We start from the raw sequence: 72,089 nt of genomic DNA, 5'->3' as shown, positions 1-72,089 counted from the left end.
AACATAATGACCTATGAAGTTCATCCTGAATATCCGTTGATTATATTTCTGCATATCCCATGGTTGCCTTGTCTAGAAGTAGGAGGAAGAATCTGATTATTTAACCTTTGGGAGTTTCAGTTTCCTTAGCTGGAAAATCAAGGAGTTGGATGATCTTGGCTCTGAGATTCCTTCCACCATTAGATACTGTTAACTCCCATTCTGACTCATAATTCGCCTCACCAATAATTCTGCCTCACCGATTTGTCTCGGTGAACAAAGAATATTCAGAGTTTGAAGTGACCTCAGCAATCATCCAGTCAGCATTCTTGTCTTACGTAAGATAAAAATGAAGCCAAGAGAAGGAAAGACCTTGGTCAATGTCAAGATTTGAACCCAAGGCTCCTGACTCCAGTCCAGAGACATTTTGTGCCACATTATGCCATTCTCAGAAATCTAGCATTACTCAATCCATGGAGAGTTCTGAACAATCTGGATTTTCATATTCCTTCTACTTGACACCAACAGCATAGGTGAAATTTCATTCAGGGAAGCACCTCCTTAAATTCTTCTACTTGCAAATTCCCTCGCCATGCCCACAAGTTTGGGCTTGTCCAGTAGCCTCAAACAGATCATCAATCTGAATGTTTGTAGTAGCCCCAGGCCACAGTAGTTTAAAGTTCCACTATCAAATGACTTCTCAATCATTTCTAGACCAAACAGTCCTGACTTTGTCAGCTTCTTCACATATTCCCTAACTATCATTAACTATTGTCATCCTGGAAAAAAAAATCCATTTGGAGCTGAATGACCTGGGTTCAAATGCTGGCTTTGGTGGAAAATGGAATAAGCACTTATTGAGTACTTGCAAAATGCCTGTTACTGTGTTAAGCACTTTATAAATATTATCTTATTTTATCCTTTGCCACTTACTACCCATGTGACTGAGTTATTTAACTTTCCTGAGCTTGAATTTTCCCTCAAATTAGATGATTTAGAAGGTCCCTTCAAGATCTAAAACTATGACTCTAAGGGTTTTATCCCAATTAGTTTGGAAATTTAGCTCATTTTGGCAATTTGAAGACAAGACCCGAGGCTTTACTTCCCATGGGATACCCTTTTCCCATAGCACACACACACACACACACACACACACACACACACACACACACACACCCCTACCAGTCTGTCAAAAGACAAACTAATAAAACCATCTTCTATGGTTCAAGTACATCCCTGTCTCTAGGGCAAGCATTCTATCATTGAATCATGGGATTATAGATTTATAGCTGAGAGAGAACAGAGATTATTTTGTCCAACCCCTTAATTTTACAGATGAGGAAGCCACAGCCCCAGGTAATGTTGGAAGTAAATCACAGAATCTGGGAGTTGGAAGGTAACAGCTATTCCAAACCATTCACAGAAGGAATTCCCATTGGAAACATGGCCATCCAATCTTTTCTTGAAGACCCCTAAGGAAGGAGAACCCATTCTTACTCTTGGACAGTTCTAATTGTTAGAAGCATTTTCTGCCATCAACCATGGACACTTTTGAACCTTGGTTCTCTTAATACAAACCCTAGCACTCTTTCTCCATTTTGAGGAACCAGAACAATTTTTTTTTTCTTCTAGAATCTGGATAAAGAAATTGGGTCAGGATTCATCTGACTATAGGTGGCATTTGCTCAGTGAAAAATTATGAGACACTAAAACCTTTTCTTCCTCTTCTATTGGGTATGTGCATATTGTTTCTTCTCTACTGTGTAAGATCAGATGCTAAAGTGTACTACTCAGTTTAGTACAAAGTGAGAGAGGATGAATTGAGAAAAAAAAAAACAGAAAAAAGAAATGTCGAAGATGGCAGAAGAAAGGCAGTGAGCTCTCTAACTCATGACATGATTGCTCCAAAAAACATCCAAATAATGCCATAGGACAGTGCCTGGAGCAGTAAACCACAGAAGAATGTGCTGAAATCATCTTCTAACCAAGAACAGCTTGGAAGGTCAGAAGGAGGGAGCTGCTGTGCTGATATAGGAGTGGAGCCCAACCCCATGGTCACCCTGACACAGATCCAGTCCCAGGAAGGCCTCACCAGAGAAGGAGACCCCCAGAGCCTCTGAATCAACTGAAGCACCAGTGTCTTCTGGAACTAAGCTCACAGTCTGGTGAGAGGGCTGAGCCCTGGGCAGGGGGGGAGACTACAGGGGTCTATGCTGGAACTGAGGCAGAACTTGGGTTTTTCACCCCTGCTGGGAACCAGGAGGTGGGCTTGAGTAGCAGTGGCCCAGGTGGGGGAGGGGCACAGGCTCATCAGAGCTGACAACCACAACACACAAAACTCGTTGATTAGCAAGTTCGTCTGGGGTCATCTACAGACCAGGAAACAGGCCGGGTGAGTGAAGAACCTGATTCTCCTTAAATCATACCACCTGTGACTTCTGAAGCTTGGGATAGTACAGCCTGGAAACAGTGCCCCACTTTAAGGAGCTAAAAGTCAATAAAAGAAAGGCAAGATGAGCAGTCAAAGAAAGGTGAGGACCATAGAAAGTTTCTTTAGTGAAAAGGAAGACCAAGGTACACCCTCAGAGGAAGACGTCAATGTCAGGGCCCCTATATCTAAAGCTTCCAAGAAAAATATGAATTGGTCTCAGGCCATAGAGGTGCTCAAAAAGGACTTTGAAGATAAAGTTAGAGAGGTAGAGGAAAAAATGGAAAGAGAAATGAGGGTGATGCAGGAAAGACGTGAGAAAAAAGTCAACAGCTTGAAAAGCCAAATGGAAAAGCCCTCTGATGAAAATAATCGCCTAAAAATTAGGATTGAACAAATGGAAGCCAGTGACTTTATGAGAAACCAAGACACAATAAAGCAAATCTAAATGACTAAAAAAATAGAGGGCAACGTGAAATATCTTCTTGGAAAAACTGCTGACCTGGAAAATAGGTTCAGGAGAGATAATTTGAAAATCATTGGTCTACCTGAAAACCATGATCAAGGAAAGAGCTTAGACACCATCTTCCACGAAATTGTCTGGGAAAATTGCCCTGAAATTCTAGAAGCAGAAGGTAAAATAGAAATTGAAAGAATTGACTGATCACCTCCTGAACAAGATCCCCAAAGGAAAACTCCTTAGATTATTATAGCCAAATTCCAGAGCTCTGAGGGCAAGGAGAAAATAATGCAAACTGCCAAAAAGAAAGAATTCAAGTACTGTGGAGCCCCAGTCAGGATAGCACAAAATCTAGAAGCTTCTACATTAAAGGACCAGAGGGCATAGAATATGATATTCCAGAGAGCAAAGGAATTGGGATTATAACCAAGAATCACCTACCTAGCAAAAGTCATCATAATCTTGCAGAGGAAAAAATGGGACTTTAATGAAAAAGAGGACTTTCAGGTATTCACTATGGAACGACCTGAACTGAATGGCAAATCTGACTTTTGAATACAAGACCCTAGAGAACCATAAGGAATTGGAGTTGGGGGACATAGCCCCTGGGGTCGTGCAGTGGGTGACTGTCTTGTGTCTGAGGCCAGGTTTTGGCTGAGATCCCCCTGGGTATAGGGTGGATGCTTTGTCCACTGTGTCACCTAGCTGCCCCATGATGACATCTTTAGGGTTAAATTGAGGGGTGAGGGGAATGCACTGGGGGAGGGGGAGGGCAGAGGTGAAATGCTACATGAAAGAAACAGGAAAAAGTTTATGGAATATGGGAAGAGATGATGGTGCAGCTGGCAGTAAATGAATTTTACAGTCATCAGAAAAGGCTCAAACACCTTAAACTCATCAGAGTTGCCTCAAGGAGGGATTAACACACACACCCAACTGGGTGGAGGAATCTACTTAATCTGGGCAGTAAATGAGCCTAACACTCATCAGAATTGGCTCAAAGACCTCAATCTCATCAGAATTGGATCAAGGAGGGAATAACATGCACACTCAATTGGGTGGAGTAATCTCTCTAACCCTTCAGGAAAATAGGAGAGGAAGGGGATAAAGAGAGAGGGGCAAAAGAAAGAAGGGCAGATTGGGGGAGGGGACAGACAGAAGCAAATCCCTTTTGAAGAGGGATAGGATGAAAGAAGATGGATAATAGAATAAATATCATGGGGAACTGAATAGGGTGAAAGGGAAACAGTTAACAATAGTAATTATGAAAAAGAGAAAAGGGGGAAAATTTGTCCAAAAAATATTTATAGCAATTCTTTGTGGTGGCTAAGAATTGAGAATCAAAGGAATGTCCATCAACTGAGGAATGACAGAAGAAGCTGTGGTATATGATTGTGGTGTAATGGTCTTGTGCTATAGGAAATGACAAACAGGATGATCCCAGAACAACCTGGAAAGACTCATGAACTGATATATAGTGAAGTGAGCAGAGCTGGGAGGACATTGTGCATAGTGACAGCAGTATTGCTCAATGAGTAATTGTGAATTACTTAACTACTCTCAGCAATGCAATGATTCAAGACAAACCCAATGGTCTAATGACGAAGCTTACTATCCACCCCCATAGAAAGAACTGATAAAAAGAGCACTTGTGGATTGTACATATATAACCTGGTTGTGGTCTTGTGGAGGGGGGAGGAAAGGGAGGGAGGGAGGAAGAAAAATTTGGAACTCTAAATCTAATGAAAATGAATGTTGAAAACTACCCTTACATATAACTGGAAAAATTAAATAAATTTTTGTTGCTAAAAAAAAAAAAAGAAAGAAAGAAAGAAATGTCAGCCTCCAATCTGTAAGACACATTTTATGCAGGACATGGATAAATTTGAGTTTACCCAGAGTGCGACAAACAGAATGGTAACGAGTTGGAAAAAAAGAGTTGGGTACCATTTTATATGGGGATACTGTAACGATTGGAATAACGCCACCTGCTGCATACTTACTGTAGAAGAGTTCTGCCCATGAAGGGAAGGTCTTTGAGGGCAAGACCAGGAGTCAGGAAGTGACGCGGGCTAGTGGGAGGAGGAAGGAAGAGACTGGCGCTCAGTCTCGGGCTCTTTCCTGAGGACGCTGGCGGAGAAGGGAGCTAGAAATGTGCTCTCCCTTTAATAGATAGGAATCTGGGCCTTTCTCTCTCTCTTTACCAAATTCTTATTCTCCTTAATAAATGCTTAAAAGTCTAACTCTTGCTAAAGCTTATAATTTATTGGCGACCACTCATTAGATATTTTAGACAGTTTAGCTAGAATTTTAGCCCTTAACAGATGGTTTCCTTGACGGAACAATACATTGAAGAAATTGGAGAATAGAATATTTGAAGTATGTGGGGTGGGAGTAGGGCATGAAAAGTGACTTCGAGTACTTGAAGGGTTGTATTGTGGAGAAGGCACTAGACTTATTTTATATAGTTTCAGAGGTTATAATTGAGACTACTGGGGGAAGGAGAGGTAGGTAATGGAAGAATACTGGATTGAGAATCAGAAGATCAAGATTTGAATTTTAGTTCTAATATCATCATTTAATATTTCCAGACTTGAGTTTCTTCATCTGTAAAATGGGGAGAACATGACCCCCAAGGTCCCTTCCAATTCTAAATATGTGATTCTAAATATATCATTGAGGGGTATGGGGTATTCAAGGAGGACTGGGGTGGCCAAGCTCTTTTGGGGGCTGGTCATCCACCTTTGGCATCCACCTGTCATCCGACTCTCACCTGTAGCTCTAAGAAGCTATAGCATCTGGGGCAGCTAGGTGGCGCAGTGGATAGAGCACTGGCCCTGGAGTCAGGAGTACCTGAGTTCAAATCCGACCTCAGACACTTAACACTTACTAGCTGTGTGACCCTGGGCAAGTCACTTAGCCCCAATTGCCTCACTAAAAAAAAAAAAAAAAAAAAAAAAAAAGAAGAAGCTATAGCATCTGCAGTAGCCAAATCCTGAAAATGTCTCAGCAGATGGCATAAATCAGGTTTAGGATAACTAATGGGCTTCCAATCTGTTGGTGAACTGGGGGGGTGTCTACCCTAAGCATGTGAAAACTTCCCCCATGGAATAGGTGGATATGAACATTTTGTTTCATGGGCCATGAAGGCAGCTGAAGCTGATGTGGAGCACTTAGAGTTTGGCCATATACCCAAGACATCAATATCATCTACTGCATCTCAGGCCATTACCACTCATCTTGACTCTTGTCTTGCCACCAGACTTCAGTGACTCTGGAAGTGAGAATGAAGCTGATGACTTTGCCCAACTCTGGCTCACTTAAATCCTATTCAGACATAAGTCAAGATATCACTCTTCAATGTCATTGGTCCTCTTTGAAATGAAGGACAAACGATAATCTAATTATATCATGCACAGACAGATTTTGGTCTAAAACTTAAATAAATTTCTAATAATGAGAGATGTGCAACATCAAGTGGCCACTTTATGAGGAAGGAAGGCATTTAAGCAAGTTAGATGATTGCAAAGGTAAATTGATTCCTGCACTGGAAAAGTTATATGGACCCAAATTCTTTCCACTCTAAAAATTCCTATTCAATGACAGTTATAACTTCCAAATTGCCTGAAAATAGGCAACCATCTGTGCACAAGTCTTCAAATTATTGTTAAATTTCATGGAAAGCTCATTCACATTTTATTACAGTAACTTAGGTTTGGTTTTTTGTTTTGTTTGGTTTGGTTTGGTTTTATTTGTTTTTTTCTTATATAACCTGTTTGTTGTTTTTTTGTTTGTTTGTTTTTTTGTGGGGCAATGAGGGTTAAGTGACTTGCCCAGGGTCACACAGCTAGTAAATGTCCAGCGTCTGAGACAGGATTTGAACTCAGGTCTTCCTGAATCCAGGGCCAGTGCTTTATTCACTATGCCCCCTAGCTGCCCCCTTTTCTTGTACAACCTGAATGCAGATCTTGGGAAAATTCTAACAATAAGTAAACCTTTGATTTATGTTCAGATGGATTTTGATTGACATGATCAATAAATCAACAAGCACTGATTAAGCACCTAATATGTGCTAGGTGCTGGAGATACAGACACAAGAACAAAAATCCCTGGGCCCAGATATGCTCTTCTCTAGCATACACTAAAGAAGTTAGTTATTTAAACTTTAATTTTAAATCTTTCTTTTTTTTGTCAAATGAAGAATCAAGAACCCTTGACTATGGCTTCTAGTTATGCCATCTTGAGCAAATGACTTACCTTTCATGAAACATAATCTCTTTGCCTCCAAAATGAGGGAACTGATCTAGATAATTTCTAAGGTTCCTTCCAGCTCGAATATAGGTTCATGATGCTAGGAGGCAATTTTTTTTAATACTTAATAGCAGAAAGCAACCCAGTCCTGCTGGTTGCAGTGGGATATGATCGACAGACATAGCATGAATATTTAGCTACAACATTGACTTGAAATTAGTGTTATAGGTCATGGGGATAGAAGAAGAAAATACGAAGAGGCATAATAACTTTTCCATCTGTACAGTACATGTTTCTCACAGTTTGTGGGGCATATGTTAAAGATATATCTGAAGCAATATGTCTTTAACATCATTCCCCCCCCCCAAATGGCAGGATATCCCGATATTTAAAAGAAATAATACATCTATATGTGTGTATACACATCTATATGTATATATAATATGTATTTTATATATACATATATGTTTATATATATATATATGTATGTATACATACTCTCATTTTATATATGTAATGTGCATATTGGCATCCGTATACAGATTTGGCTAGCTATTGAACTATTTCTAAAGTATGTTTCGACTGTTTTATGTCATGAGGTTCAACATATATGGATCTCCTGACAGCTTCTTGGTGCTATAATCTATTCCATATTCTCAAATCCATTTGAAATAACTAGGTAATATATTTTAGGAAGCACATTAAAGCATACCCAGATATAGAAAGTTCCTGGCTACAGGGCTCCAATATTCAATAACCCATAATGACTTGCAAGCATCTTGTGGTTGACTGCTTCATGACTTTCTAAGCTAGTACCCTCAATACCAAGCTTGACCACAGGAGTCTGGGTTGTGTCTCTCCTACACAGAAGTAAGGTTGGTCCAAAGACTCCCTGTAGTCAAGGGATAGAACCTTCAGAAGAAAGACAAGGATGCTGCTGTTTCCTGTTATTATAGTTGACGAAACTGCCAGGCTCACCAATGACATTCTACAAGCCTTTATTGGCACTGTGCTGGAGAAGAAGCAGACATGGTTCCTGCCTCAAGGAGCCTTTCTTTATTTCACTGAATCCAAATGGCTAATTTTATTGTCATTTCTGCTGCTATCACATAGAGCCTTAAAGACACTTTTCCTATGGCTTTTGTCCTAGGAAAATTCCCCTTCTCTCCTAGTATTTTCTACCCAGACTTCTCCATGGCTTTAAGGCAATTCACTATCAGTTGTCTTGAATGGATAAAAACTAATTTGCCACAAGCATGAGTTGAACAAACTTCATGTTCTGCAGGCTACAGGAAGGCTATCAGTGGCACAGGATATTGTTGGGAAGCAATGTGGAGTAACTGACAGATTGGATAATGGATCTGAAAATAAAGAACCATTTTCAAATCCCAGCTATGATGCTAGTCATCTGACTAAAAGCAATCACTTAACTTCTGTGAGTCTCAGTTTTCCCATCTCTAAAATGGGAATGATAATAATAATAATACAGTATCTACATTACAGAATTGCTGTTCATTTTTTTTAATCACCTATGAAACCTTGCATAGTGCTACATAAGATGTTTTACTGTTCATATGAACTCTAGCCTCATGCATCTCAGGAGACAAGTCAGGAGACAAGTGTGAAACAGACAGAGACAAAGACAGAGAGAGAGGAGAGAGACAGTGACAGAGAGACACAGAGAGAGGGACAGAGCTAGAGAGCGAGAGCGAGAGCGAGAGCGAGAGAGAGAGAGAGAGAGAGAGAGAGGGAGAGAGAGCGAGTGAGAGAGGGAGAGAGAGCGAGTGAGAGAGAGAGAGAGAGAGAGAGAGCGAGTGAGAGAGGGGGAGAGAGAGCGAGTGAGAGAGAGAGAGAGAGAGAGCGAGAGAGAGAGCGAGTGAGAGAGGGAGAGAGAGAGAGAGAGCGAGAGAGAGAGCGAGTGAGAGAGAGAGAGCGAGTGAGAGAGAGAGAGCGAGTGAGAGAGCGAGTGAGAGAGAGAGAGAGAAAGACATCTGGATTTAGAAACAGAGAAGACCTGGGGAAGAATACTGCTTTGCCACTTACTAACTATATAATATAAGGCAAACATTTTGTTTCTCTGAGTTTCAATTTCCACATCTCTAAAATGGTAGGGGAAGGGGGCAGCTAGGTGGCGCAGTGGATAAAGCACCGGCCCTGGATTCAGGAGTACCTGAGTTCAAATCCGGCCTCAGACACTTAACACTTGCTAGCTGTGTGACCCTGGGCAAGTCACTTAACCCCAATTGCCTCACCAAAAAAAAAAAAAAAAAAAAAAAAAAAAAAGATAAAATGGTACGGGAAGGGGCACCAGACTGGTTCTCAAATTCAAAGGGTTCTCCAGAACCCTATACATTTTTTTTTTTTTGTGGAGCAATGAGGGTTAAGTGACTTGCCCAGGGTCACACAGCTAGCAAGTGTCAAGTGTCTGAGGCCAGATTCGAACTCAGGTCCTCCTGAATCCAAGGCTGGTGCTTGATCTACTGCAGTACATAGCTGCCCCAACCCTTTACATTCCTAAAAAAATATTAAAGACCCCCCCCAAAAAAGCCGTTTTGTTTATGTGGGTTGTATCCATCATTATTCCCCATATTAAAAATTTTAATATCACTATTATTATGAAAATAGTTTTGATCTCATGGATCTACTGGAAGGGTCTCAAGAACAGCCAGGGAGCTGTCTGGGGTCTTCCCCAGTTCTGTTTTTACTACTGGTGTAATCTTTTTTTTTTTGCGGGGCAATGGGGGTTAAGTGACTTGCCCAGGGTCATACAGCTAGTAAGTGTCAAGTGTCTGAGGCCGGATTTTAACTTTAGCTGCCCCCTAAAAGTCAGTACCTACTGGTGTAATCTTGAGCAAGTCACCTAAGGTTTCCAGGACTTAGTTTACTAATCTGGAAAATGGGAGAGTTGGACAAGATGCCCTCAAGTCTTTTCCACCTCTAAATTGATAAAACTATGATTTATAATGATCCTTTATTCTGAATTCCCCTGAGCAGAATCTCCTTTAGCTTTCTGAGAAATCTTCCCCTCTTCTTTTCTACCCTGAGACTACACTAAATTGACCTCTTCTCAGCCCACAGACTGAAGTCTCCTTCTTGTTAACTCCCCACTGTCTATACCTCCCCCTGCCTTCAGGCAGAAAAGCACCCCGGATCTAATCTTTTTAAGACATTTCTTCATTTTCAGTGGAAATCTTTCACTTCTCTAATTTCTTGTTGCTCCTAGCTCCTCAAACTCTCTCTTTTAGCAAACTCTCCCAGACTCCAATTCATCAGTTTATCTACTACAAAAAGACTGATATATCAATTGCCAAATACCTAGGAAGATCATATACAATGGAACCTTCCCCCCCACACCACCACCATCACAGAATCACTGCTCCAGAGCCCTAGATGTTTATTCCCCTCTTTCCAGATGACTTCAGACTATCACTCTAACATGAGTTGTTTTTGAAAACACAGGCACCCTGGGTTCAACTAAGATAGGCAGGAGATGAACTGGGATGAAGGCCAGGCTTGTATAGGATTGAAGTTGATCAGTGAGTCACGGTTTGTTTGTTTCCCTATTAATAACCATTGGATTTTTTTTTTTTAGTCATTCCACTGATAACTATTTCTTATCACTTTAGCCATTTCCCCTTGTTTTCAAATGTTGAGATTTGGAGGAGTGCCTCTACCCCACCCCCTCATCACCCCCTCTTCCATTTGGCCACCCATCCTGGAAACTCTGCCAAGTATCCAGAGGCTTTCAAAGAAATTTGCAGCTGTCCCCTAGGGCAGAACATCCTCAAAACAATATTAAAATGGCATTGCAGCAAAATACCACTTAAAAACATTAGTTACTGCTGTCCTTATTTTCCTTCTCAGAACAACAAATGTGAAAACCTTCTCTTTTTCAGAGTTCATGGTGCTATGGAGATGGAAGCCCAGGTACCAACATACTTTGGGCACATGTGTATGGGGATGCCCTGTACACAAGCCACTCAGCCCCATGGCATTCATGATCACTGCTAAGAGACAGTAATAATTAACATTACCTTTCAGCAGCTCTCTTGCAAAGTTGTATATGTCTGCACTAGCATCGTTGACACTACCCACATGTTTCCTATTTGCATCAAGGAATGGAGCTGAAGATGGCCTATTCTCCAGACATCTACCCTTTATGGAGTTCCCAAAGCAAGCCACTAAAAAGAAATAAAAAAAAGAATAAAAAAAGAATAAAAAAAATCCACTCTGTGTCATTTAGCCTTTTTATTTATTATTTATTTTTTCAAGCTAAGAAGGATCCTGACGGAAGACTGGGAGAACCGGAGCTACGTAACATAACTATCTATACACTGGTAAGTGTGGTTATTTATCCATGATATCGTTACGTCACACGGACCCAAGAACTAATACTCTTGGACATTCCCTCTCAGTGGCAGATTTGGGAGAGAATTGGTTTCTACAGAACAACTAGAGAAACGCATCACCCTGACCCTATCGCTTTAAACCTTGGAGCCTCAAACTGAACTGCAGGACTAGGCATGATTGCCCCCTCCCCCACCCCTCTAATTCAATTTAATTTAATTATTCTCCCCCCCTTCCCTGTCCCCTCCCCCTCCCCCAAGTTCTTAGGCTCTGCTTGGGAGTGAGTGGCACTAACAGGCGGCTCAGGTTGAAGGTGCCTGGGGCTTCAGAGGCAGAGTCCCTTGACTGAAGTACTAGACTTTGAACATGTCCATACTGGTGGAAAATACAGAACAAAGACATGACTGGCAAGCCTGTGCCTGCTCTCTCCTCTCTTCTCTTCTCCTTCCTTTCTTCTCTCATTCTTTTTTTTTACCATCTCTCTCCCCTTGTGCCCCCAATAAATACTTGGCCTTTCAGGAGATCTGAACTTTTCCCAAGTCTTATACACTGATAATCAGGGATAGTTCTCTAACCCACCCTTTCCTCCTATTGCCAGCTGCCTGTTCTGTATCTAATTTGGTTTAGAAGAGGCTTCTCTAAATGGAAGTGTGTGTGTGTGTGTGTGTGTGTGTGTGTGTGTGTGTGTGTGTGTGACACACACACACACACACACACACACACACACCCCAATCCTCCACGTAAACTCTGAATAGATAAGTAAAATGCATGAGTATTTATAGACCCATATCAATGGCAGATCTATAACGAGAGATAATGGAGGTTTTATGTGTTTTGGCAGGGAAATCCGGGGTACTTCATAACAAATGGTGCTCGATAACACATCCCTTAATAGGGGAAGGTCCCACAACTAGTGTGAGAATAGCATGCTGGGGAGGAGTTGCTTTTCCAAGGATAACAGTGGTCAGTCATAATGAAGGCTGCTTAGGATTTTTTGGACTTGAGTCTCATTTCAGAGAAGTATAGAGCTGCTAGGTTAAGGATGAGCATTTAATTGGTTTTTGTTGCTTGGCTACCAGGTGTTTTAAGTCATGGTCATTAACTTTAGAAAGCCTAACTAGTCTGATGAAAAGAGCACTGCAATTTTGAGTCAGGTCCTCTATATTCTCCTTGCTTTTCTGCCCATTTACTAGCTGGAGCTAAGTCACTTAATGTAAGCTGCAAAATGGAGATTATAACTGCACTGCCTGTGAAGAAAGTGCTTTGTGAATATAGGAAATGGGAGTTATTTTTATTAGTGATGTCTCTTCCAGATCTAAGACTTATGATTCTGTATTTCTTCACTTATCACAATGTCTGGCACATAGCTGGCTCTTAATAAATGTTTATTGACTGACTGACTTAGAGTACACCAGTGACTGGGAGGAAGTAGATTCAACCAAGCTTAGTCTTCACTCTTTAGAAATTTGCCAGCATCAATTATTGAACAACATGTGGGCAACATCAATCAATCAGCAAGCATGTATTAAACACTTACTCTATGCCAGACATTGTGTTGTCCTTATCCCCAAGCTCATCAGTATTCACAATAAATGTCATTTTCTCTCTATCATTTCCCACCTCTCCAAGGGACCTATACACTTCTCCAAAAGTATATGTAGTGTTAACCTTAGACCACTCCCCTGAAATTTGAAAGAACTTGGGGTTGCTAGACAGTCAATCAATCCTCCTCTCTTATGAGCAACATGTCTCCATACTTAACTTCTGGGAGCCTCAGTTTCTCCATCTCTAAAATGGGAATGATAATAATGCAGTATCTATATTACAGAGTTGCTGTTAATTTTTTAAAAATCACCTATGAAACCTTTATAGTGTTACATAAGATGTTTTACTGTTCTTATGAACTCTAGTCTCAAGCATCTCAGGAGACAAATCAGGAGACAAGTCTGAGAGAGACAGAGACAAAGACAGAGAGAGGAGAGAGACAGATACAGAGACAAAGAAAGAGAGACATAGAGAGAGGGACAGAGTGAGAGAAAGTGATTAGGGTTCATAGAAAGTTAACAGTTCCTCTCTGGATATGCCAAAATCACTTAACACCCAATATCAGTAATAAGGCAGGTCTGGGTGTGATGCTTCACATTGTAGTCCTGACCTTGTCTCTTCCTTAGCTCTGGCTCCCACTTGTTCCAGGAATTCTTCTTCTTGTTCCTGTTCATCTGATGTTGGTACCTTCATACTTTCCTAGAGGGGCCATGCAGATGCACCACTTTTCCACTCTATTTCTCTTTTCCTCTCTTTGCAGCCTCTGAAGTCTGTATCCAAGGGTGTATGTAACTTGGGTACAGGAACTATCCCTGAGTTATAAATCACCATCAATTACCAGAGAAGAGCAGGTTCATAGAGTGCCAAAGAGACCTCATTAATACCTGAACAAAGGCCTCATCAATGGGACTAGAAGGACAGAGAAGAGACATTTACAAGGCTTTGAGCTTGGGGGCAGCTAGGTGGCACAGTGGATAAGGCATCAGTCCTGGATTCAGGAGGATCCGAGTTCAAATCCTTAGACACTTGACACTTACTAGCTATGTGACCCTGGGCAAGTCACTTAACCCCAACTGCCTCACACACACACACAAAAAAACAACAACACCATAAAAAACCCAAGGCTTTGACCTTGCCTAGGGGAAATTCATACTTCATCCAAGAATTAGTAGAAGGAAATGGACAACACATAAGCACAGGCACATGATGAAATAAAACAATGTTGGCCACATATGCACATAACCAGGAAAGGAGAAATTTCCTCCTGAGGTATCTCTGCTTTTGTGGTCTTTGAGCATAGCATAAACCTAAAGGTGTATTGGTCCAGCTGGATGGAAGTTCACCCAGTCCAGATATCCACAAAACAATAGGATCCTATAAGCAGTACAGGCCTTCGGAGTAGGTAGACATGTATTTAGAAGCTCTGGGAGACACCTCTCCCCCTCCTTATTCAGCAGCTCTTAGATGCCTGAAATTCTACCTTCTGTGTTCATTCTGCTTAAAGATTTTAGGCCAGTTGAATGTAAATGACCTGGCATCCTTAATTACTGGTAAACTAACATTTATTCCTTAAGGAACTATTAATATAGGTAACCTTGTTAATCATGACCTTATTAGATATTTATACTTTAGTATGAATTCAATCCAATAAACATTTACTAAAACTCAACTAAGTACAAATTATTGTGTTGGCCTCCTTACAAAAAAAAATAAAGGTGAATATTCCTGACTTTCAGAAGCTCAGTGTTCAATAGATTCAGCATATCCTTGACTATGAGTTTGTTTCTATAGGCAAGAAAGAAAAACAGAGGTCATGTGGGCTGCTGGAGACGGCAGTGAGATCTTCCTCATTAGAGGTTTTGAGGCAAAGGCTGAGTGCCTCCAGAACCAAGGTGCTGTTGAGAAAATTCTCTGTCAAGTTGAAGGTGTCCTGGATGAGCTCAGAGGTCATTTCTAGTCTGGAAGTTCTGTGATTCTGCTTTTGACTCTGAATACCTTGGAATAGATCAGGATGAAGATGAGTTTCAGCACCTAGGTACTAGACTATTCAAGAAAAACTTCCCCTACTTCCTGATTTCCCTTTAATCCTGTTCTTTGGTGTTGTCATTGTTCAGTGGTTTTTAGTTGTGTTAAATTCTTCATGACCCCATTTGGGGGTTTTCTTGGCAAAGATACTGGAGTGGTTTGCCATTTCCTTTTCCAGGTCATTTTACATATGAGGAAACTGAGGTAAACAGGGTTAAGTGATTTGCTTAAAGTTACACAGCAGAGAAGTATCTAAGGCTAGATTTGAACTGACAAAGATGAGTCTTCCTGAATCCAGGCCCAGCATTCTATCCACTGTGTGGGTACCACAATTTGTTTAGCCATTCCCTGATTAAATTGTATCTACTTTGTTTCCTTTTCTGACATAGGACATTTCTGAGAGTATTTCCACTGTGTCACCTAGCTCCCCTGTACATATAAATAGGGGTGAGCTTTTATAAGCAGGAATAAGGTACAATGGGAAAAAATGTCCAGGACTTGGTGCCAGAAGGCATCGCTTCCAATCCTCCCACTTCCCCTGCAACCATATGTATGAGCTATGACATGAAAGTCAGGGGTCATATGACCTTTAATTGGAAAGAACACTGGTCCAAAGTTGGAAAACCAGAGTACTCAGACGCTCATCCTTCCTAATGTATTCTACCAGTACAACCTTGGGCCAATCATTTATCCTCCATGGGCCTAGATTTGGACCAGCTGATCTCTGAGAGCCCTTACAGCTCCTGTTTGTGATCTTAGGATTCCTTTCCCCTCTCAGCCTTATAAGATTCCAAGGGTCTTTGGAAAGGCCCCAGGACAGATCTAGCCAATTCAGTTACAGTTTTAGTCCTGAAAATACAAGCAGAGAGAGAGAGAGAGACCATGCTGAAATTTGTTGCCAATGGAAGAAGACATACTGTATGTTTCCTGGGCTGAGAGGTGCCAGTAGTCATTTTCTACTCTACCCAACTTGTACCTCTAGGGTAGGGTTTCCATAAAGGGGTCAAGCTGCTGACAGGTAACCTGGAATGTCTGGAGTAGGGTAAAGCAGGCTAAGAAAATTAACTCTTTCTTCAGCTAGCTTTTAAAACTCTTCTTCTTATACAGAGATAGGAAACTGCTAGACAGTGACAGAAGTAGTGGGACACTTCTTTCTCAAGAAGAAACACAAACCTAAAATTGATTTTTCTACTCAGCTCCTCGAACTAAAGCACTAACTTGCCCCATTCACAATATGCCCATCTCAGCCTCAGTGAAATCCTCTCTCCCTCCCAAATGCACATAAGCTTTAGGAGCTGAAAGGTGAGTAACTATCTAAAGCCCATGATAAATGCTTAAATTCCTCACCAATACAGTGCAGTATTTTTAGAGAAAAGAGACTTTAATAACAGTTGCTAAAACCCCTGTTTAAAACTGAATTTAAAGCAACTTTTGAGGCTGTGTATATTGGCCCCAGATTCCTTCCCATATTCTTCCTGGGAGTTCCCCAACAAGGCAGGGAGTGTCCCCTCTATAATAAGTGTCTTTAATGGGATGCTTATTAAAGTTTGGAGTCTAATCTGGGTCTGTGGACTCCCCTGAATGAAGACTCCACAAGTCCCCCCACTCCAAACCCACCCCTCCTCAAACTTGGGCTATCTTGGGAGCATTTTTTTTTTTTTACTTTTTCTTATTGCCCCCCAGAGACATAGAAATGCTATGGATGTTTTTTTCTTCCATCACATAGGACCTTGATACTTTGTGAGATTCTGACTGGGGCTTTGGAAAGGGTTTATTTTGTGTGAAACTTTATTTTTCTTTGTCTATGGGATGGTGTTCTCTTCTCATTCATCTGGAGGAAAGGGAAGGAGAAATGGAAATGTAACTTGCATTAAAAGGGCTCTTCAGTCTCCCCTATGGAAGATGGTGAACATGTGGGATGGGGGTGGGCATTGGAGGGAATAAAATGTAGAAGGATTATCCTCAAAAAGAGAGCTCTGAAGGGGCAACTAGGTGGCACAGTGGATAGAGCACCAGCCCTGGATTCAGGAGGACCTGAGTTCAAATCCGACCTCAGACACTTAACACTTATTAGCTGTGTGACCCTAAACAAGTCACTTAACCTCAATTTCCCCGCAAAAAACCAAAACAAAACAAAAAAAGAACTCTGAAATCACAAAAGGGTCAGCTCTCCTGGCCTGAGAGGATAGCTGGGGGGAAAAGGAAGGAAATAGGAAATTTTATTTTTATGGCTGTGGTGGTTCAAACAAGAATTAGATTTCTGTAACATGAGATAGTGGCTGGAGTGCCTGACTTGGAGTCAGGAAAATCTGAGTTCAAAACCTACCTGTGATGCTTACCAGCTGTGTCATGAATGGTATGCAAGTCATTCTCTCTTTGTCTCAGAAATGGACATACTAATACCTGTAGTGCCTACTTCACAGAGTTGTTGTGAGACTAAAATAAGACATTGGACTTGGAGTTAGGAAGACCTATCCATAGGAACCTTGGTTGGTCACTACATTGATTAAAGTCCTAAAATTTTTCAAAGTTGTTTTGCTTTTATAATGTGGTTTTGCATCAGTTGTTCTCCTGGTTCTGCTCACTTCACTCTGCATTAATTCATAAAAGTCTTCTCAGGTTTATCTGAAACACCACCTTCATCATTTCTAACAGGACAATAGTCTTTTATTGCATTTGTGTACCATAATTTGTTCAGCTGTTCCCTAAATGATGGGTGCTCCCTTCATTTTTAATTCTTTGTCACAATTATCGGTGTATTTTTCACCAGAGTCTAAGAGTTATATTTCCCATCAATATCAAATCATCAATATTCTCCATTTTGATCACTTTATATACTTATCAATCCATTAGAAGAATTGATTTTCTCCTGAGAGTGAAAGTTTACATTAAGACCCAAAATCCTTTTGAAAGAGAGCCATATGTCCTTGAGAGCTCTTCTGGCATCAGATTCAGACTTTCCCTATGACAAGAGAAGCTTGGTGGGTTCCATCCACCCCCTTTTTTCTTTTATTTTTTTCTATTGGTCTTTGTCAGTTTCACTTTTTCTTTTTCTTTCCTAATTATTTTTGGAGGTATAGGCATTGGAAGAGGCCCTTATAAGATTCGAAATAAATGTAAGCCTAAAAGAAACCTGTATTGTTTTGTGATCACGTTTGTATAACTGTGCAGAGGGGGGTGTAGTCTCTGGGCCCACCAACTATGTGAAATCTAGGCCCTCATAAATGACTTGACTTGGGAAGTATCTAAAAATTATGTTTAATAGACATCGGAAATCAGTGAATGGCATTGGGAGAAGCAGTCAAGAAAAGAGCAACTTTTGAGACCTTCCCAAGAATCTGGAAAAGGAGATCCAAAAGAAAGCAGACTGATCTCAGACTTGCTCTTGTGACCATCTTTCACAGACAATGTTCTTGAGAAAATGGGGGTTTGGATTTTCTAGGCAAGGTGTTTGCATAGCAAACCTTCTAGCCAGAGAAAGATTTCCTGAGCAGCACCACCTTTGGAGCTTGCCTTATGGGTAGCCCCAAATTTGAGAGTACCCAAGTTTAAAAATTTGGGGATTGAACCTTCTGGAGCAAGAAGAGGATTTCCTGATTCATCATGTTGCTTGTATAAACAAACAATTTTTAAAAAATCACCTGTATAATTATTGAGCATTGACCTACTTCTACTTAGAAAACAAAGTCAATGAGTTATTTGGAAAGTAAAGATCCTATGGAAAATAGAATTCATATCTAACAGCCCAAAGTATGGTTGCCTTCTAAGGGGAATTCAAAATATAGGGTAACACTATCTACCAGGATGTCAAAGGGATGCCCTGATGACTATTATATGTGCAGTTCCTTACAGTGGGAAGCTTATGGATTATCTTAGTGATTTATGTATTTATGTATTTATTTCTGGGGCAGCTAGGTAGTGCAATGAATAGAGTGCTGGGTCTGGAGTCAGGAAGACTCATCTTGCTGAGTTCAAATCTGCCCTTGGACACTTACCAGCTGTGACCCTGGGAAAGTCAATTAACCCTGTTTGCCTCAGTTTCCTCATCTCTAAAATGAACTGGAGAAGGAAATGGCAAACCACTTCTGTATCTTTGCCAAGAAAACCCTAAATGAAGTCACAAAGAGTCAGACTTGACTGAAAAATGACTGAACAACAAGTACCTGCTTGTGATCTCCTGTGAGTCATCGGCATCTTCTTCATTTTTCTATAGAATCAAAGAAGAGGCTTCCTTACCCATATTCGTTGCTACCTTAAAGAGCAGTGGAAGTTGGGGCCCGGTTACATGCATTTGGAGAAAACTGGTCATGGGCTTAAAAGTAAGCTATAATTTAGAAATTTTCCTGAAGTACCATCAAGTGAGGACAATGAACCAAAATGAGAAAATGAACCCCATTGGTCAGCCCCCAGGATTGAATTCAGTCTTTGAAAATCCAGAATATTGTCAGGGGGGTCAGAGAGCTCTTAGGGATCCTTCCCTAAGGCCAGGTTGCATTCTTGGTCCCCTTTTTGGGATCCCCTGCCTTCTTCTTCCTGCCCCTTTCTCCTTTGTATAAAACTTAACTTTTGTTGCTAAAACACACAGTGTATGCCTGAGTTCAAATGAGGAAACTGAGGCTAAGGGAAGGAAGTAACATACCAGAAGTCAATCTGCTAATTAATAGGTTTACATACACAAATGCAAGGATATATAAAATCCAAATTGTAGGCTTAATATATATGCATATAAATATGTGTGAATATATATAACTAATATTCAAAAACCATTTTTGCCAATCCTACAAATTAAGAATGAAAGTTTACTTTTAAATAAAAAAACAACTTGCAGATTTTACGAGAAGGGAAATACTTCTAGAGAGTCAAATCTAGAAATTCATTGGGATCTTTTTTTCTTTTGGGGGGAAGGTAGGAGAAAGAATGAAAGTCTTGAGAAAAATAGCTGAAAATGTTGTTCTTGAATTTTTCCAAAGTAGATGGGAAAGAAAGATCTTGGAATTATGAAAAATCCAAACCAAACAGGATCTTGAAAATTATGAAGTCCAAGCCTCTTAATATTGATAAAGGCATTAAAGCCCTAAGGATTTCAGTGAAAGACTCAGTGCTATGTAGTGAATTGGTGTCAGATGTGGGATTAAAACTGAGGTCTCTTGATTTATATGCCAGCAGAGCCCAATATGTCACATGATAGATTAGTTGAGCCCATTAAAAAAAAAAAAAACAACAAAACAAGAAAAAAAAAAACAAGAAATGAAAGACTATAGGGAGACACCATGAGAAAATCACTCTTCAAAATTCCCTTTTTAGATTGTGAGTTCTTTGAAAGCAGAGACTGTTTTTTTTACTTTCTTTGTATCTTCCGTGCTTAGAAGAGTGTTTAACACACAGTAGGTATTTAATAAATTCCTGCTGTTTACTTGTGGGTCCAGCATCACAAGGTAAGATTGAGAGCATAGTATAGTAGAAAAAACAAAAACAAAAACAAAACACTGAAACTAGAGACAGAGGTCCTGGATTTGAATCCTGCCTCTGCTACTAACTGCTATTAACTCTGTAATAGCAATACCAGCCATTTATATTGCACATTAAGTTTGCACTGTGTCTCCTTTAAGGCTTGCAACAACCCTGTTAGGGAAATGCCATACATATTGTTATGTTCATTTTACAGATGATGAAATCGAAGCTCCGGGAGATTAAGTGCTTTCCCCATGGTGATTTAAGTAGTAAATGTTAGAGGGGAAATCCAATCCCAGACCTTGAGTTGGGGTCCAGTCTTCTGGGTACTGCTCTCTGCTTAACTACTGTGGTGCTCACTTTGCTGATTTCTTTTCTTTTCTTTTTTATTTTGTTTTTCAGGGCAATGAGGGTTAAGTAACTTGCCCAGAGTCACACAGCTAGTAAGTGTCAAATGTCTGAGGTCAGATTTGAACTCAGGTCCTCCTGAATCCAGGGCAGTGCTTTATCCACTGTGCCACCTAGCTGCCTCCAAAGATTTCTTTTTGGTTTTTGTTTGTTTGTTTGTTTTGTTTTGTTTTTGTTTGTTTGTTTGTTTTGGTGGGGCAATTAGGGTTAAATGACTTGCCCAGGGTCACACCGCTAGTAACTGTCATGTCTGAGGCTGGATTTGAACTCAAGTCCTTCTGAATCCAGGGCCAGTGCTTTATCCACTTTGCCACCTAGCTGCCCCTATCACTTTGCTGATTTATAACAAGAAAACTTTGGACTAGTTGACCACTATGGTCCCTTCGAACTCTAGAGCTATAATTTTATGGACAAAGTATCCCCTGAAGTATTCTACTTAAGAAACAAAAACAAAGAAGGTGTTCATTGATGAGGGAATGGCTCCACCAATTGTAGTACTGGCTCCACAGTACACAGAGCACTGGGTCTAGAGTCAAGAAGACTCCTCTACCCGAGTTCAAATTTGACTTTATACACTTACTGTGTGACCCCAGGCAAGTCACTTCACCCTGTTTGCCTCAGTTTCCTCATCTATAAAATGAGCTAGTGAAGGAAAGGGCAAAACACTCCAGTATCTTTGCCAAGAAAACCCCAAACAGGGGGTAGCTAGGTGGGGCAGTGGATAAAACACAGGCTCTGGATTCAGGAGAACCTGAATTCAAATCCAGCCTCAGACACTTGACACTTATTATCTGTGTGGCCTTGGGCAAGTCACTTAACCCTCATTGCTCTGCAAAAATGTAAAGAAAGAAAGAAAGAAAGAAAGAAAGAAAGAAAGAAAGAAAGAAAGAAAGAAAGAAAGAAAGAAAGAAAGAAAGAAAGAAAGAAAGAAAGAGAAAACCCCAAACAGAGGTAGAATGGGACATGACTGAAAACAACTGAACAACAAATGAAAAGTTACTCTGATGTAAGAAATAATGAGCGTGATGAATGCAGAGAAGCATGAATGGATGCAGAGTGAAGTAAGCTGAGAAAGAAAACAGCATTCATGAGTGCAATAATACTAATGTAAATAGCAACTATTTACACACACACTCAAAATCAAGAGTGGATATTGCAAAAATGATGAAGAGCTAGCATGACCCCAAAGAAGAGATAAATGCAGACACTCTCACCCCAATTTCTTTGCAGTAGCAAGAGGTCCACGAATGGAACACATCACACCAATATTTAGAGTTTTTTGATGAATTGATAGGTTTTATTGATTTGGGTCCTCTTTTTTAAAAAAATGCCATTTGTTATATGGAATAGCTTTCTGAGAAGAGGAAGAGAAGGGATACTGAGGAAACTATGGTGTTATGAAAACAATATCAATACAAACTTATTTAAAAGAAAAAAAGTAGGGTGGGAAAGAATGTCCCCGTTTCCTTGGCAGCATGATATGGTAGAGAGAACACTTGCTTTCAAGCCAAGGTCCACATTCTGGCTTTGCCACTTACTAGTTATTTGGTCTTAGACAAGTCACCCTTTGAACCTGTTTGCTTCTCAGTAAAAATGAGACTTGGGTTGGTCTCTAAGACCTCTTTCAGAAAAAAAAATATTCTATAACTTCATGAAGGAAAAGAGGAATTCACCTGCTTCCTCCTGTCAAAAAAAATCTTCTTGAATATCTACCATGAAAACTACTAAAATGGGTTGGACAACAAAGGCAAGAATCTTTCCCTCTTGGAGACCACCAGGACATAACAAAGCCCATGTATCATCTGTCTCTTCTTCATTGGCCCATTAGCCAACAAGCACAGCTTGATTTGAGCACTGAGCTAGGCTACCTTGGAAATCAAAAGGGAGGTGACAGGGGGGACATAGCACTAGGTTGTTTAACTGGGGAGGGAAAAAAAAGGAAGCAGGCTAGGTGGGGAGCTAAATTTTTCTGGGAAAGTTAAGTAAAGCACATGGAGGTCCCAAGGCTGAGAAAGCAGGTCTAGGGCAGTGGGTTGCTGGGGAATATCCAACAGAGAGGGCACTTAAGCCAGGAAGGGGAGGGCAACCCCAAACCCAACTTGCCTAGTTCTTAATATGACTTAGGGACAGCTGCTTGAGCTGATATCTGTAGGAGAGAATAACAGAAACATCAGAAATATGGGCATGTTTTCAGCATCCTTCAGTCAGGGAGCCAAACAAGAAGAGCTCAGTCTTGAGTCATTAAGTCCATTGTGTAAAGAGGCAAAAAGTTTCAGGGAAGGATTTGAGTCTCTGCTGCCTCTTCCTCTCATAGACTCCTAGAATGAAAAGAAAATTTCCTTTGCTATCTGTGGTTTTTGTTCCCTCTTTGGAAGCTATAGCCCCCTCCCCCCCAAAAAAAACACTCCAATAATCATATGTGGATTTGGGAGTATCCCCTGTCTAGCCAGGACCAGAGGAACTGAGCTATAATTAAGTTGCAGGGCTACTAATGGTTATGCTGTTTTGTTTGAGAAGGGACTTTGACTTTGGTCAGGAGATGATTGCTAGGCAGCCCTGAGGAGAGGGGGGAAGAGGAAACCCAGGTTGAGAGGTTGGAGGTCTAATTCATTCAACAAACTTTTATTGCACCACTAGTACCTACAAGGCAGTATGCTTAGATGTTGTGGGAGTGACAGTGACGGGGAAGCCAGATGGAAGATTTTCCTTTCAGGGACCTGCTAAGAGTTTTAAAACCTAGCTACATCCAACGACAATGGAGTCATGACATGTGGTCCTATGGGCATTTAACTTACTCAATTCAACTATGCTCTTAGGAAAGAGAGGCAGAAAGAAAAAGTGTGTGTGTGTGTGTGTGTGTGTGTGTGTGTGTGTGTGTGTGAGAGAGAGAGAGAGAGAGAGAGACAGAGACAGAGACAGAGACAGAGACAGAGACGGAGAGACAGACAGAGACAGAGACAGAGAGACAGACAGAAAAACAGAGAGTACAATAAGAATCTAAATTATATAAGCCAAATTAGGAGATGGCAAACCTGAATCTTCTCAGTTGCCTTAATCAATTTCAGTCTCCATATACTTCTCATATTGTGAATACAAATTGCCTAAGCATGAGTCTAGAAAATTGGTGTCCCCAAGGTATGCCATAAATTTTGACTAGGAAGGCCCCCAAACCATATGAAACTTACACATGTGATTGAATACAGTCTCAAACACATTATAGGGAATTCACCTTTGCACATATGCATACAAGAATCTTAACCTTCCACAATTTGCCAAAATTTTTCATGGCAAAGAATAATATTTTACCTTAAGCCCAAAAAAATATTCAGACCCACTACTCTAGAATCTCTTCTTCTTTGTACCCATATATTATTCTCTACATTTTGGGTGAGAGAGCTGAAAGAGGCAATCTTGGCCTTACCAACATTTCTGCTAAGCTATAAGGCTTCTGTCTTGTTCTTTTTCACTCCCTTGTATCTCCTCTTGACTCATGGGGAAGAAAAGTATCATCAATGTATAATATAATTTCCTTTATGTATGATACCCTTTCAAGAGTATTTTTCCCGATGACGGGCCGGCCGTAGCCTGAGCCGGAGGTGGCCGGAGTCACGCCGCGCGGGCCCGAGGGACGCCCAGGCAGGAGCCAGCCGCGGGGATCGGCGCGAGGCGCAGCGGGGAGCCCGGCGAGCGGGGAGCGGCGGCCCCATGGCCGACCTGTTCGGGGGCGTGGAGGGGGGGGCCACCCACTCCAGGGTCGTGCTGCTGTCTGCAGATGGCCGGGTTGTAGCAGAAGCTACCGGACCAAGCACCAACCAGTGGCTGATTGGGCTGGAGCAGTGTGCAGAAAGGATCAATGACATGGTGAACGAAGCCAAGAAGAAAGCCGGGGTATACCTTCACAAACCGCTGCGGAGCCTGGGCCTGACCCTGAGTGGGGCAGAGCAGAGCACGGCCGTTTCCACCTTGACTGAACAATTGCAAAGCCGCTATCCTGACCTGAGTAGCAGCTACTTCATCTCTACGGACGCAGCGGGGTCTATTGCCACGGCCACAGCCATCGGTGGCGTGGTGCTCATTTCTGGGACAGGGTCCAACTGCAGACTTGTCAACCCGGATGGCTCTGAGGAAGGCTGCGGTGGCTGGGGACACCTCATAGGTGACGAAGGCTCTGCATTTTGGATTGCACACAGGGCAGTGAAGATCGTTTTTAACACCATGGATAACCTGGAGAAGTCTCCTCATGACATAAACTACGTCAAACAAGCCATGTTTAACTACTTCCAGGTGTCTGACCGGATGGGACTCCTCACCCACCTCTATAGAATCTTCGATAAATCCAAGTTTGCTGGATTTTGCCGGAAAGTTGCAGAAGGTGCTTATCAGGGTGACACCCTTTGCCAGAGTATTTTCAAGGAGGCTGGAGAATTGTTGGCCAGCCATATACTGGCTGTGTTGCCTAAGGTAGACCCGATACTTTTCAAGGGGCCACTGGGCCTCCCCATCGTGTGTGTGGGCTCTGTATGGAAGAGCTGGGAGCTGCTGGAAGAAGGCTTTGTCAACACCCTGGCTAAGGGAAAGGCCACCCAGAAGGCCTTCACCCACTTCACCCTGCTCAAGCTGAAGTACTCATCGGCCCTGGGGGGAGCCAAGCTGGGGGCGCACTATAGTGGGTACACGCTTCCCCTGGACTATAACAACAATTCAGATTCCTTCTTTACACACATCTTCTAGTTAGGGCTGGCCTCCCCACCTCGAGACCAAGGGACATCAGATGCTGAAAAACCGCAGTGCTTTTGTTAATCGATAAAGATAGCTAAAATTTATTAGTTTTATACATAGATCACTTCCCAACAGCCCTTGAAGGCAGATTCAAAAACATGCCCACACAATTTGAGAACTGGAAGGATCCTTAGGAGATACTGAGTCCAACCCACTCATAAAAGGAGTCCTCGCTATACAGTCCTCACAAGTGGCTGACCAGCTTCTGCTTGACCTGCTCTCAGGGGTCTGCCTAGCTCACTTGGAGATGGCTCTCATGGTTAAGATTTTTTTCCTGATTTCAAACTTAAATTGGCCTCTCTGCACCATCTACCCATTGCTCCCAGCTGTTCTCTGGGGCTTAAACGAGACCTCTAGTCTCACCGCCACATAATGATCCTTCAAATCCCAGAAAACGGGCACCGTCCCTGGGTCTTTTCTCCAGCCACACTTGGCCAGGGCCCTCGACCAGTCTTCCTGCATTATGGACTCAAGGCTCATCACCATCTTGGTTACTCTCCCGTAGAGGTTCTTCTGCTTATCAGTGTCCTTAAACTGTGGTTCCCAGAACCGAACACAGTGCTCCAGATGAGACCTGATCAGGGAGAGTGGTGGGACTGGCACCTCCCAGATGATGGAAGCTGGGCTGGGCCCCTCCTGAAGCGGGCCAGCGTCCCCTAATTCACATGGTGCTTACAGGCCACTCAAACTCCTGGGTACTTTTCTGAACTGCTGTCAAACTGTGCTTCCCCAATCTTAAACTGGATGAAGTTGATTTTTGTCCCAAGTGCAAGACTTTTCATTTATTCCTGTTAAGTTTCATCTTATTTGATTCAACCCATTTCCAGCCTGTTGAAATCTTTTTATAGCCTGTCACCCAGGGGGTTAGCTGTCCACCAGCAGTGTTTTACCAGTGCGAGAAACATACTCTCTGTGCCTTTATCCAAGTCCCCACTCCCCCCCATCTTATTGGTGAGGAAACTGAGGTAGAGGTTGAGTGACAAGTACAGGGTAAGCTAGTGTGTGTGTGTCTGAGGCAAGATCCCAAGTCAAGCGTCTATCCACAGCACTGCCTCCCTGAATCAGTCCCATAGGAAACAAAAGACACTATCTTGCCTCCCATCTTCAGACAGGAGTAGTGTTGACTCCACTTTCATGCCAGGTACACATGTTCCTTCCTTAGCCTGGTTCTAGAAACAGATTCTGCCACCTGCTGGGAAGAGCCTAGGCCTAGGAGTCACTGCACCGGGATTCCCTCCCTGACAGCCACTCGTTCCTTTCCTTGTCTCTAAGATGTCCGCACTATGCATATGTGATAGGTGATACCTAGCGAGGGCCAAGGCTCAACTGTGGCCTCCTGGTCACCTAAAGGCATAGAAGGAGTCAGTGCCCTTTGGTCTTGACCAGTGTTCCAAGGGTGCATGAGTCACCACCCCCCCTGGCCCTGCTGACCAAATCTACTTCTGACTCTGGGGAGGAAGGGTGTTCTAGCCTCCCCTTTTTATCTTATGGTTAAATAAACTTCTATCAACAGTCACAAAAAAAAAAAAAAAAGAGTATTTTTCCCTAATCATCTGTTTTGTTGCCAACTAAGTCTTTGCCTGTACAGTCAATATCACTATAATATGTGCATAACACAAATCACTAATCCTTCCTTTTCTTCTTCCCCACATACATAGGGTAGTTCTTAAAGGATGCTTATTTCCTTTACCCAGTTATATAAATTATCCCTTTTGACTCACAGGTCTTTACAGAAGCATAAGAGTTGTCCTGGAGTGAGTCTTCTTTGGCCAGGCAGAATTTCACTCTAAAAGAATGGTAGAAAAACTGAAGAAGTATGGTCGAGTGGAGAAAATGCCAGGCTTGGACTGCAGTCAGGTGACCTGGTTTTGAATCCTACATATATTAATTGCGAAGTGTGAGTAAGTCACTTTATCTCTCTGAGCCTCAGTGCTCTCATCTATAAAATGCAGAAAACAATACCTGAAAAGTTCTTTTTTTTTTTAATTGTAGGACAATGAGGGTTAAGTGATTTGCCCAGGATCACATAGGTAGTAGGTGTCAGGTGTCTGAGGCCAGATTTGAACTCAGGTCCTCCTGAATCCAGGGCTGGTGCTTTATCCACTGTGCCACCCAGCTGCCCCTGAAAAGTTTTTGTAAATAATAAGAGCATAATAAATTTTATTGACTCCTTCATTCAATACCTAACACTTAGGGGTTATGATAGCAAACCTCAACATTTTATCAAAATGTGTACTATTATTATTATCATAAACCCCAATGTTAGGACTTTTTTTCAGTATAGCAGTGGCTTAAATGAAATGAATAATACAGAAAATTTATACATAAAATAAAATATATAGAATAAAAACTGGCAAGTCCTTTGAAAGGCTTTCCCCCTTTGAAAGAATGTGCAATGTTGTAAATATAATGTAAAAGAAGTGATGCACAAAATCTCAGAGTTGGAGGAGACCTCAGGGGTCATGTAGCCATGCCTGAAGAAGAACCCCCTTTCCATGATATCTAATAAGGGGTCATTCAGTCCTTAATCCCAACCCCTGATGGCTGGGAAACTAAGAGCTCCAAAGGCAGTCAATTTCACTTTTCAGAAAGATTTTCCTTTGCATCCCTCCCCCCAAAATTTGCACCTTTTTCCACCTAGTTCTGCCATCTGTGTCCTTCCACAGTCAGCCTGATCCGTCTTCAAGGCCTTTCAGATCCTTGGAGACAATTCTCCTCAGTGCCCTGAATTCTAAGTCTTTTACCTTTCTGGTTGCTTTCCTCTGGACATTTCCTTTCTAAACTGTTGTTTTGCAAACTGAACAGAACCCTGCAGATGTGTCTACCATGGGGACATTATGATGGGACATTGCCTCCTTATACTTAGAGTTAGGCTCTTAATTCAGCTTCCAGCACAGGATAGCTGAGGACGAGGACACGCTTTTCTTATCGATGGACTCCCATGTTCCCATTTTAATTTTGAAATTGGCAAGGAAACTTCTTTTATGGCCATCTCTGGCCTTTTTCACAGAAAGATGAGAGCCTCTCTTTTGGCATGTGACCACGGCACATGACACTAGTCTATTTTGGCCGAAAAAACTGGAAGCCTGGAGAGGTATGTGCTGTGTACATGGCTTGAGCTGCCTGGTCAGCTGCTCTTAACACCCACATGGCAAATGGGGCCAAATGCAAGGGATGAGGCCAAGCACAGAAAATGTTTTTTCCCCTCCAGTTTTATGGCCCTTTTACAATTTTCAAGAATTGTAAAATCTTTAGACACAGGCATGTTTCATACTGTTGTGCTGAGGGAGCATATTGGGATCACACTGCCTGAAAGCAAGCATTTCCAAAGTCTTCTTTGGAAAAAACCAACTCACTGTCCCTTTTACCCTTCATGACCCACCCCCACCCCACCCCCAAAAGATGATCTGGAGCCTTTTAAACTTCAGCTCCATCTAAAAGCAGTCATTTACATAATGAGACTATACAAAATAGAGTATATGTTCAGCCCAATTGTCCCCTTCCAACCTCTCTGGAATTTCCAGGGGGGAGGGAGGGAGAAGCTCTCTTTCACTGATGTATATCCCTCCTCCCAATTCTGGGGGAAGAATTGTCTTTGCAGGTTTGTGAGAGCCTGACCTCTGACCTTTGATCTGCAGGTCAAGGCACTAAAATATGGTTCTCATTAAATAAGGTAAATAATTGTCAAACAGCCAAGTTAAAACAAAACCCTATAATGATGGGCGACTCAAACAGTGGGCCTGTATTTGCTTCCTTGGAAATTTCTGCAAGCTAGTCCTTTTTGCAAATTTTTGTAATAGCATGGAACAAGCTTTGACCCATTTTTGTTGGGAGGAGGGAGGATACAGGGTGAGGGAGTGGTATCCTTAGTCATGGAGAGACAGTATAATATACTCCAAGTTTAAAATCTCTAAGTTTTGTTTGTTTGGGACTTTGTTAATAGTGGTACTAGATTCTAAAGAGGGTGCACTGAAAACTCTTTCTTTGAGGAGATTGGTACAGACTTTAAGTAAGAAAGACCAGTTCATTATCATAAACTGAGAATCTAATTCATTTGCATATTAATGATTTGGTAAGTGGTAGCTGAAGAGGAAGGTATGTTCAGTATTTTCAGTCGTGGTCCACTCTTCATTCTCCAACTCATTTTACAGATGAGGAAACTGAGGCAAACAGGGTTAAGTGATTTATCCAGAGCCACACAGCTAATAAGTCTTTGAAGCCAGATTTGATGAGTCTTTCTGACTCCAGGCGCAGCATTCTAATCACTGTATCACCTCTCTGCCCAGCAAAGAGGAAATAGGCAGCATGATTATTTAAGTTCTCAGGCTTGGCTTCCTGAGATTCCAATTACCTGGAAATTAATGGGTTTGCTACTTTAGAATTTAAAGTCTGTGAGGGAAAAGACTTCTGTTTTTGTCTTTGTTTCATGTACACAGAAGGTACTTTATAAAGGTGTTTAGAGTTTAGTTCACTTACTGAGGCAGGTGGTTCTTTTGCACCCATCATCTCTAGGCACCAGATAACAATAGCAAGGCTAATTGAAATCTCTGATGCTGAAGATTTTTCTCACTAGGCTCCAGAAAGTGCCACCAATACCCTGCTTCAGCCTCTTGGGACTGTGACAATCTCCTTCACTTCAACCAGGCAGCCAACTTCCCCCCATATCCTTAAAAGATTGCAAGTTTTGTTGTTGTTGTTTTTTTCATTTTCCCAGCGGTCAGTGGGAGTATACAATTCAAATGTCTAAAGGATACATGGAGCAAATATGTTGTGCCTTTTTTTTCCCCCCTAATGGAACACTATCATCATGGAGGATGGCAGTTAAGCCAGGCAACTAAAGGGATTCTTAATGGCTAGATTTAGGTATTCTCTATTTCAGTCTTCCACCTTTTCCTTTCCTTCCCTCTTCAGGAAACTCTTTGGTTCCTTAAGCACCTGGTTCTTCTGTTCTCTAACTTTCCTCTTAACTCAATTTGCAGATTTATTTTTGAGGCAACTAGAAGGTAAAATGAGTAGAGCACTGGTCTTGGAATTAGGAAAACTTGAGTTTGAATAGAGAGCTATGTCATCTTGAGCAAGTAATTTGACCTCTTTCAGACTCAGTTTCCCCACTTGTAATATGGGAATACTAATAGCACCTATCTCAGAGGATTTTTATGAAGGTTAGATAACGAAACATGAAAAGCACTTAATAAACCTTGAAGTGCTATTTAAATGCCAGCTATTTTTGTCTGTACAGTAAGGGATTCCTTATAGATACATGGGACACCATCCCATAGGATTGCACTAGGGCAAAACCAAATCTCTGTTTCTTTGTTTGTGGGGCATTGAGGGTTAAGTGACTTGTCCAGGGTCACACATTTGTAACTCAGGTGCTCCTGAATCTAGGGCTGGTGCTTTATCCACAGCACCCTAACTGCCCCCTTCTATGTTTCTTTGTGGGGGGGTTTTGTGAGGCAATTGGTGTTAAGTGACTTGTCCAGGGTCACACAGCTAGTAAGTGTTAAATGTCTGAGACCAGATTTGAACTCAGGTCCTCCTGACTCCAGGGCCAGTGCTCTATCCACTGCACCACCTAGCTGCCCTGTTTCTTTACCCTATATTCTAATATACCCTCTGAATACCAGAAACAAATTCTATTGTTGCCAACCTAACATCAATAAAAAGGCTTTCTCTATCTGTAAAACCCTTTGCAAATCCTTATGAGCTATATAAATGCTATAGTTGTTGTTGTTGTTGCTATATTGTTCCTGATTTATAGATCCTGGGATTGAGTTTATTTTCCAAACAAATGCTAGTATAACAGTGATTACCTTGGTCTCCAACACCCGAAGGCCAGGTAGGGTACATTTCACCTCCCCTTGGAGGTTTACCAGTGTCTTTAAGGGGCTTTCAGGGAGGCAGTCAAGTCTTTCCCATTGGCTCTAGTATTCACTGATAATATTCCCCCATTTTTAGGGGATCCCTTGTACCCCCAAGTGCCATTTAACAAGTGCCCCTTAACAGTTGGAATTAACTTTTACAAAGGAATATTTACTTCAAAGGTATAGTCAAAATGAACATACAAATACTTCCCCTCAATACTATAGAGGTAAAATGACCCCCTATATCATGTTAGTCTCTAAGGAAGAGAAGATTAGGTTCATAGCTAAGTTTAGTTTCTTTGTAGTTCCACCAAGTTCCAAAGTCGAGTTCAAATCCCAGGCATCCTAACTTGTCAGGGCTTCCTTGATGGACTGATTGTAACGTCTAGCCTAGAATCCTGCCTTTAACATTACTATGTTTGGTTCCAGTGAGGATTCTATCAACAGAAATAAAAAAGATAAATAAAAGAAAGCAGAACATAGGACAGAAGGCAGGCAGTCCTCTCCCCACTCCCCCCCCACACACCTAGCTCAATTCATGTATGATAGTCTTTGGATGAACAAGACTTTCACCCTCTCTGGATGAACTGGAAGGAGAGATGGAGTATGCCAGTCCACTGATTTCTAAAATGCAGCCTGTTCCCCACCCCTCATTATGTAAGCAATGGAAAGAGGCTATTCCCACCTGAGTAGTGGTAAAACACAAAATGTTTTTTCTTTGAAGTTGGTTCCTGGCCTCTACCAGATAGGTGCCCTCACATTCGGTGAACTGGGCATGTGCAAAGCCCAGTTACACTAGGTTCTCAATCTATATGAGGACAAATAGTGGATTCAGTTTTCCAGGTTTGGCTTGCCAATTGTTTTGTGGTTTTGTTGTTGTTGAGTAACGAAGGTTAAGTGACTTGCCCAGGTTCACATAGCTAGTAAGTGTCAAGTGTCTGAGGTCGGATTTGAACTCAGGTCTTCCTGAATCCAGGGCCAGTGCTTTATCCACTGTGCCACCTAGCTGCCCCCTTGGCTTGCCAATTGTTAATAACAAGTGACATTTATATAATGCTTCAAAACTTCCCAAACACTTCATATATATTACCTCATTTGGCTTCACAAGAATCTTATGAGGTAGCACTATCAGGACCCATTTTACAGATAAGAAAATGAGACTCAGATAATCATAATACCTAGTAACTATTGAATTCATGATTTCAGCCAAGGACTGTCTAATGCCACTAAATTGAGAATCAGGCAGTTTGTCCACTGAACCGTGCTACCTGGAGTCAGTGATGCTCCTGGATCTTGGATGTTTAAGCGTGTAACTAGTAGTGGATTCAAATTTAAACCAGAATCTGTTAGAAGCTCGTTAATGGGACTTTGGCTGCAGGTAAGGAGAGCAAAAGTTCTCTCAAACGGATAAGCTTTACTGTTGGGATGGCATTTTATTGTTATTTAGAATTACAGAAAACATTAGATTTTTATTGGATATAGATAAAAGGCCAGCCACAATGCAAAAAAGAATAGAAAATAATAATAACTAATTTTAAAATAAGACAAAGGGAAATGTTTTGAGGAAAGATTAAGGAGATATATTGTTCTTGTTAATTAGAAGTTGGTTATGGGGGCAGCTAGATGGCGCAGTGGATAGAGCACCGACCCTGGAGTCAGGAATACCTGAGTTCAAATCCGGCCTCAGACACTTAACACTTACTAGTTGTGTGACCCTGGGCTTAACTTAACTTAACTTAACCCCAATTGCCTCACTAAAAAAAAAAAAAAATTTGGCTATGATACAGGCTTTCAGAGAACATAGAACGGCTGAAGTGAAGTTTGGGATTCTCTGGAGCCTCAGCATCTGATATTGGCCCTAACCCAGTTCATATTAAGCAAAAGATACAGATTGGAACACCCTGTCCTTTCTTACCTTCTTTCTTTTCTTCACTTACCCTGTTCTTTTAATCCATAAATGTTTGGAAGGAAGAGGGTCATTGAGGGTCCTTAGTCCAATTTTAGCCCAGACTGCTAAAACTTCCAAAAGTCTTGTAGGTTGAAAAGTTAAGAGGCAAGCCAGTAATACCACACCCCTCTCACTGTTTTGCAGATGGATGAAAGTTTATATTTTGTCTCCCCTTACCCCCAAACACCATCTTTACTCCCACCCATTTTGTCCCCCACCACTCCCCTCCCAACTGGTTGAAAGTCTTGGTTCTTCTTAGAGGAGGCTTTGGCTGACATCCCAGGCCAAGCAGAATGGGAATGCTTTCTAAGAAAAACATGAACAAGAAAATTACATTCTGATTTGACATTTCTTCACCAAGATAATTGTGTTCACTCTTGTTGAGATTGTTTTATCCTTTCAACTGCAGACTGATCTGCTAAGTCAAGAAAGAAACTCATTTTTTTGTGGGCCCCCTAGTAAGTACCAAGAAAAAACCCACCCCAACTCACATGAATTGCCTGAAGTCATTTTGACAATACCAATATATAACTCTGGCCACACTAGGGAGATTGTAGAACCTCCTATGTTGAAGCTTTTTAAGGACATGTGCACACAGTGGGAAAGGCACTGGATTTGTAATCAGAAGATTGGGATTACATTCTCAGTTTACATAAACCTTGTGACCTTGGGCAAGTTGCCTATTGACTTCAGTTTCTTCATCTATTAAAATGAAGGACTCAATCAGATGACCTATTTGAGAAAAATTGAGAGATGTGAGCACAATGATAGATGGAATCAAAGCTGATTCAAAGGCAAGAACCAAAGAGCAGTCATTAATGTTTGAGGCCAATTTGGAAAGAGGTCTCCAAAGGAGTGCTCCAGGGATCTGAGTTTATCCCTTTGCTAACAGTGCTCTTGATTCCTTGGATAAAGGCAAAAATGGAATCCTTATCAAGTGCAAATGACACCGAATTAGGAGTTTGAATGATAGAGTTTGCACATTAAAAAGATCGTGGTAGGCTTGAAACATTGAGCCAAATTGATTAAAATGAAAATCAATAGGGAAAAGTTTAAAGGTTTTATAACTGGGTTCAAAAAACCAAGTCCAGGGGGCAGCTAGGTGGTACAGTGGATAAAGTACCTGCCCTGGATTCAGGAGGACCTGAGTTCAAATCCAACCTCAGGGGCAACTAGATGGTGCAGTGGATAGAGCACCGGCCCTGGAGTCAGGAGTACCTGAGTTCAAATCCGACCTCAGACACTTAACACTTACTAGCTATGTGAGCCTGGGCAAGTCACTTAACCCCAATTGCCTCACTAAAAAAACAAAAAACAAAAAACAAAAAACAAAACAAATCCAACCTCAGACACTTGACACTTACTAGTTGGGTGACCCTGGGCAAGTCACTTAATCCTCATTGCTCTGCCCCCCCCCCAAAAAAAAATCAAGTTCAAAAGTAAAGATGGGGCAGACATAGCTATGTAGTACTTTCTAAAAGGAATGTGGGAGTTTGGATGGCTCTTTATGAGTCAACATTGTAACATAGGAGGGGGCAGCTAGGTGGCACAGTGATTAAAGCACCAGCCCTGGATTCAGGAGGACCTGAGTTCAAATCCGGCCTCAGACACTTGACACTTACTAGCTGTGTGACCCTGGGCAAGTCACTTAATTCCTATTGCCCCGCAAAAAAAAACCCAAAACAAACAAAAGAAAACATTGTAACATAGGAAACAAGAAAGCCAAAGGGATCTTACAATACATTAAGAGAAGCATAGAATCTAGGAAGTAACACCTGCTTGGCCAGGTCAGACAACACGTAGAGTACTGTGTTGAGTTTCGGGCACCACATTTTAGGAAGACGATATCTCGAAGAGGGTAACCACAATGGTGAAATGCCTAGATTCCATCCCATATTAAAGATGCTTGGAAGGAAAGGAGGATGTTTGGCCTAAAGGAGAAAAAGACTTGGAGATGAGATATGATAGCTGTCTTCAGGTATGTGAAAAAATAGAAATTGGATTAGCCTTAGTTAAAGATGAAAGTGGAGGTTGTAAATAGGCAAATGCAGGCTCAGTAGAAAGAAATATAAGAAAAAAACCACTTTGAACAACTAGAGCTATCCCAAAGTTGAATGAGCTACCCAGATAGCTAGTGGAATTCTCCCCATTAGAGATCTTCAAACCAAGACTGAATGATCACAGGTAGAAGGAATTATTTTCTCTTATGTAATGTATTAAGGCCCTAAGAGGACACTATCCTGAGGCCAAATCCCTGGGGATGTTGATAACCTATAGAACTCATTCCTCAATGATTAACAAACTCCTTCCCAGGCTTCCTTGTGATTCAGAACCCCAAACTGTCATCATTCATTATTCTCCATCCCCCACTGCTTACTCCCTTATTCTCATCCATAAAACAACAACGCAAAAACTTACTTCTAGTTCCTAGTCTCTATTGACTATCTTCTGTTTATCCCATAGATCCCTTGTTTGCACATGGTCTCTTATATTAGACTATGAGTTCTTTGAGAAGTGGGACTGTCTTTTGCCTTTCTTTGTGTCCCCTGCACAATGATACGCACATAGAAGAATTTAACAGCTGTTTGTTTACTTACTGACTGAGTTAGCCTTTCAGTGATCTAGACAACTCTCCTACACCTTGCAGAGTAGGTGTTGATCCATATTGACAAAAGGAGTTTAATCATTTGAGAGTTCTCTATGTCATTGAAATCACAGGTGTATTCTCTTTCAGTTCTCACCTTCCAATTCGAATATTCAAAATATCTGGGTCACCTCCCTTATCAACACAGATAGTTCCCTTGACTTTGACCTTAAGAAGGGCTGTCTCTGGAAGAAGTATCTTGAATAATCTTAGGCTATTCAGGAAGCTTTCTCCCCTTGCCTCTGATATTTGAAGCCACCCTTTTGGGCCCTTCATGCCAATTGATAGATTTTGATTCTCTTTCCCTTCTTCCTGCTTATCCATTTTTCTTTTTGTCTGAGGTTTTGTTTCTCTCTACCCTTGACCTTTAATATAACCACCCTTGATCAGCTAATAGTTTTCTGCTCTACACCCATACTGGACAGAAATACATTTCTTTTTAGTATCTAAGTGGTTCAGTGGATAGGGAGCTGGGCCTAAAGTCAGGAAGACTTGAGTCCAAATCTAGCCTCAGATACTGCCTAGGCTGTATAACCCTGGATAAGTCACTTAACCTCTGTTTGCATCAGTTTCCTCATTGTTAAAATGGGGATAATAAGAAAACCTATCTTGAAGAAAGAATACTTGCAGAACACTTAGTGCAGTGCCTGGCACATAGTCACTATCTAAATGCTTATTCCTTCACCTTCTCCCTGTTATCTCCTTGACAGCGCACATTTACTACCCAAGCAACTCTGACAAATTTCTCGTATATTTCAAAAATGTTAAACATTTAAAAAAATAAATGTTGAGACCCCATACAAATATGGGGACAAACATTTTATAATCAGTTTTGGGAAATGAGGATTCACACACACACACACACACACACACACACACACACACGTTCCATTTGTCTGGGTTGGCAGAGGGACAAGGCTACCCTGGGTCAAGGGAACACCTCCCATGTATTCATATACCCCAAAGTATCCTACTGTCTCATATTTGCCCTCTGTAGAAATTTGTTTTTCGTTAAATTTTTGTTCTTCAATCTGAAGTAGGGGATGAGGGAGAGGGAGGTGACTTAATAGGAATCCGGTTTCTAATGCCTCTGATTCATTCTCCACTGGAAGGCACGTCATCCTCCTCTTGTTACTTTAGGGATTTACACCCCTGCCTAGTGGTTGCCTGAGCAAGGCCCCACACAGAATGCTGATGGACAGAACATAACTGAACCTCAGGAAGAGTGAGCACACAAAAAAACCCAATAACAATTTAGACCGTTCCCACACATTCTCAAAGCATGTCAATGTTTTGCAATTACCTAATCAGGGTGATTGATGATAGCAAGTGTTCAATGCTCATTTATTTAATTGAATTGAATCCCCATCACCCTCATAGCAAGGACTATAGTTTAATGGTTTCTAAATGGAAACATTCAGATGTTGGCAGAAGTGCTACCAGGCAGCCTACTGTCATGGGGCACAATGAGTTGTGATGTAAGGCATCCACGACATTGAAATAAAAACATTAGTATAAGTGGCCCAAGACATCACAAGACCTGGGTTCAAGTCTTCACTCTGTCACTAATGGGGAAGAGGGAGACTTTGTTAAAGTCTCTTTACCTTTATAAGTCTCAGGTTCCTCATCTGTCAGAGGATCATACTGTAGAGTCTTTATCTAGAAAGAATCTAGTCCAAACTCTCACTTTACAAACGAGGACACTTGGGCTTTGAGAAATGAAATTAAGTGATTTGCCAAACGTTGTGTAGCCAAGAAGAACAAGACCTTCTTCTTCAAATCCAATATTTTTTTCCACTACAATCTGCTACTTTTGAAGAAAATACAATATCTGCCTAGAGCAACACAATAAAGAATTTCCTTTATCAGGAATTTGTAACCCAGGGTCCATAATTGTTTTTTGGGTTTTTTTGGAGGCAACAGGGTTAAGTGACTTGCCCAGGATCATACAGCTAGTGTCTGAGGCCAGATTTGAACTCAGGTCTTCCTGACTTCAGAGCCAGTTCTTCATCTACTGTACTTTCCCTGGTCTATAAATGTTTTTTTTAATATTTCAATAATTGTACTTCAATATGAGTTGTTTCCCTTGAAATACTATCCTTTTTTTCATTTTATACATTTAAAGACATAATTCAGAGGAGTCCATACATTTCAAAAGACTGTGAGAAGGGTCCTTCACACACACACACACACACACACACACACACACACACACACACGGAAAAGACTCAGGAGATTTTAACATAAAGGGAATGGGAAGAGGAGAAAGAGAATATTCAATTCTGTGAAAACTGGATCTCCTTTAGGCCCTGGCCAGTGTTACTTCCATTATTGCCTAACTCTGGCTCAGAGTATGGTTGGTTAGTTCAGTTGGTGCTAACAAGACTAAGGTCATAGGTTCAAACTCCATATGGGCTAGTTGGTTATAACCATTTCCAGGTCTCATCCCTGACCCCAATCAGGCATCTTGCACATTTGCATTGTTGGTTGTGAAGAGGGCTAAGTGAGAAAATATGGATGGATCAGGGCAAATCAATCCTCTCTGTTGAAAAAAAATCAAAGGTTACAAATCTCCTTTGATCGAGAATCAGGATGCACAGCATTGGGATCTTCATACCTTGCACCATCTATTTGGCATTTGGGGTATTGCCCAAATCTTCTAGTCCTGAAATGTTTTCAGAGCTACTTACAGTTACTTGGTGTATGGACACTGAGTATCTCTTGTATTGTGACATTTTAAGCAATGAAAAAAATTGTTTAGGTAACAATGTATTTTTAGAAAACATGTATTCCAATATATGTAATCTATAGTTGTGGAGCTTATTTTTTAAACCTCCAAGTATACCATGTATTAAATTATATAATACCATCTATGATATTTGAATGTTAAATAAGAAGACATACATGTTTGAATACATATATATGCATCCACATACAAACATATATACATATATATTCAGTAATTTTAATGACCCAAAACATCTTTCTGAAATAAAGACCCATCTTTGGAAGATCAGTATTTTTACAGTAATATTGTATGATTTCAGAATGTCAAATACTATAGTTTTATATAAATTAAAATCCCAGGTCACCCAAAGGGCAATGGAGAGATTTGTGGTGGGTTTAAACAGTCTGTGGTATTGTTTTTCTTCCTTCACTTTTGTTTTTGTTTCTTTGTGGGGCAATGAGGGTGAAGTGACTTGCCCAAGGCCACACAGCTAGTAAGTGCCATGTGTCTGAGGCTGGATTTGAACTCAGGTCTTCCTGAATCCAGGGCTGGTGCTTTATCCACTGCACCACCTAGCTGCCCCCATCCTTCACTTTTGAAGAAGGCCAAGGACATCACAGGAGACGTCTTGACTCATGCATGAATTGGATTAAAGTGAGGCGGAGTTACACAAAGTTGTCAATCTCATTCTTTCTTCCTGAGTCATTGAAGTTCAGTGAGGGGGTCATATTAGACGATCCAAGTTTCCTTTTAGCTCTAGATCCCACATTACCTCATGATCCCACATTTTCAATGGAAAGAGGTGAGCAAGAGGGTATTAATGATGAACAGTCCATATCCTTTACTAGTGCCTACAGGGAGGAAAAGAGATACAAAGGAGGCTCCTCATATATTCATTGGATCTTCTGTGCAGGAAATTTGGGAACATGAGGATAAGAGTGGCACAGCATGAGAATTCGTGGGTGGGTTGGCATTGCACAATAGAAATGAGATCACAGATGCAATCAAGTAATAAAACACATTTTCTGGGACAAGATTGTTTTGGTCCTGGTGCTCTCACTAACTCATTCACATATCTATACCTCAGTTTCCTGATCTTTAAAATGGAGGGTGATTGGCTTTGACCTCTACGTTCCCTTCTAGCTTTACCAACCCCATTACTCCACACTTCTGTCATTTCGTCAAGTGTAGACTAAGCTCTTACACTTACAGGTGACAGTAAATGGAGTACTAGTCTTAGAGGTAAGAAGACTTGAGTTAAAAACCCTGCCTCAGACACACACTAGCTGTATGATTCTGGGAAAGTAATTTAAACTCTCTTAGTCTTAGTTTCCTCATTTGTAAAATGAAGGGGGCACCTACCCTACCTTTTTCTCTCCTTTTGTTGAGAAAATCAAATGAGATAACATGTAAAGCATAAGGAAAACCTTAAAGTCTTATATAAATGCTAACTGTTGTTATTTGCATTGTCAGTCTGTGCATTGTCAAAGACTGTGGTAAGTGAACTGTTTATATTCTCATGAAGAGACACTTATCTTTGTAAAATGTTCTCTGGACCCAAAGGAAGAGCCTCTGGCAGGCTGAACTGGAAGAAAGACTCCAACCCTTCTCTTCTGTGACCTAGAACCCTAATTCTCTACTGAACGTGGAGGGGTCATCCAGTTCAGCCCTTGTTACTAGGAAGCATCATGCTTCAACCACCAAAAAGAAATGGACAAAGGAGGAAGGGTGGGAAAGGGGATGAAAAGAAAAAACAAAAGTTTGGGGATGAAGGGCAGAGTATTCAAGGCCAGATCAGGGAGATTTCTATGCATTTGAACCCTATGGAATAGAATATAAAGCATAAACAAATGGACATTGTTTTTTTGTCAGTCAGTATTTTTTTGTAGCAAAATAGCAGAGTCCTATTTCATCATAGTCTTTTGGGAGTTTATATTGTCTTTTCCGCTTTTCTTAATATATATTTACTTGACCATAATTTTATTTTTCCAAGCCTTTTCATAAATTTATTTTTTTACTTCTCTCTTCTTATCTCTTCTCTTCCTCTTTCTACCTCCTTCCCTTGTTCACTCTTTCTTTCCTTTTCTCTCCTTTCTTCTTTCCTCTTTCTTTTACCCTTCCTTCTATCCTCCCTCCTTTCTTTCTTTCTCTCTCTTTCTCTTTCTTTCTTTCCCTCTCTCTCTCTTTCTTTCTTTCTCTCTCTCTCTCTCTCTTTCTTTCTTTCCTTATTTCCTTCTTTCTTTCTCTTTCTTTCTTCCTTCCTTCCTTCCTTCCTTCCTTCCTTCCTTTCTTTCTTTCTTTCTTTCTCTCTTTCTTTCTTTCTCTCTCCCTTTCTTCCTGGAGATTGTCCTTTCAGTATTGTCAAGAGGTGGTGGGTTAAGGGGATAAGGGGGTGAGATGACTTCTCCAGGTCCTTTCCAGTTCCAGAATTCTATGATGCCTCTAAGAAAGTGATCCAAAAACCTCTCCCTTCCTGATTACCATGGCCCATAGCCAGTTCACACTCTCCAAGTAGAATTTCCCACTTATAAGGCATTGCTATTCAGTGACTTTACTGCCCAAGCTCAATTCACCCTTTGCTTTCCTAATACTCTGCTCAGGATAGCAAGGCAGGGAATCAATATGACATCTCACATTAACTCTGGCTTTCATTCATACTGGGTAAAGAAGAGATAGGGACCCCCCTCTCTTTTTGTCTCCAATATGAACTATTTGTAGAAAGTTAACTGGATTTGGTCAAGTAAGATCTCTGATTTGAGCAGTGGTTTATTTCTGTTCATGGATTAGCCATTTGTAAGACACTGGATCAATGACTTGTAAGATCACTAAAACCCCAAGGAATTAGAACAGTATAGTTTCATGAGGTAGTTAGCCAGTCTAATGTCATCTAGACTCGAATCTTGGGGCTCATTATTGTGTTAACTGTGTGAGGCTACACTGAATATATTGATCATTTCCTTCCTGTCCTTAGATGAATTGGAGTTGGTTGGTGTTGGAAGAAGGAAACAAAGATGGAAAGGAGTGAAAGAGCTCAGGGCAGTGAGGGCAAAATAGAGAGTAAAAGAACAGGGACTAGAACAGGAGTCCTTTACCTTTTTTTGCATCATGGACCCCTTTGACAGTTTGATGAACTGTTTGGAACTCTCTTAGAATCATGTTCCTAAATAATTGAAGGAAATTCTGAATTTCTGTTAGAAGTTAGTGAAAATCATGATTTATTTTTGTTTCCCAATCAAATTCACAGAGCCTCTGAAATCTTTATCTTGACTCTTTAGAGATTCATGGAGCTTTTGCTAAGGCTCTCTGGGCTAAAGGGATTTCTGCTTGCTTTAGCAATAAATGACACACAAATCAGATGGAAGACGATATTAAAATGAGTCAGCAGCTTGGGCACGTTCTATAATAACACTGTATTTCTGATTTCCAACAGAGTTATTTAACATACTCTATGTTGCTGTGTCACTCCCATTCTCACATACTCTTTCTCCCAAGTACTTTTAGAAATTAGGAAGAAGGAAAGGGTTAAGTAGCTGAAGAGAGATGGGGTAGGGAACTGTGCATGGGGGAGAATGTAAAATCATTAGTGTGTGAGTAGGGGCGGGAAAGTGTGTGTGTGTGTGTGAGAGAGAGAGAGAGAGAGAGAAAGAGAGAGAACATAAAATCAATAATGTGATCATTAGTATATAGAGGAAAAAATATTCTTAATAAAGGTCTTCACTGCTGGAAATTCCTTTAAAAGTTGTTTTCAACAAATCCTAGTCTGAGTCCTTCAGAGAGTCGAATACAGTGCTGAGCACTACAAGGTCTGTGAAATGATTAAAAGGAGGGCAAAATAATCTCAACCCTCAAAAATTTTATAATTTAGTTGAAGGTAGACAACATATTTGAAGAGACTGATTGTCTCATTGATGTAAATTCTCCCTCGCCCAGTTCAGATCCGTTTCATCCACACTCTCTCATTCTCTGATTCTTGTCTAGACCCTCTAAACCATCTTCCTTAGATGATCTACCAAACAAGCTCAGGGTTGTCCTCTAGGTTCAGCTCACATTTTGTGCTGCAACAACAGAGACTTCCATATGTTATTCCTTTGTTCTGAATGTATGACTGGCCCACCTCCTTTGCCAATCATATTACTCAAATGATAGCTTTGATGTCATGTTTGGGTAGCTCAAGCCAACATATGTGCCTAGCACTTTTGATCCCAAGATGATCCCTGGCATAAAAGCCTATTTTTATAACTCCTATATTCTATTTATAATGCTATATAGTTATAAGTCATGAAGCACTACAATATAAGCTAGATGAATATTGTGTGCAACCCAAAAGGCTGTGAAGAGAAGATACATGGGTAGGCATAAGTACACTTATGATATATTATCCATGGTAACTTTTGTCTAAGGGATATCATAAGAAACACCATGAAGACAATAATATATGCATAGAACTCAGCATATATGAAGCAACATCCAAGTGTGTACAGACAAATGGCTGAAAAAATATGACATGTGAATATCATATTACATTGTGCAATAAGAATGAACAAATATGAGGAATTCAGGGACATATGGGAAGAGCTGTATGAAGTAATCAGAACATATATATATATATATATATATATATATATATATATATACACATACCCACATACATATATACATACACACATATATATCATAACTACAGCAATATAAAAGAAAAGACCACTTAAAGGAAGTCAAATTCTGAGTAACTGAAGAACCAATGGTATCTTTGAATAAAAAAATATAATTGAAAAACTAATCTAGAGAACAGATAATGAAATAAGTTTTTCCTCATGGCACAGGGAAGATAGATTACTAACAAAGGATATTGTATATATTGTCAGATTTGGTTATCATACTGGATGTTGTTGCTTAATTTTTTTGTCACAAAGTAGAGTTCAATAAAAAAAGGTGGGGTAAGGGTTTTGTTTTGTTTTGTTTTTCAAGATGGGAAGGAGGGGGTCTTTTCCCAGATAAGACTGTAGATATAAAAGCAAAAGAGATCAGTGAAACATATAAGGGGAAAATATTACAAATGCATTTATCTCAATACTTCTGCAATATGAATGAATGTGAATGTTCCTTCCACCAATACAGATTGTAACCCCTCCAATACCTTAGTGGATGATTTAATGAATTCCCCTGGCCAAAATAATCAGTCATTCTATAGCTAATTCTCTGGCATGGACCTTCCAAATTGAGTTATATCAGTCCTTGGAAACAGATAGCAGAGTCAGTCACCAGGTCCAAACATAAGGCCTTTCCAACTTACTGGAACCTATTCCAATTGGTTCATTTGAGATCTCAGAGCCACATTACCTCCATGCCATGAGCCATTTAAGTCCAAAATAAATAGAGCACAAAATAGTACCTAGAGGTTGCCTTGGGAAGTGGCAAGAGGAATAGGAGGAATTGAGGGGGGAGATCTGGGAAAATGACACACATTTTGTAAAATTAAATAAAATCAAAGGGACAAGGGGTTATCATCAAAGCCTAACATAAGATTTGTCATTTGAGAGCAGAATGTTCTCCATAGGTCAGAAAATAGTTTTCCAAAAAGTCATTAGTTCATAAAAATTCTCTCCGATGCACAAAATTTGCATTTCTAGCTAAGAGTACAGCCAGTCCTCTGGATTCCAGCAAAGATTACTATCTGCTTAACCATACTTTCTGGACTACAACATGGGACTGGTTCCCTCCATTTCATTTGGATTTCTCTTCTTTCCCAGTTCCTCTGTAAATCTAGATGTAAATCTAGCCAGTTTACCATTTACATGACCTAAACAGCCCTGCTTATCCCTCTAGTGTGTCTGTCTTTCCTGCCAGAACCCTTCATCTGGGATTTCTGGGGCAGAGTGCATGACTTGTGTTCCTCTGACATTAAATGTATGCTCTGGTTATCATCCATAGACTTCCTGGAGGAATGAGATGTGGTCACAAAACCAAGTCATCAAACCTTCTGGCTCCCTGCCATCCCATGATGAACTGGAGTTTCTTCTAATGACCTCTTACCTCAGGATAGAAGGGCAAAATATGCAGTCCAGCACCATGATGTCCTGGAAGAGGCAGGCACAGTCTTATGTTAAGTTACTCAACCCGAATGTCAAGATAATCCAACAATGGAATCAGCCCCGTACTGAATTATGAGATGTTCATAGATATTCGTTACCAAGAGGCTCAATGTTTGGGGAATACAGGGAAGCAGATTTCAGCTTAACATAAGAAAGGGCTTTTTGACAATCAGAGCTGTCCAACAATACAATGAATGGACTGTTTTGTGAGGTAGTGAGCTCCCTTCAGAGAATAGATAATTAGCCACCTGTCAGGAATGGCATGGTTGGAGTTTGTGCACTAAGCAGAAGGTTGGAATGGAGGCTAACTATTAACTCTTAGAATCAATGAATTCAATGAATCAATGAATTGAACGAATCAATGAATGAATGAATAAGCATTTTCATTCTGATTCAAGGAGTGAAATTAGATGATAACCTGAGAATCCCATAATAATTCATAAGCAATGACAGTGGATAGAGGAAACTGGGCAAAACATTTTATGCCCCATAGTCCCAGGAGGTGAAACCTAAGACTTCAGAGCAGGTTCTATATCACCTTCTCTAAGTCAATCTTTTCCTCCTCAGTCTCCACCCCAGACACACAGTTTCAATATCTTCCCTCTCTCAAGACCTCCTACTGCAAGAATTTCTTCTGGAAAGTCTCCTTCTTTCTACTTCACTGGAGGAATCCTTCTCAGGATGCTTGGCACATGCCCTTCTCTCAGGTATAGATAGATTACCATAGCCTTTTCTTGTGTGACCTCTCTTTCCTTCTGAGATTTTCACCATAAAGCTCTTCTCACTGCACTTAATTCTGGCAGCTCATTGTATTCATCCATTGATCAATGGATGAATTAGATCAGGTATTGGTATAGTTCTGACTGTCACCTTCTTGCTCAAAAAGATTCTTGGACTCACCCTTTCTATTAGGAGAAAGCACAAGCTCCTTAGCTCAGCTTTTAAAAGCCCTTTAACCTACCTTACTGGCCTAACTGAATAAATTCTATGTGATAATCAAGCTGTTTCCCAAACTCAATGTGCTGTCACACACTTGAAGTTGTTCCACCCCTAATGAGTAGAATGGCTTCTCTCTTTATCTACTCTCTGAATCCTAATCTTCCTTTAGGTTCCAGCTCATGTACTCCCTCCTCTGGTTTCTCCTTCCCCTCCCCTACATCTCCCCACACACACCAGTACTTGGTGTGCTCTCATCACCAGCTCTCCTTATATTATAGTTATTCATATACTTAATAAGAACTATAGCAATAACAACAATGTAGGCATTTACTACTTCTGGGCTAATTTCAAGAAGTGAAGTCATTATTTCTCAAAATTCACTCTTAGATTGTGGTATTAAAATTATAGTCGGGATACTGAGGACTGGAAATGTAAACAGATGAGCAAAGATCTGTCATATTGTAGATATAACTGTTGTCTTCTGGACTCAAGGAAGAAAAACAGCTAGAACTTACAGAGAACCAACTTAGTTATAATTTGTTAATTAGATGAATTAATGAGTAAATGTATACATTTATAGACCATACATGCACACATACACATATACATACATACATATGATACAGGAAAGTCATTTGCTAATAAATCACCTGACATGTGCAAAAAAGAACTGCCCCAAGATTCCTCTCTCCTGATTAGTTTTGACTATGCCAACTTGGTACAAATTTATTGAAGAGAAAACATGGCTTACTCTTTGGAAAACTTATATTTTCTCTTTTAAAATTGAATTTAATATTTGTCTTGTCTCTGTTGGGAAACCAGTAGTGGAAAGGGAGTGAGGGTGAGGTCAGGGGCAGGGACAAGGTGTTAGTCCTTACTTTGGGAAACCTCGAAGGCAGGGTGCTGGCTTCAGCAAACTTAACTATTTACCCTGTATACAAGCCAAGGGGTAAGTGCAGTTGTCGGACAGCAAATGAATAAGTAGGAGTCACTGGATTTTCATGTTTGTGCAAGGAGGGGTTTTTAAACAGGGGAATGCAGCTAGATGGGCAGAGTGATAGACCCATTGCCTGCTTTCCCTGGTCCTTATCTCTGGTGAGAACATTCTGATGGTTTGCAAATGGCCCCTCATGCCTTGAGTCCAGACTAGCACTGATTATAAGATAGTAATTTTTCTTCTTTTGTATGTGGCTGGAAATTCACAGTCTTCTCTTGCAGCTCTACAGGAGTACAGCTTGGCCATCCTTCAGCCATGCTGGGATGATAAATTAGTTTTCAATAAGCATTTGTCAAGCACTTGTAAGGCCCTTTGTCATGGGGCTGGAACACCACAAAGTTCTGTTTGTATACCCAATCATAGAAATGATTTTGGCTTTGCAAAAGCCAACACAGCAGAGCAAAACCCTTAGCAAGTTCAACCAGGGTGGATAGACTTTGAGTAAGACCAATCTGCTTTCTTAATACTAAGAACAAAACAAAACAGAACAACCTCCCCCAAATACTAAAAAAGATACTTTAAAAGCTTTACACTAAAAATTAGATTTCATTTAGTGCTTTAAAATAAATAGATGTTGGGGCTATTATTTTCCCCATTTGACAGATGAGAAAACTGAGACTGGCCCAGGTTAAGTTATTTCCCCACGGTCACACAACTCCTAAGCATCTGAGTCAGGATTTAAGTTCTTAGCCCTATAAACTGTGCCACCCATCTTCCCCAAAAAAGACTGGCTAAAGTCAGCAAAGCCCCTTACTCAATAGGCTGGTCCCCTTGGTAATGAATTCTTTGACCACAGCAACCTGTGAAACAATGAAAACTATAAAATGGCTCTCAGCCTTTCCATTGCTGAGATACTTGTATCCATAACTAAGGAAATCAAATGACATTTCCTTAGTTGGGGTTAAGCGACTTACCCAGGGTCACACAGCTAGTAAGTGTTAAGTGTCTGAGGCCGGATTTGAACTCAGGTAGTCCTGACTCCAGGGCCGGTGCTCTATCCACTGCGCCACCTAATTGCCCCGGGTTCATTAGCTTTTAATACTTTATGATATTGCAGATAACTTCTCTGAACTTCAGATAACTCTTTTTTTTTGATAGTTAAAATTTTGGGGGGACAGGACAATGAGGGTTAAATGACTTGCCCAGGGTCACACAGCTAGTAAGTGTCAAGTGTCTGAGGCTGTATTTAAATTCAGGTCCTCCTGAATCCAGGGCTGGTGCTTTATCCACTGTGCCACCTAGCTACCCCAGATAACTCTTTATGGTATAAGTGATTTTTCTAGGGTGACACAGCTAGCAAGTATAAGAGGCCAGATTTGAAAGCAAGTCACCCTTTCCAACTCCAAGGCCAATATTCTGTCTATTATGACTGATAAACTCATTGTATCTCACATAGATACAAAGAAAGTGTGTGTGTTGGGGGAGGGGGTGTGTGGAATGCATCCCCTGCCCTCAAGAAGCTTACAATCCAGGTGGAGAGTAGAAGTGGAAGAAAAAGAAAAAGATGTTAGAAGGTAGAGTATAAGAGCAGCCTGGGCAAAGATTTACAAAGATTTGAGGAAGGAATGATCACTGAATGGGTTACATCAGGGTGGTGATTGTGGGTGGGGAGGAAGGGACAAGATGTAAGACCAACTCTACAGGATCTAGCAACTGACTAGATGTTGAGGATGAAGAGAGAAAATAATCAGAATGAATCCAAATTATCCAGCCTGGGGAGCTAGGAGATGACATAAGCAGAAAGAGGGAAGTTAAGAGGAGAGACAGTAGGCAATGGTCATTCTAAGGCAATTCAATGGGAGCAAAAAAAACCAAAAACCCAAAACTAGCAGACATCAGAATACAGTGGAAAGATTGCTGGATTTGGCACTGGGGGATCTGGTTTAAATCCAGACATTGTAGAGTGCTCCATGTGTGACCTCAGTTTCTTCCCCTGTAAAGTGGGAAAGCTGGATTCTAGCTGATCTTCTAAAGGTCTCTTTCTTCTAACTCTGAATCACTGCTCCTAGGACTCGAGTCAAGGTGGCTGATCCAGGGGCTCTATGATTGGAGCCTGTGCAGGAAGGCTGCTCCTGCCAGACTTGGGTAGCCCATCCTGGCAAGTGAAAACAGCTTCACCACCCTCCTCCTCTATCCATGGCTTCATCCCAGGCCTGCCACACAGGGCTCAGGATTACACTTGTCAAGCTGGAGGGTTGATGGGATTGGCTTTCCAGGGGTCCTCCTCCTTCCCCCCATCCACCTCAGTTCTTCTCTAGCAGCATCTCCTTTCTTCCCCCTCCCAACCCCCAAAGTGGTGCCCCTGTCCTGTTCCCAGCATGCCTTGCTAGCACTCCTCGCTGGGGGATTCATCCCCAAACCCAGACAGCTTGTGTTTATTTGGGGCGTGCAGAAGAGCCCCCAGGCTACAAAAGGGGCTTCACATTCCAAAGTTCGTTCTGATTTCCATCAAGCTCTGTCAGTCAGGCCTTTTACCAGGAATGACAAACCGGCTTTTCTTTCTTTCCTTCCTAATGCTTCTCAAAGAATCTCGGGGACCACACGAGTTGAAGTCTGACTCCCTCCCACACCTGCCTGCCCCTTTCTCCATCCCCCAAACCAACCCAGCCCTTCAGAGCTTTAGAGAGCTAGACAGAGAGATTGTTCCACTGTCTGTTATTATTATTATAACTCAATCTCGCTGATCCCTGTTGGTTGGGGGTTGGAAGAGCTGAGAGAGCTGAGATTCACAGTCTCATTATCACCATTAGTTTTCTCTTATCCCTACCCATTCCCCTCCCCTTTTTCTTGAACCTGTTTCCAAGGATCCTCTGGCTCTGAAAGGGATGTGGGGTCCTGGGTAGAAGGCCAAACTATAACCCCCCTTCTCTGCTTCTACCACCCTCCTAGATTGTACTCCACCTACCAGGATTCCTGGGAACCACAGAGAGCCTCTGGAGGTGCTAGAGAGGTGTCTTTTATTGAATCAAGAACAATTGGTCATTTATATAGAGATATATGACACAAATTTCACCTCATATTTCCCATCTGTTATTGGGACTTGGGTGATGGGCAAGAGAAAGAAAGACTCATAAAGCCAGAGGTAGAAAGGCTCTCAGAGGTCATCTACTCCAACTTTCTCTTTTCATAGAGACAACTCTTAGATTGTAAACTCCTCGAGGACAGGAAATTTTTCATTTCCATCTTTTTACCCTCAGGATGGTAGCTTACACAAAGTAGGTGATTTATGTTTGTTGTCTCTGAACTGAACTGAATTGCTATTACAACAAGATTAATACATGCTTCTGGATTGATATCCAGATAATAGTAGCTAGTATGTATACATATAGTACTTTTAAGATTTGCAAAGCGCTTTACAAATATCCTCTCATCGGATCCTTACAACAACCCTAGGAAGTAGGTGCTATTGTTACCCCCATTTTACAGATGAGGAAAGCGAGGCATGAAAAGGTTCAGTGAATAGCCTAGGGTTACATGGTTAGTGTCTTAAGGCAGGATTTGAACTCAGGTTTTCCTGACTGCAAGTCTGGAAGAGGCTAAGTGACTTTCCCAGGGTTTCACAGGTACTAATGGCAGGCAGAGCTGCTATGAGGAGTTAAGCCTTCCTGACTCTAGAGTATGTTCTCTTTTAGGTACAAGCTCTTGAGATAGCAAGGAATTTCAAGAAATTACAATGCTCCATTCTGAAACAAATAATGCATATGATCATTAATATAATTAAGTATAGACTTGTGATTTCATCAGATGGGTAACTCAACCCAGATCCTCCTTCTGCCAGAGCACATTTGTAACTAGTATGTTTGAGAGTTTATCTCTGGGGCACCCAGAGATGAGGATCACATGGACTTTGACCCTTGTCTTCCTAAATCCATTCTGCCACCCTGGGAGTCTCATAACTAATAATAATCATAGTTGATGTTTCTACAGTGTTGTGTATAGCTTCCCTCCCCACCAAACTGCATGGCAGGTAAAACCATAATAAGATTTTCCATTTACATCCTACACTTACAAATTCCTTTCTCCACTGAGAATTCTTTGAGGTGGGCAGAGAAAGGCTGAAGAAAGCTTTCTGGATGAGAGAGATATTAGTTGGAACTTAAAGGAAGCCAGGGAGATCAGTAGTATGAAGATGAATGGATGGATGGATGGAGGAGGGAGTGCAATCCAGGCAACTAGAGAGAATGCCCAGAGCCAAGAAATAGCATGTCTTCTTAGTCAGACAGCCAGGAGGCCAATGTCACTGGCTCAAAGTGTTGGATTTTACTGTAGAGTAAGGTATAGGAAATCTAGAAAGGTAAGAGTGGGCTAGGGTGTGAAGGGCTTTTGAATGGCAAATGGACCAAAGTCTTCCTCTGAATGGATGGTTCATCCCAGAATGTCCATTCAAAAAAGGCCAAACATGTCTCATGCCTCTCCAGCCAACGCTCAAGACTTCCTCTACCATGCCCCAGATTAAGATCCCTTTGTCTACCTCCCCTTTCTGTGATCTCGCTTTGTCAGCTTCTTTCCTTTTTTGTGTTGTCTTTCTCCATTAGAATGTAAGCTCTTTGAGGACAAAGATTATCTTTTTTTTTTCCTACTAGTATTTGTCTTCCCCTCATGGCATAATGCTTAGGACAGGGTACAATTATCCCTTCCATATCACACGGTTTAGGGGTTCTTTGCCCCTGTTATATGGAACATCTATGTAAAATTTTTTACTCACCTTTTGTAACAGAAAAGAAGGCTAAATTTCTTCTTCTTTTTTATGGGGTATTTATAATACTTTACCATAAAATTTGAGTTGATATTATACAATACTATGCATATATGTTTTATGCATTTCTGAATTTCTGTGTCATCTGCTGGCCTTTGAATATCATTTGTGGCGGTCACAAAACTCTCCCAAAATTCCCATTTAATTTCTTATGCTGACCCCCAATATATGGAAACTGTGATGGGGAAAGTCACTTTGTGGAAGGGATAACTGTAAGTACTTCATAAATATTAGCTGACTAACTGACTCAGAGCTGGACTTAAGATATTTGCTGCTTGTCTAACCATAGGCAAATTATTTACCTTCTCTGGGCCTGTTTCCTCCTCTGTAAAATGAGAGAAATGGACTAGATAGATAAATTCTGAGATCCTTTCCTGTTCTAAATCTTTAATCCTATGATCCTCATTTGCAAATAGGGATAACAGAATCTAACAATGCTAATTATGGTGGAAGAGGACCCAGGAATCCCATTCTATAAATGAGAATTTATTAAGGGTTTCCTATAGACCAGGAACTATGTTAAGCACTAGAAATGCAACAAATAAGCAAAAACAGTCCCTGCTTTAATAAGCTTATGTCCTAGAAAATGGGAAAGGCAACACATACGTAAATAGGTAGAGAAAAGATACATATAGAGTAGACACAAGGAGACTTCGGAGAGGCCACTGGGACCCAGAAATGTCTCCTACAGAAGGTGGCTTTTGAGGGGAGCCTTAAAGGAAGTAGGAAATTCTAAGAGGCCGGGCATCGGGTGCAGCCAAAGCAAATAAAAGGGAGATGAACCATCATTTGTGGGAACAACAAGTTGGCTAAGATAACATTGATTGTCTGAAGGGTAATAATACTTAAGACTGGATGATTCTCAGATCCTCAAAGTACAAACTGAAAAGTTCAACCAAGCTAGAAAAAAATTGAGTTTTCGTTCAACATTCAAGGACCAGCCTAGCTAAGCTCAGTGGACTAACCACCAGCTCCTTGAAAGCCTTTGCATCTCCAGGGCTTAATATAGTTCCTGACACATAGTAAGTACTTAATAAATGTTTATTGACTAAAAGAACTGACCACCAAGTGAGGATTTTCATTGGCCACAGCAAGTATGACATCTACCATTAGGTTGTTCTTTGTTGGTGGAGAGAATTCTCACACAAAAGAAATAATAGACTTTTTCAAGGGCTCAAGTATGGACCAAGCAGTGTAATAGTCACTTGGACTGACACAAAGCTTGAGCCACACATAGGCAATGCCCTCTAAAGCAAGGAGACGATACAAGACACACGCATAATTATAAGAATGACAGAAGGGGGCAGCTAGGTGGCGCAGTGGATAGAGCACTGGCCCTGGAGTCAGGAGTACCTGAGTTCAAATCCGGCCTCAGACACTTAACACTTACTAGCTGTGTGACCCTGGGCAAGTCACTTAACCCCAATTGCCTCACTAAAAAAAAAAAATGACAGAAAATATTATTTCTTACTGATATCACACACATACGTTCTCACTTGTGCCTCTTGGCCACCTTGTGATATTGGCACCATCGGTCACTCAACAAGCATTTATTAAGGACCTCCAATGTGTTGGGCATGAAGGACATAAGTACAAAGAGGTGACATTTGCATTGAGTCTTAAAGATTTAATTGACATTATTGAATATGAAGCAATTGACATCATTGCTTCATAGTGTCCCATATCACAGAATTTTACAGGTGGAAGAATCATTAGATATCATCTAATCCTGGTCCTTCATTTTTGCATCTGGGTAAACTGAGACCCAGAGAAAAGAGGAGGTTGGATTTCTAAGATTTCCTTCTATATCTAAAGTAATAATAATGAAATGACTTGCCCAAGCTAAACTCGAGTTTTTCGGCTCCAATTTCAAAGTTGTTTCCATTACTCAACCTGTCATAGAAAGTCCTTCTCTAAGTATAATTTAATTGCAATCTACATAATTGAATTCCCTGGTGCTATAATCAAAACCTGATTTCTTCTTTTTCTGCCTCTGTGAAGGTATACAGTATGTGTGCTGGGGAATGGGGGAGTTATCTGATCATCCTTCATCCATTAATAATTGTTACCTTGCCTTTCCTTCCTCTGTTTCCCTTCTGACACCCTTCCCTGCTGAGTCACTCCCACCCAGACAGCCACTGTTGGATGAATCAATGACTTCCAAGAGCTAGTCCTAAGGTGCATATAACATACAAAGCTTCCCACAAGCAACATACTTCATGAGGAGGGTGCCTCCAATCATGCAGGAACCTGGGCTGACCACTGTGCCCCATCCAGCAGGGCCTGGTCTAAGCACAGTAAACATTCTGAGTTTCCATGAAATAAAACCACTGGACCATAGAACTCCCCTCCACTGGCTCAGCCACAGAGAGACTTAATTTGTTCCCCAAATGGGGGGTGGGGAGGGGAGGAGAGGGCAGCTGAAAGAATCTTTTTAAAGACTCTCACAGTGACCTCTGTCTGAGCAAATATTTAATCTCCAACAAAAGCACCTCACTGCAGGGCCCGGTCTGCTCCTCCTGAATTTGGGCAGGGGGCTGCTCTGTGGATTTATGAGGTGACGTCAGGTTGAAGCCCAGGATGCCTGCCGGGGCCTGAACTGTGTTTTACACACTCCTGGATTGTTTAATGGGCCTGCTCCTGAAGGGCTTCACATTCCTTCCCCATCCAAACTTTATTGAAATGGAAAAGATGGAGGAGAGAGGGTTCCACACATCCCCCACCTCCGTGTAGAGAAATCTGGCTGGTTAAACTCAACTCTTTCTCTCCCCCTCCCCCTTTAACCTTCTTCCTGCCCCTACTCAAAAGCCATTCCCTGGGGGGAGGAAATGAAGAGCTGCAAAGTGTTTGCAGGTATGAGTTTAATGCCTTAAACTGTTGCATTGTGTTAAAAACTAGACAGAGAGAGAGACAGAGAGAGAGAGAGACAGAGAAAGAGAGAGACAGAGACAGAGACAGAGAGAGACAGAGAGAGACAGAGAGACAGAGAGACAGAGAGAGAGAGACTGCAGCTTTAAAGAAATGGGCAAATTCTCCATCTGACCAATTTACCTAATCCTTGGGAGGGAGCGAAATGTAACTGAGAGATCTGCCAGAATTTAGACCAGATTCTGGGTCTCTGGGTCCAGCTAGCACAGAGCTCTTCTTTGTGATGGAGACAGACAGATGGATTTAGAGAATTTCAGAAGGAGGTGGGGGGAAAGGATGGATTGGGGAGGACATTGGTGAGGGTGGAGGGTGAGAAGGGGGGTTGCTATGAGAGAAGGGAGAGAGCACTTGTTTGGAGGAAAAATCTAGAGGGAAAAAAGGAGGTGGGAGACACAAAGATCCCAGGGGCAGATATGTGGGACTGGGAAGGGCCCAGAACAATGCCTTGTACATATTAAACACTCAATAAATATTTGTTGATTGATTGGGAGGTTAAGGACATGAAAGATGAAATTCTAGGAGACTTCGTTTATAGGAACAAAACATGGTTTTAAAAAGTTATTTTTGCAACTTGGCAAGGTTGGAGAGTAGGAGGGTAGAGTCCCCTGAGGGAAGGTGAGAGAGTGGAGTATTCCCAAGGTGGGGACCAGGAAAGGGTTCTCAAGGATTAGGGGGTAGACAGGTAAGAAAAAACAGAAATGGAAAGAAATTGAGAAAATAATTCTATATTCAGTACCTGGCCTACTCCCAGAAGAGCTAACCCAAGTATTAGGTTTTCCATGGGTTCATATCCGCTCAAAACTAGAGCTCATGAGCCCCCACCTATGGATGCATTTACTTTTATTAGCTGGAGAACACAATTCAAAACAAAGTTATTTGATGAAAACTCTGAGGTGTCCTACACATTCATCATACCTTTGACCAAATCACTTGGAGCACCTTTAGGCTAGGTCTACACCAAGTTCCAAACCCAGCAGTATAGGTAATCAAAAATCAAATTATCTGAAAGATTAAATCCTTGTAGCCAAATGAGTTGAAGTTAAGCCAATTAAGGTTTTATTTTATTTTCATTAGGCAGTGGAGTAGATGGGATAAGTGAATAAATATTTATTAAGCACCTGCGAGGCACCATGTTAAGTACTGGAGATAAAGTATAAGGCAGAATATGGTCAAGGAGCTCACAGTCTAATGGGAGAGACAACATAGTTATGTACAAACAAGCCATAGGTAAGATAAATTGAATATAATAAAAAAATGGAAAACTATAAAAGGATCAAAAAGGTGTGATTTGCTTCACCCTGGGATAGATGTATATGGAAAGGCATTGCACTTAAAGTCTCTAGTTTCAAAGCTCTACTGACTATGCTCCCACTGGGGACATTAGAGAATTTTTTAGTCAGGAGAGGAACTAACCATGGAGGTACCTGCAAAATCACGAAGATGCCCAGAGTGGCTTTTAGTACTTCCCACCTCATTCTTGAACTTGTGCTCCCACCTAGATGCCTGCCTATTTCCCAGGTACCTAGTAGCCTCACTTTCCTCTAGGATTATAGAATTTAGAGATAAAAATTACTTTAGAAATCACCTAACCCTAGGGGCAGCTAGGTGGCACAGTGGATAAAGCACCGGCCCTGGATTCAGAAGGACCTGAGTTCAAATCCAGCCTCAGACACTTAACACTAGCTGTGTGACCCTGGGCAAGTCACTTAACCCCAATTGCCTCACTAAAAAAAAATAAAATAAAATAAAAAGAAATCACCTAACCCTAGGGGCAGCTAGGTGGCCCAGTGGATAAAGCACCGGCCCTGGATTCAGAAGGGCCTGAGTTCAAATCCGACCTCACTTGACACTTACTAGCTGTGTGACCCTGGGCAAGTCACTTAACCCTCATTCTCCCGGAAAAAAAAAGGAAAAAGGAAAAGTAAAAAAAGAAAAAGAAAAAAGAAATCACCTAACCCAACCCTAAGGCCTGTGGCTTCCTGGAGCCCCTCCCCGCCCCCCAAGTCAGTCCTGAAGTATAATGCTCCAAAATTTGGATTGAAGCAAGCAAAATTTTGCTAACAAATAGTCATCTGCAAATAGAATGGCCTGCTTTAGGAAGTAGGGGGTTCTTTCTTGGAAGTATTCAAGCAAAATAGTGCAACTACTTACCAGGAGGTTTACCTGTTGGGACAATAGAAGAACGAAATACCCACAGTGATTGGGCTGCACTGAGTGGTCTATTAGGGACAAATGATGCACTGGGAAGAGCACTGGAAACAGATCTGTAGCCATAGCACCTGGGGTTCCAATCTTGCCTCTTCTTCCACTTGCTACTTGAGGTATGCTGCTATTCTATTTTCCCTTTTGGAAAATAAAAGGGTTGGACCAGCTGACATCTAAGGGTCTCTTCTAACTCAGAATCTATGATCCTATCATCTCTTCACATCCTTTACTATAAAAAGTAAAAGCTACTGTGCCCAAAACTACAATAAGAAGGTAGAGTCCCTATTCTTGAGGAGTTTCCTGCCTTATTTGGATATAAGTAAGAGACATACACAGGAAAAGAAAATGAACACTGCCAGGCAGTAAGTGAGTTTTGTTGTCTAAGCATTATAAACCTATACCTCCATAGTCTCTTCTCACCAGCCAGGAATCCAGAGTAGGGAGACATTGAGAAAGAAGATGCCTCTAGAGACAGAGTGACCTTCCCTCAGTACACCATCCATATGGAGCACAAGAGGAAGGGCAGAAAAGACCAAGGAAACAAGTTCATTTTCTTGAGAATAACCCTGAACTTTGGAAGTAGACTACAAGACCTTCATAACTAATGAGATGAAACCAAATGCTGTCTCTTCAGCTCAGACAGGAGTTTATTTTTCGTTTCTTCTAAGGAAATGCTTCCAACTGAGAGAATTAGCTGGAGCATGGAGAAATTAAGTGACTTACTCAGGCATACCCAGCCAATACTTGTCTCCAAATCAGTTATTCCTGAGTCCAAGGCCAGCCTTTTATTTACTAAGTCTATGGGAATTCCTGGTGAGGAAACTAATGAATTTTCATTGCATCAGGTCGGTATCAGGTTCTTGGCTTCTGTGGATTGACTGTCTTCTCAATCTCTCCTCATCTCCTGAAATGGCCACGAGGCCCTCCTAACTTACAGTGAGCCCTGGTATCTCTGAGTGTGGGCCATTCCCTTCAGTCCTTTGAATACAACTTTACTTCTTCCAATGACGCATATTATTTCTAATCTGTAGCTTCTTTGACAAAGAGAGCCATGAATTCCATGGCTTTTGAAGGACCTAGGGAATTTGGAAAGGACAAAGGAAGAGATGTTGAGCAATGGGATGGGGTGAAGGAGAAGATTTGATGAGTGTATGGAAAGAACACTGGATTTGGAGCCAGAGGACCTGGATTCAAATTTCAACTGTGATAGAACCAAGGTTTCACTCCCTCTCAGCCAGCCCCATCCACCCTTGGTGCATGTCTGAAGACCAGAAGAGTCACCATGTCTGGCCTTGATGAACAGACAAGTTTCCATATGATATTACATCCCTATTGCTTATCTTTGCAATGTTAAAATTAAGTAAATCTTTTTGTTACCTTTCAATGACTTGAGTGGCTTATTTTGTCTCAGAATCAAAACTGAACTAACCCATTGCCCCTTATACCAGCTTTGCTAAATGACTCAAGGGCCTCAGTTTTCTCATTAGGGGATGGAAACATTGAATATGGAGTAAGGGAGCTGTGGGTTCAAATCCTGCCTCAGAAACTTCCTAGCTATGTGACTCTGGGCAAGTTGCTTAACTTTTTGCCTCAGTTTCCTCCTCTGTAAAATGGGAATGATAATAGCAACTACCTCCCAGGGCTACTGTGAGGATCAGATGAGATAATGTATGGAAAGTTCTTAGCAAACCATCAAGTGGTATATAAATGTGAGATATCCCTGATATTAATCTCAAAGCTCTCTCCGGGCTACAGAGTTTATTATCCTAAGGCCTTTTAAATGCAATGCTAAAACAAGGAGGCTAACTTCCATTCTTATTTAAGGCAGAATAAGAAGGAATAATATCATAGTAAGGAAGCACTTCTCAACTAGGAGGAAAGAACCTTGTAAGGAGGAAATCTGGACTCTCCTCAATTAGAAGGCCCCCAAAAACCAAAATGAGAGTACTTTAGTAAAGAGGAATCATGGGCTCAAGGGATTTATTTTAAGAATATTTTTTTCTTTTTGCTGAGTCAATTGGAATTAAGTGACTTGCCCAGGGTCACACAGCTAGCAAGTGTCAAGTGTCTGAGTCCGGATTTGAACTCAGGTCCTCCTGAATACAGGGCCGGTGCTTTATCCACTAGGACACCTAGCTGCCCCTGGCTCATGGGATTTAAAGCCAGAAGATGCCTCTTAAGGATCATCTATTCCCACTCTTCCATTTTACAGAAGAGGAAACTAAGGCACAGAAATATTAAGTGATTTGCCTAAGATGATATAGTCTTCAAAGAGCCAGGATTTGAACCCAGGTCCCCTAACTCTGGGGAATACAGCTGGGCTATGTAGCAATCTGCTTGGCACCATGAGGTGAACAAAATGACTTTCTAAGATTCTCTTGGTGCCTGAGGTTTAGGAACCTACTTCCTAGAGGGGGTTGAATCAGTTCCAGGGGAGGAGAAACACTCGTGTAGGCTGGCTGCTGCAGGGACTAGTGTCTGATTTCTTGTTTGGTCACTTCAGTCAAATGGCTTTGTTGGGGCAGCAGGACATGGGTTGCCACAGATGCCACAAGAGCCCTACCCACCTGCTGGCATCCTCCTCTCCTCCGTATCATGTTCTCTGCCCACTGGCATAGAGGAGTTGACCTAATTTGGCCTGGAGGGTGGCATGGAAACGCGTCCACTCAACCCAGAGGACTCTTGACCTCACCATGTACAGTCATGCCTCCCACCTTGCAATGCCCTCACGTGAACTAGGGCCACAGAAACCTCAGGGAGGTGCCCAAGGATCCCTGTGGTGGCTTCACATGGAGCAGCATAATGGGCTAGGTCCAAGACTGGATGGCGTCTGTTTTCCTTGCTGTTAACATCTGTTCTCCACTATCTCCATCATGCTCCCCCCTCCAATCTTCCCTACCCTCTCAAAGCTCTGGCAAACAATTTCTATACCTTGTAACAGAGACAGAACACCAATCACTAACCTACCTTGTGAGGCTCAAGGGAGAGAAAACAGGGAGACCCAGGGGTTTATGACTAGGGTTCAGTATGAAGAGGGGAAGGAATTTGTTAATGGGATTTAGAGTGGATTGTTCTAAGTCGGGGCTGATTTTAGCAGGAACCCACCACACAGTCTGCAACCGCAGGAGCTGCAGAACAGCAATCAAAGCTACCACTGAGGCTTTCTGAGTCCAGAGGCCTCCTTAGGGGGAAGTCACTAGGGGGAGACCCAGGGGATTCTCCATTCTCCATGAGCAAGCACCTGGAAGGAAATGCATCCAGGGGCCAAGACCTGGAGGTTCAGACATCTCCTAGCAGAGCATCCAAAGGTTTTCAGCAAGGTTGTTTAGATTAGAAGCATTAGATTCCTTGAAAATAGATTATTTTAAATGACCAGATAGAGCCTAGAAAGGTAGAATACCAGCTGTAAGAAATAAGGAAGGAAAAATGGGAAAACCAGAATGAACTGATGCAGAACAAAATGAGCAAAACCAGGAGGACAATTTATACAATGACAACAACTTTGTACAACCTTGAAAGACTCCAGAATTCTGATCAAAACAATGACTGGCCACAATTTCAGAGAAGCAAAGATAAAACATGTTACCCATTTCCTGACAGAAAGGGGATGGACTCGGAATTCAGAATGCCACAGATTGGACACAGCTAAAGCAGCAATATGTTTTATTTGTGATTTAGAATCATTACAAGGGTTGGGGCTCTTTTTCCCTCTCCCCTCCAATGGGGAGAGGGGTTTGATAGGAAATAGAGAAAGTAGATAGGCTAGAGAGAAAGTAAATAAAATAAATACAAAAAAAGAGACATAATTCCAGAATTAGCAAATTACCTAGAGTGGGCATTCTATAGGGATGTAAAAAGAAGAGTAATTCATTCAATACTTGTCCTTGACCTGTAGGCAGAGTGTGTAGTGTGATTTGAAGGGAACTGACAGGACCACCAGTTCTTTAAAAATCACAACTATCAACCTGAAATTCTTACCACTATAATCTCTCCTTCCAGGTAAAGCATTTTATCACCAGAAAAGCTTTGTTAATGATTTTAACTATCTTCCCCCCACCCCTTTTTAAAGCATAGTAAGGTTCATAAAGCAGTTTTCACAAAATGGTTCTATGAGAGATCTTTTCACAGCCAAGAAAGTTGAAATTCAGAGAGGTGCAGCCACTTTCTGAGCATCAAACAGCTTCTAAGTGTCAAAGGTAAGGGAGCAGCTAGGTGTCGCAGTGGATAAAGCACCAGCCCTGGATTCAGAAGGACCTGAGTTCAAATCTGGCCTAAGACACTTGATACCTACTAGCTGTGTGACCCTGGGCAAGTCACTTTACCCTCATTTCCCCACAAAAAAATCCCCCCAAAAACAAAACAAAAGACAAAACAAAGTGTCAAAGGCAGAACTTGAACCCATATCTTCTGATTCTGAGAGCAGTGTTTTCACCACTTCATACCTATCAACCTGAAATTTCTTTGGAAATATTGTTCAATCATTTCAGCCACGTCTGAGACTTCCTGACCCATTTGAGGTTTTCTTTGCAAAGATACTGGAGTGATTTGCCATTATTTCCTTCTCCAGCTTATTTCATAGATGAGAAAACTGAGGCAAACAGGGTTAAGTGACTTGCCCAGGGTCACACAGCTAGTAAGCATGTGAGACCAGATTTGAACTCCAGTCACAGGGCTCTGCCCACTGTACCACCTAATATGTTTCCAGAAGGGTCTAGCTAAGATGCACATTTGTCACCTAAAAGGCAGATAATAATTTTACCTATTAACCCTGACTAGGCAGAACAGGTCCCTAAGAGAATACAATACAGGAAAAAAGAAGGAGCTCTGGACAAAAATTCAGGAGAAGGAACACTGGTTGATTGGAGGTGGGTATAATGATGACATTGGCCACCTTAAACCAAGGATGAAGGCCTGACAAGGTAGAGACCTAGTCATCAAAAGCAAGCTTTTCATCTTCAGCTCTATTACCTCAGGGCAATCATAGGGCTTAACACTAGAAGATACCAGATAGGTCATTTTGTCCAACTCCCCCATTTTACTCTTGAGGACACTGAGGCTCCAAGGATATTTCTGTCCAGGAGTGTCTTAACCAAAAGATGGTGCTGGGCTGTGGTTGGGAGGTGGGCTTCTGGAGAGAGAGAGAGTGTGAGAGAGAGAGAGAGAGAGAGAGAGAGAGAGAGAGAGAGAGAGAGAGAGAGAGAGAGAGAGAGAGAAAGAAATAGAGAGAAAGTTTATCTTGATAACTTTGTTCCTATAAAATCTTTCAGTTTTACATCTTTGCAGTGTGAAATAAAGGTAGCCCTTTATAGCACTGTTCAGGTTTGCAAAGCACTACAAATATATCATTTTATCTTCATGGCAACCCCGGTTTTATTATGATTTACCTTTTCCAATATATTTTACGACCGTGAGTATTTTCTTGGGAGAAAATAACTTCTCTACCCAAATCTATAGAGACAGAGGGAGAGGGAGAGAGGTTTTTGAGAAACCCCCAAGGTTGACTCTGACCTGTGTAAGCCCAGAGCTTGGGGTTGCTAAATCATAATTTATATCTGTGGGACATACTTGTCCAGAGTCACACTGGTAACAGATAGAAAAACTGGAGTTTGAAATCAAGGAGTCTTTTCAGTTTACCCTTCCTTACCAACCATGAGGCACAGAACAAACAGAAGAGCAAGAAGGGAGATAGAAAAAAAAGGAGTGGGGGAGAAGAGTGTATGTAATATCTGGGATGCTGCCCCTAAGCTAAAGGGAGTGACTTCATATCTACAAAAATACATCTAAAGGAAGAACTGGGTATTTATATTACTAGTAGTGGCTAAGGACTTTCTTATAGGGGAATATTAAAAATTATTGATCTTGGGGCAGCTAGGTGGCTCAGTGGATAGAGCACTGGCCCTGGATTCAGAAGGACTTGAGTTCAAATCTGACCTCAGACACTTTACACTTACTAGCTGTGTGACCCTGGGCAAGTCACTTAACCCTCATTGCCCCACAACAACAACAACAAAAAAGGAAAAAAAAATGATTGATCTCAGACAGGGGTGTGCTGAAGCCAACTTGAAGGCATGTAAGAGCTGATTGTTAAATTGTCCATTTGAGAATTTATACCTTGAAAATTGTAAACACTTCAGTGCTCGATTCAGGACTTGATTTGATATTTAGTTGGTTTGCCTAAAATAAGAAAGAGATGGAAAGTGTCAATAATGAAGATTAAACCTAAAAGCATATTCTAGGTTTATTTTTCCCCCCAGAAAGCTGGTTGTTAAACATTTACCAACAGACCTGACTCATAGGATCCTAGGCTTAGAGCTGGGAAGAATTTCAAAGATGATCTTGTAAAGGTCCATTATTTTATAGGTGTGGAAATGGAGACCCAGAGGAATGAAATGATCTGCCCATGGTCATAAGGGAGCAGGGCTGGGATTCAAACTGGAGTGCTGACTCCAAATCCAGAGATCTTTCTAAAGTATTATGTAGCTGTGGACTTCTTAGATTCTGCTAAACAGTAAAAGGACTTCCAGAGCTTGCGGGGGGTGGGGTGTTGGGGAGCACTTTGAAATTTTTATAAAGCAAAGAGTGTTTGATTAACTTGAATTTATAGATTTTCTTATGAGCTAGAAAGGAAGCTGCTATCTAAAGGAATGGCATCCTTACACAAATTCCCTGACTACTTGTTGATACTTATGAAAAACAGAATCAAAAAGATAGTTAAGAACTGGAAAGAATCTCATAAGTCATCTACTCCAAAACCCTCATTTTATAGAAGACCAAATTAAGACTTGAGAGGTTATGGGGCAGCTAGGTGGCACAATGGATAAAGCACCAGCCCTGGATTCAGGAGGACCTGAGTTCAAATATGGCCTCAGACACTTGACACTTGCTAGCTGTGTGACCCTGGACAAGTCACTTAACCTTCATTGCCCAGGAAAAAAAAAAAGACTTGAGAGGTTAAGTAATTTGTCCAATGTTGTATAGGTAATATCAAATCATTAACAGTAATTGAATTGGAATAAATCTCTTGAAATCTGAATGTCACCTCCCCCAAAAATCTTCTCTCCCCAGGTCTATGCTTTCCCCATAAGCTCTTCCTATTTCAAGGAGTTGAGTTTTTTCTTTTCTTTTTTTGGGTGAGGATGTGAGCATGCTAGAACACAGAGCCCTTTGACATTCTTCCCCGCCATTTCTTTTAGTCATATATGCTTGCCTGACATATCTGTCCATGAACCTGGATGTCAATCCTCATCTCATCTCATCTCTTTGAGCCAATTTAGTATATTTGAAGATTCCTATGGTGGTTGTGGTTATTAATTATAACTTATAGAGTCCTCTAGCTGAGCTCCCAGCAAAAAATTCCCTCTAAAAAAGATTAATTGAGAGTGACCCCCTACCCCTCTCTTTGCTGGGTCCTGTGCTAGCCAACCTCCCAGTGTCTCCTGCGAAGCACTTCAGTGAAGGGGTTCTGGAGAAGGCCTCAGATGTGTTTATCCTCTCCCAGACACCCTCCTCTCCTCTCCAGCTCCAAATTCATTTATCTCTCCTCCAAAGTACTTATTGACAGAGCACCTAAGTGCTCAGCGCCTTGCCAATTAAAGATGAGCTTCTCCAAACAGAGTAGTCCCGCCCTCACTTGTTCTGCCCTTAGCTGAGGCCCTGGGCAGCCGTGTTACTGCCTCCATCGAAAGGATTATCCCAGGGACCCCTTTCTTGGGTCGCTGGTTTTTCCAAAGGAAAATGCCTGCGGTAAAGGCATGAAATCACGCCACTCAACCTTGTAAAGGGCTTTCCAAAACTATTCAACCACAAACATTTTCTTTGCCCTCCTTCTCTCTCACCATCCACCGAATGACTGGGCTTTTCCCCCGACATTTGCAAATGTTCCCACCCTCACCCCAGCCACCATCTACCACCCACTCCACTTGGCCATCTTTTTTTTTTTTTTTTGCCTTATGTCTCCTTTCTTGTGGGGCTAAGAGAACTCAGCTATGCACAAAACAAACAACAAAAACAGGAGTAGAAAAGACAGGCCGCTCAGACACAACGTCTGAATTCCCATAGATCTGCTACCTTTTAGACCTTTGTTCCATGAGGCCAAGTGGTATTTTCCCAACCCTTACTATTGCTTGAAGACAGTCTTCCACCTCACTATTACCAGGAAGATTTAGTTCTCCCAGGAGTCAGAGAGATGAACAAGATGGTCTTCCTTCCCCCCATCCTCACATTTCTCTTCCCACAGACTCTCCATTGAAAAGGACCTCAGAGGGGCAGCTAGATGGCGCAGTGGTTAGAGCACCGGCCCTGGATTCAGGCGTACCTGAGTTCAAATCCGGCCTCAGACACTTAACACTTACTAGCTGTGTGACCCTGGGCAAGTCACTTAACCCCCATTGCCCCACCAAAAAAAAAAAAGAAAAAGAAAAGGACCTCAGTAACCACAGAGTTAAACTCTTCCCTGTCTGTGTAAGAATCCACTTATAATTGGTCCACAAAGTGGGTGTCTGAACTTCACTTCTAGACTCATTCCCTACTTGTTTGTTTGCATTGCAAGAGTGACCCCCCCCCCCAGAATTCCCTATCTGAACCCAACACCAATAAAATCACAAGTCTAATCCAATAAATCGTCTCTGGTTCCAACGCAACAACAACAACAGCAACAGCATTTATATAGCATCTCAAGGGTTTTTTTGTTTGTTTATTTATTTTTTTGGTGAGGCAATTGGGGTTAAGTGACTTGCCCAGAGTCACACAGCTAGTAAGTGTCAAATATCTGAGGCCGGATTTGAACTCAGGTCCTCCTGACTCCATGGCCACTGCGCCACCTAGCTGCCCCCGAGTCTCAAAGCACTTTAAAATATCATCTGCTTTACCACAACCCTGGGAAATAGGCGTTATTATTATGCTCATTTCACAGTTGAGGAAACTGAGTCACAGGTAGGTTAAGTGACTTGCCCTGGATCACACAACTAGTAATGTCTGAGGTAGGATTTGATTTCAGGTCTTTCTGATCCTTGCTCCAATTCTCTATTCAAACTGCCAAAAATAAATGTTTTTCTACCAAAAAGAGTATACTCTAATTCAGGCTCTCATTACTGAGTGATGAGACTGTTGGAATAGACCTCTTAAATGGTCTCCTTGGTAGCAGTTCCCCAACCTCCTTTCCAGATTAAATTTTCTAAAGCATAAATCTAATCTTATAATAATATTTTTAAAAAATGCCTGGACTGGAAGGGATTGCGGAGTTGATCTAGTAAAGCCTTTTCCTTTTAAGATTGTGTAGGATGGGGCCAGCCAGATCGCGCAGTGGATAGAGCACCAGCCCTGGAGTCAGGACGACCTGAGTTCAAATCCGGCCTCAGACACTTAACACTTGCTAGCTGTGTGACCCTGGGCAAGTCACTTAACCCCAATTGCCTCACTAAAAAAATTAAAAAAATATATATATAAAAAAAAGATTGTGTAGGACATGGAGGATACTGGTAGAAATCCTGGCTTTGCCACATGCTACACCTATATGACCCTTGGACAGATTTTGAGAGATAGTGGAGAAAATAGAAGAGCCGGGAGTTCTGTGGTCCATGGGGTCACCAAAAGTCAGAAAACTGAACAACAACAAACTTATATGACCAAATTACTTGACTTCTGGGGCCTCAATTTCCCCATATCTAAGATGGGCTGGCCTAGATTCCCTTTGAGGTCTCTTCCAACTCTGAAATTCTATGACTGGCCAACCATTTTGCTTCCCTAGGTCTCAGTTTCTATAATAATAGCGATGATGATAAAACTAACCACATAGAACTTTGAGGTTTGCAAAACACTTTACATATGATAACCAGTATCTTCTGAACAAACATTATGAGGTAGAAATTATTATTAAGCCCAGTTTACAGATGAGGAAACTGAGACTCAAATAGGATAAGTGACCTGCCAGGGCCACAGGGCTAGTACATGTTTTAAGATGGGATTTGAACATGGGTCCCTCTCATGCCAAGTCCACCCAGATACCTCTGCTCTTAGAGATTCACCTGGGAGCAGAATTAGTGAGATTTAATATCAAAGGGGTGGGTAAGAATCACAGTAAGAACTTACCTAGGAATCACATAAGAAAGAACCCAGTTCTCCACACATTAGCGGTCAGTTGGACTCGAGTTTGTTCCTTACGTCTCAGTTCTAGAAGTCAGTCCTCAACTTTTCAGCTTTCAAAATTCAGTTCTGTCACTTCTTCCAGAGATGATCAGCCCCAGTGAACTGATTCACGAACTAAACTCCCAAGAGACTAATTCATAAAGCAGAATGTCATTTTGCAAATGCAAACTGAGAAATATAACAGCCAAGAAGGGTAGCCTAGATTCATTCACTGGCCAATGTTCCCCCTTGCCAGTAGGGAACTTAATTAAGGAAACCAAGCGGGGATTGGCAGGTTGCTTTAATGGAGTCAAAGCGACAGGAATTAGATGGCTTTAATGATCAGTGACATCATATTGTGTTAGCCTGTGGCACCTAAATCGCCCCTTCGGGTGTATGCCAAAGGAACTCAAATATTGATGTCAACCAGCCAGGGAGTCACTCCAGAAATATGCTTGTTGGAAATACATGGAAAGATTTTTGTTCCCTGTCATTCCTTTTTCTAGACTCTATGAAGAAGGGCATATTTTTGTTAATATTTATCATTAGAAATATGAACATCAAAGGTCAACATGTCAATAGGCTTTTGTTGTTGTTGTTGTTGTTTTTGTTTTTTGGCGGGGCAATGGGGGTTAAGTGACTTGCCCAGGGTCACACAGCTAGTAATTGTCAAGTGTCTGAGGCCAGATTTGAACTCAGGTACTCCTGAATCCAGGGCCGGTGCTTATCCACTGCACCACCTAGCCACCCCCTGTCAATAGGCTTTTAAACCGTGTTTTTCTTTCCAGATCTGAAGACTGTCACCCATGCATTATATTTTAGGGTGACTGCTTTCTGATGGCCAAATTGGGAGGTATCTTAATATCATCAGTGAGCTTTCTCCATATGATATGGTCACTAGGTTTTACTTCTGAAAGCCAGTTACTTCCATCCCTGGCTTGGTGCCCTGGCACATCTTACCTTGGGATATGTACCTCACTGCCAAAAACATGAAACAAGAGAGCTCAAGGATTAGAATCATAGTTTTCACTATTTCTATAAAAGTATATCTCCGTGATAGGAGATTAGGAATCTATTCAGAGCCCTGCCATTCTTTTTCAGAAACTCCCCATTAGAAATGCTACTGAGTCAAATGGGATCTCTTATATTGAGGGTAATTAGGAGTATGCGATAGAGTGCTGGGCCTGAAGTCAGGAAGATGTGAGTTCAAATCCAGCCTCAGATACTTACTAGCTATAGGACCCTGGGAAAGTCACTTAAACATGTTTGGAAATGGCAAACCACTCCAGTATCTTGGCCAGGATAACTCCAAATGAGGTCATGAAGAGTCAGACACAATTGAAATGATTAAACAACAACAAAGTTAGGGAAAAGAACGGGGGTTCTTAACCTGAGGCCCATTCACTTTTTTTTAAAGTAATAAACATTTTTATTTATAGTTTTGGGTTCCAATTTTTATCCCTCCTTTCCTCCCTCCCCTCCCCAACCCTGAGGTGGTAAGCAATCAAATATAGGTTATACATATATGATTATATAAAACATTATCATACTTATCATTTTGTATAAGAAAGCTTGAATAAAAGAAAAATATGAAAGAAAGCGAAAAATAGCATGCTTCAGTTGGTGTTACGTCAATATGAATTCTTTCTTCGGAGGTGGACAGTATGTTTCATCATTTAAGATATTGTTGATAACTGAATTTTCATATACTTATTTCACTTTGTAATCCTATGTGTTTATTTTATAAAAAAAACAACATTCAGAGGAGTTCACAGGTTTCGCCAGAGGTATCCATGATATAAAAAAAGATGAAGGAATCCTGGAATAAAGGGTGACAAGGAAGTTTACCCCTGCAGAAGATGAACCATAAGTCAGATGTAGACTCTAAAATTTAATTGCCCAAGCCTTTGGTCCATCAGTGTTCAAGTATTAAGTTTTGTCACTCAAAAATGGGCCACTGCAAGGGTCAACTTGTGTGGTCCTTGTGAGGGCACTTATTTATCCCAGTAAACTCTAAAATTTCTAGGCTTTTAAAAACCAACACCCTTAAGCTCATTGGCCTGTTAATTGCCCTTTTTTTTAATTTTTTTTTGAGACCGGTTTTAGGATCACATCCTAAAAGCAGTCTGTCCCTAAGCAAAAATGAAAAGCATACCGTCAAACTCATTGACTTTGTAGAATCTGGAGCTGGGGCCAGGGAGGAATACTTATAAAATGGTCCATGGAACTTCAGAGAAGATTTGCGTCCTCTCTTGGACAGGATAGGTCAGTTCTTATGACAAACAGACTGGCTATCCCATTTATTATTCCTGGGATTAGGGAGTGCTCCGGAGAGTGAGATGGGATGGGCACATCTATCATTATTAAATCAATATTTCTCTCTCCTGGCTTAGTACAAGGCCTTGAGTTCCTGGAAACTTGTGCATAGAGCCTGTGGCCATGGAGAGATCTGTTGTTATTATTTTTTTATGGTGGGTTGAAATATATTTGGAAGTCATTGGACTGTGGCTGTCCTACATCAAAAGTCATTTCATAACAAAACACCATCGTGCCCCATTTATAGAAATAGCGTGCTGTGCTAGGCCTGCTGTGGGCAAATCAAAATGTGATCTTGGAACACAAACAGCCTCACCTTCCCCTCAGAGACCAAAGGACCATTAAGGATTTATTTAAAGGTACATGAAGTATATTTGGATATGCATGCATACACCACCATATATACACACCATAAAGATGTATCACAAAGAAAAAAAATAAAAGATCGATGATCCAGAAATGTGGAAAGAAGACTGGAATTGATTTCAGAGGCCTGATTTCATATTCCAGCTCTCAGGCTCAGTACCAGCATGACCCTGGACAAGCCCTTTCCCAACTCCACACATCACTATCCTCATTTGTAAAAGAGTGCATTCTCCTAGATCTTTTTGTTGTATCATTGACTCATTTGTCAGTCTCATGAAGCTTATCCCCAGAGCTTAGCACAGTGCCTCAGACACAATAGGTGCTTAACAAATATTGATAGACTGATAATTATTTCAAAGGCACATTTTTTTTAAATAGAATCAAGAGGGAAGCCAAAGTTCATGAAAATAAAGGTGTTTTTTTCCCCCTATACAAGTTCATGAACCCCCTGAGATCTATCCATGGACTCTAGTTAAGAATATTTGCACTCCATCTCTTCTAGCTCTAAACCAATCATTATTTATAGAATTTGCTAATAAAATGTATTTGCCTGCAAAAGATGAATGGCCTCCTTCTCTTCCTCTCCTGTTTTCCTTGCTTTCCCAATCTTACTAGACAGGACATCTACTTGCAACAGAATGAGATGCTTATGCTTTAAAGAGAAATGATTCAGACTGAAGCTGCTATGGAACCCCTGGCCATATAGAATCAGAGCCTTGAGTTGGATTTTTTTTTTTAACTAAATGAATGCCTGACCATTATACTCTTTCCTACTCCCACCTATCACAAACACAGTGACCATGCTCCAAGCCCCCAGATAACATAGCTAACTTCTCCATCCTCATCAGCATCATGAAGCCCTAGAGGAAGCAGAAAAGAAAGTGGGTCGTGTTCCTGTCTGTCAGATTCTCTTCTGACCCACCCTCATCTCCCTCATTCTTCCTGGGCTACAGGCTATCCTCCTATTCCCATGCCGGATTTGTGAGTGGCTCTTTTGTGAAAGTGATGAAAGCTTAGCTATTGTGAGAGAGTCACCTCTTTTCCCTGAGGACTGACCTACTGAAACAAAATCTGCCAGCACAGGAGCAGCTCTGATGATAAATAAGTAGCTGACTGATGAAGGATTCTGGTTCCTCTTCTGGGAACTAGATAAAAGCTGCGATCAGGCGAGCATCCTCCAATCTGGAAAGACTCTGGAGGAGGGGAAACTGGGTTGACTGCTCAGGTTCCTGCCATTTCCAAAATCCTAGAGGAATTTATAAGGTCCATGGTTATTAGAACTAGAAGGTACCTTAGAGGTTGTCTAGTCCAACCCCCTTGGCATTAAATCATTTAAAGGAAGCAGGAGATTTCTCCTATCATCTCTTTTAATAGGCCCTTTTTCAATTCCTTCCCACTCCCTACTAGTTACTGTCTGTAGCTGTCCAGCCAACAAATCCCTACAGTGTCTCATCAAATCATAAATTTAGAGCTGAAAGGGACTCATCTCTTCCAATCATCTCATTTCATAGATGAAGAAAGTGAAGACAAGAATAGTGAAATGACTTGTAAGTAAAAGAAATTACTGGGATTTGAACCCAGGCCCCCTGACTCTAAACATAGAAATCTTTCCTCCTATTTGCTAGAACAATTGTTCATCTTTTTTCTTTTTTTCAGTTGTGTCCGACTCTTCATGACCCTTTTTGGGGTTTTCTTGGTAAAGATACTGGAGTGGTTTCCCATTCCCTTCTCCAGCTCATTTTACAGATGAGGAAAATGAGGGAAACAGAGATAAACAACTCACCCAGGATCCCACAGCTACTAAATGTCTGAGGATGGATTTGAACTCAGGAAGATGAGTCTTTTTGACTCCAAGTCTGGCAGTCTATCCGCTGCAGCACCACCTAGCTGCCCTTGCTAGAACAACAGAATTTTCAAATGAGAAAGGAATTAAGAGGTCTTCTTAGTTCAATATCCTCCTCCATACAAAATCAGCTTCTATAATATCCCTACCAAGTGGTCATACCAGCTATGTTTGAACATTTCAATCTCAGCCTCCCTGCTCTCACCTCCCACATCTTACCAAGATTGGCTTTCCTGAGCAGTGCTTCAAATGTGAAACTCTTCCTATTATTCTCTTTCATATACTCCCAACTGTAGTCAAATTGGCCTGCCAGCTGTTACCCCTTGATAAGAGTCCCTCCATATCTAGAATACAGTCCCTCCTTACCACCATTTTATAGAATCCCTAGCTTGTTCAAAGCCCAGTTCAGGTACCCCCTCTTCCATGTGAGCTTTCCTGATCCTCCCAGTTATTAGCACTCTTTCTTTCTTTAAACTATTTTTGTATTATTCTGCATATATTTGTGATGGTATTGTACTTTTCCAATGGAACATAAGCTGCTTGAAGGCATTTTGTCTTTGTATCCCCAGGGCCTACCATGGTGCTTGTTACATAGCTGGTTCTTAATGAATGCTTTATTGAATTAAATTTTCATTATCTCCCACCAACCCAATCAAAATTGATGCATC

General features: G+C 41.3%; 1 protein-coding gene across 1 annotated transcript; it reads left to right on the top strand.

Annotated features, from left to right (window-relative positions):
- The first annotated feature begins 24,477 nt into the window (after positions 1-24,477).
- Positions 24,478-27,189, top strand: LOC122751371 (N-acetyl-D-glucosamine kinase-like). The gene has a single exon (XM_043998381.1). The coding sequence runs from the start codon at positions 24,600-24,602 to the stop codon at positions 25,623-25,625; it is 1,026 nt and encodes a 341-aa protein (XP_043854316.1). The 5' UTR covers positions 24,478-24,599; the 3' UTR covers positions 25,626-27,189.
- The last annotated feature ends 44,900 nt before the right edge of the window (positions 27,190-72,089 follow it).

Source organism: Dromiciops gliroides, chromosome 3, assembly GCF_019393635.1.
Source record: "Dromiciops gliroides isolate mDroGli1 chromosome 3, mDroGli1.pri, whole genome shotgun sequence".
Classification (NCBI taxonomy): Eukaryota; Metazoa; Chordata; class Mammalia; order Microbiotheria; family Microbiotheriidae; genus Dromiciops; species Dromiciops gliroides.
The sequence above is the reverse complement of the archived record's forward strand: the minus strand, read 5'-3'. Positions and strand labels throughout refer to the sequence as shown.

Excerpts from the sequence above, each read along its gene's own strand:
- LOC122751371 (XM_043998381.1), top strand. The coding sequence starts at position 24,600 with ATGGCCGACCTGTTCGGGGGCGTGGAGGGGGGGGCCACCCACTCCAGG.